The sequence below is a fragment of the Equus asinus genome, chromosome 3, assembly GCF_041296235.1.
Source record: "Equus asinus isolate D_3611 breed Donkey chromosome 3, EquAss-T2T_v2, whole genome shotgun sequence".
Taxonomy (NCBI): domain Eukaryota; kingdom Metazoa; phylum Chordata; class Mammalia; order Perissodactyla; family Equidae; genus Equus; species Equus asinus.
Genome location: NC_091792.1, coordinates 140,042,233 through 140,114,321, shown reverse-complemented (window position 1 = coordinate 140,114,321; position 72,089 = coordinate 140,042,233).

Sequence of the window (72,089 nt, the reverse complement as noted above, 5' to 3'; positions counted from 1 at the left end):
AAATATGAAGAATATATTTACTGTATGTGTACCACTTAAAAATAATGATAAATCATCCAAACCAGCTTAACGAATGGGTGAGTACTGATACCCCTGCAACCATCTCTTCATCCCTTCATTCTACAGACTCCTGAAGAATGCATAATGTACTATTTGAACCCAGATTTTAAGAAAGAAAGACTACCATTCTAGATCAGCTGATTTGTATAGCTTCCACTTAAAAAGAAAAAAAAGAAACAGATATGAGGTTTGTGTAGAAAAGACAAGGCAGCCACACGTTGGGTCAAAGAAGAAATAGGACAAGAGAATATAAAGAAAGGAATGAGAGTAAAGTATCAAAGAGTGAAATAAATAATATTATTATCACATCAGTGTGTGTGTGTGTGTGCGCGTGTATGTGAGATGTGTGTTTGTGCAGGTATGTGTGTTCTTGAATTGCCCCATTTACCTCGCTTCCCTTCTTACGTCCCTGCCTAGGGAAGTTATTTACAGGCAAATCTATAATGAAATAGGTCTTTAGATTCTGCTTTTAAAAGAGGCTGACCCAGAATGTGATCGAGAATAGCTCTGACCCCCTCACTTCCAAAAGATGCTTCATAAAGGTTGGTTTGGAAAATTTTTCTTAGGACAGAAGGTTTAAGAGAGACTTCTTTAAATGTAGAGTGGCTAACTGTGTGGAGCAGACATTCATCCATAGCTTTATTTAATATTCCCTCCCACCTTGTCACTGGCAGAGAAGCTGGTAGATGGAGAATAGGGTTTATTTAGCTTTTTTCTCAAAAGACAAGCTTTGGGTGTACTTAAAATATGAAGATAGGAGGTGAAAGAAAGGAGGAAGAACTGGATTGGTACCTTTGAGGGGCAGAATGAGGCCTGTAACAAAATGCACTTTAGTCATTTACAGGGCCAGTAAAGAAGAGAGTCAATTCTTCCTGCTGAGTAGGGCAGACAGGAAGGGATATAAGTGGAATTGTGTTCACTGCCCTGTAGGGGAAAGTATGAACCATGGAAAGAAGGGGAAAACCATTTCTATGAGAAAGAAAATTCATTAAAAAAAATAAGAGGGTCTAGATAGATAGATGATGATAAAGAGAGAGAAAGATAGACAGATAGACAGAAAGACAGAAAGATAGATTGATAGACGTAGAAAATGGAAAAATGATAATTGGAATCATAGAGCTCAATGATTATATTGATCATACATTGTATTTCTGTGTGTATGTGCATGTGAAGTAGAGAGAGAAAGACAGTAAGAAAAATATTTGAGACATCCTTTTGTTTTAAATGTTAGAAATTTCTCCAAGTTGGTATCACTTTTAATTCTGAACACTGGCTTATTAAGTTTTCTTTCTGTTAAACAGCTGTGCTTTTTTTTACCTTCCAAATGTATGTTAATCAGTGAAAGATGATAGTATTTTACCACAGCGTATTGTTAACTTCCTGTACCATGGCATTATTTGTCGTGTTGTATCACCTTATTTATTCCTTTTATTGCACTAATGTGCTTTGATGATAAAAGCAAAGAAATATGCTCGCAAATAATGAAATTCTGATCAAAGGTGAAAAATGCACATTCTATCCTTCTGCCTACCTGACACAGTGATTGTCAGCATCGCACTAATTGGATGTTATTATAAGATCGGGCTCTATTGTTTACATCAAAACAAGATTATATAAGACATTAAAAAAATTTGGCACAGCTTTGCACTTATTCTGGGCCACAGGACATTTTTACTTTAGAAATCCAGTTCCTCACGCAATCTGCAGGATGAGCAGTTTCCTGATTTCAAGGGAGGCTTCAGGGAATTACTTGTTAACTTAAAACATGACCATTCACTTGGATATTTTCAGACACATTTTCTTTCTATGCCACAGAACTTTTACCTGCCAACATTTTATCAACATGTTGTCAATGGGAAATTTATTTCACCCTTTCTCATAAGAACACCTCAATAACCCACATGTCTCCAATTTGATAGGTCAGAGTGAGCTGCCTGTGTACTGCTATGATAAGGAGAAAATCCCAAAATGCCAGTTTGGACTTTTTCATTCTGGTGGACCAAAGAGAGCATTTTTTCCCCTATCATCATTTACTGGATATTATAGGTTGATTTGTAGAATGAAGTTTAGCACGGGGATATTCACATCAATTAGAGGTCCTCAGAGCTATCCTATCCTTTCCACGGAAGTGTTTAATTAACTAAATAATAAAAATTAACATTATTAAATCCTACAGCAAAAGGCCGTTGGTTTTCAGAAAATATTGAGAGTAAATTAAAATTAATATGGTTCTTTGCTGCTGTGCTAGTGATAAAGAAGCTTGGGCCCTAGTCCAGCGTTCTGTTCCTCACTAGCTGTTTGATCTTCATCAAGTCATGTAACTTCCCTAAGCCTCATCTCCTCCATGCAAAATACTGCCACTAACCACTGTTTTAGGTAACTGTAGACTTGTATGAATCAAAGAGGTGACATTTATTTGAAAATCACATTCACTACATCCAAAGAGCAGATAAATCTTTCAAATAAACCCAGGCTGTAGTTGGTAAATGACAAAATAAGGATTCAAGTTTGATTGCCTATACCATTTCCTTTCTTCTTTTTTAGTTTTTATTTATTTCATTTTTTTATTGAGATAACATTGGTTTATAACATTATATAAACTTCAGGTGTACATCATTATATTTTGATTTCTGTGTAGACTACATCATGTTCACCACCCAAAGACTAATTACCATCCATCATTGTACACATGAGCCCTTTTACTCCTTTCACACTTTCACTATCCCCAGCACCCCACCTCTGGTAACCATCTATCTAGTCTCTATATCTATGTATTTGGTTGTTGTTGTTGTTTTCATCTTCCACTTAGGAGTGAAATCATACTATTTCCTCTCTTCTTCACTTGAGTTAGACTTTAATGCCAATAGCTGAAACAAAGAAAACATGTCTCTAAAATCATCGGGAAGAAGAGAATTCTGGGAAATGTCAGCTAATTCTTTCATTCTCAATTCCGATTCATCAGTCCTTCAGAACCAAAAGGGCTACAGTGACATCTTAACCTATGTATACATCTATATGTGTGGATTTATTAACAAATAAAATCCTTCAATGCAATCCCAACCAGAGTCCCAATAACATTCTTCACAGAAAGAGAGCAAAGAATCTTAAAATTCATGTGGTGCAAGAAAAGACCCCAGATAGCCAAAGCAACCCTGAGAAACAAGAACAAAGCTGGTAGCTTCAGAATCCCTGACTGCAAAATATATTACAAAACTACAGTAATCAAAGCAGCATGGTACTGGTACAAAAACAGGCACACAGATCAATGGAACAGAATTGAAAGCCCAGAAATAAAACCACACATCTACAGACACCTAATCTTCAAGAAAGGATCCAAGAACATACAATGGAGAAAGGAAAGCCTTTTCTGTAAATGGTGCTGGGAAAACTGGACAGCCACATGCAAAAGAATGAAAGTAGACCGTTATATTTCTCCACACAGAAACATAGACACAAAATGGACCAAAGACTTGAAGGTAAGATCTGGAACCATAAAAATTTTGAAAGAAAATATAGGCAGTACACTGTTTGACATCAGACTTAAAAGGATCTTTTCAAATACTATGTCTACTCAGACAAGAGAAACAAAAGAATAAATAAACAAGTGAGACTTCATCAGATGAAATTGCTTCTGGAACACAAAGGAAACCAAGATCAAAATGAGAAAATAATCCACCAAGTGGGAGAAAATATTTGCAAATCATATATCTGATAAAGTGTTAACCTCCATAATATATAAAGAACTCACATAACTGAACTACAAAAAAACAAACAACCCAATCAAAAAATGGGCAGAGGATATGAACAGACATTTTTCCAAAGAAGATATACAGATGGCCAATAGACACATGAAAAGATGCCCAATATCACAAATCGTCAGGGAAATGCAAATCAAAACTACACTTAGATATCATCTTATGCCTGTTATAATGGCTGAAATCACCAAGACAAAAAATAACAAATGTTGGAGAGGTTGTGGAGAAAAGGGAACCCTCATCCACTGCTGGTGGGACTGCAAACTGGTGCAGACACTAGGGAAAACAGTACAGAGAGTTCTCAAAAAATTAACAATAGAAATAGCATATGACCCAGCTATCCTGCTACTAGGTATTTATCCAAAAAACTTGAAATCAATGATACAAAGAAACTTATGCACTCCTATGTTCATTGCAGCACTATTCACAACAGTGAAGACGTGGAAGCAACCCAAGTGCCCATCAGCTGATGATTGGATAAAGAAGATGTGGTATATACATACAATAGAATACTACTCGGCCATAAAAAAAGGCAAAGTCATCCCATTCGAGACCACATGAGTGGACCTTGAAAGCATTATGTTAAGTGAAATAAGCCAGACTGAGAAAGACAAACACTGTATGATTTCAATCATATGTGGAATATAAACAAACTTATGGACAAAGAGAACAATTTAGTGATTACCAGGGGGAAGAGGAGTGGAGGGGTGGGCACAAAGGATCAAGGAGCACATTTATATGGTGTCTGACAAATATTAATATACAACTGAAATTTCGAAAAAAATTATGTAATTTACAATTAAATACAAAAAAGAAACTAAAAGAAAAAAGAAGAAATAGTGCAGTTAAATGAGGCCATACAGGTGGGCCCTAATCCAATATGACTGATCCCCTGATAAGAGGAGGAAATTTCGACGCAAACAGACATAAACAGGGAAGACCACATGAAGACTCAGGGAGAAGTCAGACATCTGATAGCCAAGGAGGGCGTCCTTGGAAGAATCCAACCCTACGCACACTTTGATTTTGGACTTCTAACCTCCAGAAATGTGAGAAAATAAATTTCTGTTGTTTAAGGCAAAATAAATAAATAGGTTAATTAATTTAATTAAATCTAAGAGTTCATATTAATACCTACAATTCCAACCCAACACCTCAGGTTTCTTTCTAGTCTTCTCTCTTTTCATGCTTCTATAATGCTTCCCTAACATTGACACACCTGGCTCACATTATAGTCAATATTTTTACATATTCTTTGATCATTTTATTTATTTGTTCCATGTTACTGATATCCCAACCAGGCCAGCCACCTCTTTCCATGGCTTCTTCACTCATTCTAAGCTGCTCTCTGGGAGATCAAATGCCTCCTTCATGGGAACCTCCCTCTTTACTCACCTACCACTTTCCTCCTTGGCCAATAGTCACACTAGCAAATCCTTATAGCCCACTTCCTATTGTCCCAATTCTTTTCTCCTGGGCACACTGTTGCCCTTCGCCTCCGCCTTCTCTGACTGCCCTGCTTTCTTGGCTACTGGGGACGCTGATGCCTCTAGATGACCTCCTCCATCTCCTGCTTCCTTGCTGCCTGCCATCCTGCTCTCCGGCTGTACCACCCTGCTTCATGGTCTCTGACACACAGACCCCTCTGTGAAAGGGAAGAAAGGAAAGGATGAAGGAAAAGAAGAGAGAAGGGAGGATAGAAGTGAAGGAAAGAAAGAAAAAGGGAGAAGAGGGAAGAATAAAAGGAAAGAGTGAAAAGAGGGAAGGGAAGAAGCATGATAAGAGAAAAGCAGGAAAGAAAGAATTTAAAAAAGGGAAAAACTGTAGGGAAGGGAAGGGAATGGGGAAGAGAAGAGGAAAGAAAGGCAAGAATAGACTCTTAAAAAACAACAGATGAACCAGAAGAGATAACTCAAGATGCAGAACATAAATATTCAAGCAAAGGCCTTGCTGTAAATGTAGAAATAGCTGTTTATTCATGTAAACTTTCCTGTGGCTTCTCATCACACCTAGACTATGAACCAAAGCCCTTATTTGGGCTTATAATAGTCTCCATAGAGTTACTTATCTGCTTAGTGTACTCAGTCTCCCAACGAAGCCAGACAACTGTATGTCACATTTCTGTTTAATATGATGCACTGTAAATTAAGAAAAACGCATGTGTTTGGGGGTCTTTTGTTATTATCATATCAGAGCTCAGCAAATATTTTTAAGTAAACTTTTAGTTGTTACATATTGTATTATTAGAAGAGTAATCCACTGTTTCCTATATTCTTTGTTTTTTAAAGCATAATTTTAATGATTCTGACAAACTAAAGAAATGTACTAACCTAAAAAAATGTTTTCTTCATGTTCATGTAATTGTGTGCAAAACCATCAGTAGACACACACATATACCCACACGCATTGAAACATAAGAAATCTTGGGATTACTTTGTTTTATAAAAGGACAATTCTAATATATAAACAAATGCCATTTCTTTATTTTTACTCAACATTATTTATAGATGTGCTAGATTTCTTTTAAAAAGGGCTGTATCAGTTCACATTTGTAAGACGAATATATGGCAGTACCCTGTGCCTCACATCCACAGGAGAAATAATATGACTCATTTTATTATTTACTAACCTGATGAGCATAAAGTGATAGGTCATTGTTACCTTCATTTGTGTTTCCAAATTGTGAACGGGAGCATTTAAAAAACATTATTGGCCATCTGGAATTGCTCTTCAGTGAATTGTCTATTTGTGTGCTCTGCCCATTGGATAATCAGGTTAATGTCTTTTTGCATAATTTGTTAAGAGCTCTTTATATGTAATAGATAATAATCCTTTTTGTCTTACCTGGATTGCAAATCTATGTTCCAAATCTATTCTATATTATTTGGTTTGGTTTATGTAATAAACCACCATAAAAAAACTATTAATTTTTTATATTTCAAATATATATGTTTTCTTTTTTAGCTTCTGGATTTTCAAGCTTGGTTAAGAAGCTCTCCTTGATCTTAACTTGCATAGTGGTTTTTTGTTTTTAATTTTTTTGGTCAACATTTAAGTCTTGCACACATTTATAATTTATCGGTGTATATGGCGCAAGTTAGTTAATAGTTGAACACTGTTATTTTCTTTCAGATGGATGAACTTTCTTCCAGAATGTTATAAAATAATTCATCTTTCAGTGAATTGAAATATCACCTCATGCTATATTAAATACACTAATATTTTAGCATCATTTTTAAACTGTAGGGGAGGAAGACATTTTCTCTACCCACTGTGGGTTCTTCTGGCCAGAGAATGAATTAAATTCAAATGAGACAGAGTAACAGGAGAAAATTAAACAAAGCTTTATAACATGTATACATGGGAGAGTCCCAGGCAAGCTGAGCAACTCGCCAAAATGGCTGAAGCCCCCACCTTAAATATCATCTTCAGCTAAAGACAAAGGAGGATGTTGGGGGTGGGGGGAGTTGATCATGGGAGATTACCACACAAGTACAGTAAACAAATACAGATTTAAGTCCTTGCCTTTGGCATTGATTAAGAGTTTCTAGAGATAAGGTCATCCCCCCTTCTTCCCGGTACAGAGAGGGAGACACCTTTACAGATGGAGATTTCCTTTACAATGTAAATATCTCTTAACAAAGGGTAAGTAAACTCTGGCTCTCAGAGTTCCTTTCCATCTGCAGTTTATTAAAAGTAACCAGCCCCAAATAATCCTCATGCCAAAGAGACATATCTTGGGGTGGCCAATGCCAGTCCCCCACAAAACCAATACCATATTGATTAGATTAATATAGCTTATAATATATTTGACATATGGTAGGTCAAATTCTTCTTGTTATTTTTCATATATTTTTGAGAAGTTATTTGAGTACTTATAACTGCTTAAAAACTCTAATGTCATTTGATTCAAGTTTTGAAGAAAAGAATACTTTCAGTGATTATACTTGGAATAGTTTTAAATATATATCCCACTTTTTGGAGAATGGGCACTTTTCTAAGTACATAATTTTAAAATAGAGAAAGCTATTGATTTTGAATACTTATAATTCCAGTTGTTTAATAGTTAATTCATTAATTTTAGTAGTAGTATATTAGGACTGTTATCTTTTATCTCATCTAATTATACAAACGTATCTTCATCCAAAGAATTTTTAAAAATTAAAAACAGCATATTTTAAATTGCCTTTGTTTAACTTGTGTTAGTTAAGGATTTGTTGGATTTAGCTAGCCTAAATTTTTATGTAGAATTATACATTAGAAAAAGAAAAGCATAATAAATTCTTTTTATATGGTATAGCATACATTGTAAAGTATAGTGTAGTAGAGAATATTTTTAGTATATGTTAAAATATCTTTTATATACTACCTGAAACTTTTTATTTCAGAAAATTAATTTAGAATCATAAGGCAGATAAAAAAGGCATTAAAAGTTTTTTATGATTATTATGTCATATTGATGCCTAGAAGATTGTATCAGGGACTAAGTTTGGCCTAGAATACAAGTTTTCTGATTTGAATTTCAATTCTTAGTTCACTGTGACAGCTTATTCTAACTTGTGGTGAGATCGCTGTTTGACCATTTGAAAGCCTAAAGTGGAATTTATGGACATTAAATACATTTCTGTATGGAAATATTACCACCAGGGTCACCCTCACCAACACCACTCTGATGCATATGTATAATCATGGGAAGTAAAGTTGAAAAGAATGTAAAACAAGAGACACAGGATGCCTGAGAGTCACCTGAGTGACTGGCTGACTGTAGTGTTTTACAATCTTCAGTCAATCCATGAGTAACCTTGTTATGCCTGATATTTACCCCTTTTGGTGTAGGTGTCAGGAAATAGGATGAATATGACATGGGTCCTCTGGTTAGTATTTCAACACACCTTGAAGACTACCAAAAACAATAAAGAAGCAGTTGGTGTATGACCAGATGCTTGAACTTTGTATCTTAAGTCTTTCCTTTCTGGTTTTGCCTCTGTCTCTTCAGGACAAGTGCTATTGGTAAAATCATCTAAATTCATCAAGTTCCAGTTTTGTCGTCTTCAAAATAAAAACAATAATATTCATACTGAGGACTCACAAGGTATTAATGAGAATAAAGTGAGCAATGTGTGTAGCCCTGAGAAAAAAGTAAGATGATTTTATAAGGTGATTTCAAGTAGTTTTGGGGTTTACATTTTATTTTCAGAGGATAACACCTTAGCTTATGTAAGGCTTTGGATTTTGCAAACAACTTTAGCATGGGTCATCTCATTTAATCTTCTAGAAAAACTTTCTATTAAAATAGGCCTCTTATTTTCTAGAATTCTTGGGTTGGAACATCCAAAGTTTAAATATGTAGTCAGTAAGAGAACTAGGCAAGACTCAGGTTTTCTTACTCCACATCCACTGCTCTCTTATGTGTTTCTATTCAGAGCACCATTGTTTCATAGTATAGCTCTTAATACCACTAGAAATAAAAAGCCACTTAACCTAATGATAGTGGTTTTCACTATTCCTCCAGGGAAAACTGATTACTCTGTAAGTACGCAATTATATAATGTTAATAACCCCAAAGTACTTCTAGCAATTTCCAAAAGAGTTAATTCATTGACATTTTCACAACTCAAATGCAAAATTGAAATAGGTTAATAATTCAGAATGATATGTCTTACACTCTTTTATTTCTAATAACACTCTGAATGTGCTTTCTATTTGTAAATTCATGTTCCATTTCATATCTCTCCAAACTCCCTTCCATAGCTTTGATTTGAATGCTTCTAATATGTTTGATATTATATTGTGTCTGATTCTCTAATGTTCCTTATTGTTCGAAGAGAGGAAACATGTCTTTTTGATTAATGGAGTTGAAAGCGGTGAGGTCTCCCTGATCTATTTTTTGTCAACACTCTTTAAGTTTTGCACTTAGAATAATTTTTGCATGTAATGAAAAACATAGCTACTATCCATTGGACAATTATATATGTGAAGATATATTTCATAAATGAACTCACTTAATCCTTATAACAACCCTATGAGTTGGATACTGTTGTTATCATTCCCAGTGTATAGATAAGGACATTGAGGCTCAGAAAGTTTAAGTAAGTCAAAATGCTCATAAGCTCAAAACAGAATTTTACCCAGGCCATCTGACTCCGAAGTCTTTGCTTTTAGCTGCCATGCTACATTATCTCCTATGATAGGCAATTATTATACATTTATCAGATAGAAAAAATATTGCTTCAAATTGAAAGTGCTAGAACCAAAGCTGTGCCTGGTGGGTTGGTTCACGGATTTGTTTGATCTAAACATTCAATTGATGAAAAAACTAGGAGCTAAAACAAATGGCGGAATTCAGATACTTTGTGTCAAAATCAATAGAGAGTACACACATTGCAGCTTAGGAATTCATAAAACAAATTTCTAAACTAATGTAATAGGAAAAGTGTCTGAATCATAATATCACATTCTGACATCCTCCAGACCTCCATAGACTTTTTTTTTACCTTAAATAAAGAATACAACATCAGCACCCCATATCCACATCTGAAAGGAGATTATCTATCATCATTTGCATGTATTTGTGCTCTGTTGGAAAGGTGCTTACTATCCCTTCTGAGAATCAGATGTGCAAAAGTGATTTTGAGTATCCTTCCTCCAATTATAATACCACTGTTTTCGCCTGAGTTGTCTTTGCCACTGTTCAAAACCTGCCTTGGAAGTAATTTATTTTATTTCTGGCTGCAGGATTCTGACAAAGTGCTAAGGTACACAAATAGAAAGTGACGCCAGACCTGAGAGTTTCAAGGAAAGAAATCAAGGGTTGAAATCTGTCTGTTCCAATGTGCCGTTTCTCACCTTGCTTTTTGAGGGCCTTTTGATTTAGTCTGGGTTGTTCTCGTCTCCCTTTTTCCTTCAGTACAGGTGGAGTTGAAGAATGATTCAGGGTCTTCCTCCTCCTCTGGAGCAGGCATCCTTCACACAGCAATCTTGATGAGTGGGCTGGGCATGAGGGAGAAAAGGAAAGAAGCATTTGACATTATCCCCCTTTGTATAGTTAGAATGACCCATTGTTAGTGCCTAGTTATCTAGCTCTACTTTTCTTCTTTGTCCTTGTGGAGAGGTCAAGATTCAGAACAATGATAGTCCCATCCAGCTCGAGTTCTTGCTATTTAACACCATGGGAACGTTACTTTTAAAAAGGTGTTATGAAACCCACCTTCTTTGAGATTTCTAAAGAAGTCAACTAACTATCTAGTGGGAGTCGTCCATTTTTGACAGCACACAGTTGATCATGATAGCCTATGTTGATACCTTCCAAGTTCGTGATATATGCAATCCTGTTGTTAATTTACTAAAAATAAATTCACCCACCAGTGATTCTACATAGCCAAATCACTCTTTCCATAAGAAAAAATTATATGTATGTATATATTACACATATATAATGTATATTATATATATGTCTTCCATGTGTTATAGTGATAGAGCATGACGAGTACAGATTAAATCTCAACTTTAGCTGTGCCACTTACTGGCTGTGTGGCTCTTAGGCAAATGATACTATCTTGCTGTACCTCTTTTTACACAAATTTAATCACACAATTTTTGAGTTCTCTAGCAGTGATACTGTTCTCTATTTCTAAATCAGGAATTACCCTTTCACATTATAGAAAATGATGCAATCTGTCTCATGCCTGTTATTTATGTCAGTGTTTTTGCATGAAATATCTTTATGCAGTGATTTAACAATCATAATTTAAGTTTAGAGTTTGGTTTTTAATGCTTTCTATTATGGCTTAATACAAAAATTTAACTCTATGTTGTTTATCTTTTTCAATTAATCAGTTCTGCAGTTTGTTCACATGTCGCTCCCTTTGGCAGGATTGTTTCCATTATCAATGAGGCTTTGTGGGTACCCCACAATCATGTGGTTTGGCACAAACTTTTAGGTTAATGAGATAAATATAACTTCCCTCAGTCTTCCCATACCTAAGATGTCTTTTCTGAGAGTCATATTTGTGAAAATAGTTTGGTTCAGAAAATCTGTTTAAAAACATGATGGCAACATGTCCCTTAGGTGAGGATGATCAGGAATATAGGGGATCATGCAATTAAATTTAATTGGATTAAGTTGCGCTGACTGACTTTCATAATTAATTTAGTCTCATGATTGGTCTTTGGGGGGACTATCCAAGATGAAAAAGATGATTGTGGTGAAAGAGCATGAAATACTTCAAGATATAAACCAAACTGCAGATGGTCCAGGTATCAGAAAGAATAAGTGATTATAGCAAGGGCATAGGATATAAGGTCAATATACAAATGTGAATTGCTTTCTTATATACCAGCAATGAACGATTGGAATTTGAAATTTAAAAATCCAGTAGCATTTACATTAGCATTGAATAGTGAAATACTTAGGCATAAATTTAAAAAAAAAATATATATATATATGTGATATATATATATATGTGAAACATTATAAAATTGCTTAAAGAAATCAAAGAATTTAATAAATGAATAGATATGTTGTGTTCATGAGTTGGAAGTCTCAATATTCCTAATGTGTCAATTCTTCCTAAATTGATCTATAGATTCAATGGAATCCCAGAATCAATAAGTGAATGTTGACAAATTGGTTCTAAAGCTTATATGGAGAGGCAAAAAAGACCTAGAATAGCCAACACAGTATTGAAGAAAAAGAACAAAGCTAGAGGACTGACACTATCTCTCTTCAAGACTTAATATAAAGCTATAGTAACCAAGGTAGCATGGAATTGGCAAAAGAATAGACATATAGATCAATAGAACAGAATAGACAGCCCAGAAAGAGATCCACACAAAAGAATAGACATATAGATCAATAGAACAGAATAGACAGCCCGGAAAGAGATCCACACAAACATAAACTGATTTTTGAAAAAGGAGCAAAGGTAATTAAATGGAGAAAGATAGTCTTTTCAACAAATGGTGCTAGGAAAACTGGATACCCCCATGAAAAAAAATGAATCTAGAACAAGATGTTACAATTTTTGCAAAAATTAACTTAAAAAAAAATCATAGACCTAAATGTAAAATGCAACAGCATCAGACTTTTAGAAAACAACATAGCAGAAAATCTAGGTGACTATAAGTTTGTTGATGACTTTTTAGATACAACACCAAAAGCATAATCTGTGAAAGAAAAAAATTAAGTTGGACATAGTTAAAATTAAAATCTTCTGCTTTGCTAAATAGTCTAAGAAAATGAAGCCATAGACTAGAAAAAATATTTGCAAAAAACATATGTGATAAAGGACTTGTATCCAAAATATACCAAGGACTCTTAAAACTAAACAATAAGAGAACAAACAACCCACTTGAAAAATGGGCAAATTTCTGAAGAGACACCTTTCTAAAGAAGATGTACTGATGCCAAGTAAGCATATAAAAGGATGCTCAACACCATTTGTCATTAAGGACTTGTAAATTAAAATAACCATGAGATACCATGACACAAGTATTAAAATGGCAAAAATCTAGAAAACTGACAATACCAAATGCTGGTGAGGATGTGGAGCAACAGGAACTCTCAATTATTGCTAGTGGGAATGAAAAATGGTACAGTCACCTTGGAAAACACTTCGGAAATTTTGTGCAAAGTCAAACATAGTCTTACCATACAATCCTGCAATCATGCTTTAAAGTATTTGGTTAATTGACTTGAAACTTTATGTCCACACAAAAAGTCTATAGCACATCAATGTTTATAGCAGCTTATTAATAATTTCCTCAAATTAGGGAATAAAATGTGACCTAAGTAACTTGGGAAATGAATGAAGTCTGTAAGATAAATGTCAAAAGGGACTGCAAACAACCACTACAGTATAGTTGATAAAATTGTTTCCCAAGGGGGTATGGGTTAATAATTTTGAAACTGCTTTATGTGTATCCTAGAAGTAAACAGTTAAGTAAATGAATGGCAGATAGCAGAAGCCAAGTTTTTCACTTATGTTGTGGGAGGTTACACACCAAGGAGGGGTACTAGAATAATTCATGTGGTAATGGAAGAAAGTTGGACACTACAGTAAGAACTCATGTTTAAGTTATTCTATATACAAGTGCAGTAATGCTTATAGATATGAGTATATGCACAGGTTAGTATACAAACATATATTTCTTTGCTTTGCCATATGAGAGGGCCTAAAATATGACACCCAGTAGCAAAGGGGATGCCTAGCACTCAGATCTTGATTTCTAATACCATTTTCCAGTAAAAGGAACCAGGATTCTTTTGAGAAATGGCTGCTTCTAGAATTGAAGCAGGAAATATACAAGATAAGTCTGGAGCATCTTGTAGTGCCAGAAACAATAGCGACAATGATGGAGGTATGTCAGGGCATATGAGCCAACTGAAAGAGTTCTGTTATGGGTTGAATTATATCTCCCCAAAATTGATATATTTAAGTCCTAAGGCCCAGTACCTTAAAATGTGACCCTATTTAGAAATAGGGTTGTTGCAGATCTAATTAAAATGAGGTCATACTGAAGTAAAGTGGGCCTCTAATCCAATAGGACTTTTGTCCTTATAGAAAGGAGAAATTTGAAGCTACAAGGAGAAAACATGTTATCTTAAAGAGCAGGTAAGTGTGTTGAGTTTTAGTTGGCATAATGGTCAGACCAAAGGACATACATCTCTTTTTTCACTGGTAAAAGAGGATTTGATTTGCTCACAAGGAGTGCTCCTATTGGAAATAATTTTAATAAAACTGAGTCAAAGTGGATGTCTTCCCTTGTATCAAATCCATGCTTATTTGCCTTCATCACTTGCATAGATCCTCCGTTGAAGCAGCTGTGTACAAAAATGCATGTTTTATTCTGGTTAATTAGCAATCTAAAGCCTGGCAATTTTTTTCAGGGAAGAAAACATTTAAGCCACTTTCTCGAGGCTTCTTGAGGATTTAGAGACTCTTCCTGAAGTCCAAGCAGCACCGTTCAAACCAAGGACACACAAATAGTCATTTTCATTCCTACTCAAGACTCTTATGACTAAAAAATATTGTTGCTCAGTTTGATCACTAGTTTTTTCAATTCAACTCAACACGTTCTATGGACCCTTGTATGTTAATCAATGCTCTTGGTCTTGTAGGATGTCAGAATACTGCACAGGAGGTATAAAGTTTATAAAAAATAACTGTTACACAAGGAAGCATATGAAAATTGCCTATGAAGAAGTATAGACTTACTGAAAATAGGATGTAAGCTCTCATGCGGTCATAGAAATATAAAGTCCTTATGTAAATTTCCTGGAATTTCTTAGAGTATGAGTTTCCAATTGAGTATAAAACCTGAACTCATTTTATTGTGACAAGCCTAACAGATGTTAATGTTAAATAATTATCTCTTGAGAATCAGTTTAAGCTTACAAGGGAATCTAGAGCAGCAGTTTTTCTCAGGGAAATGCAAGGATGTCCTCTTTTCCCATTGCTTAGGCAGAAACTCTTTCTAGCAAGTAATGTCCTAGAACACCCACTTATTCCTCATGCTGTCTCCTATTTTTCTATAATTAACCTTACCTTGACTTTCCTTGTGTCTCATAAAATTCTAGTAAAAACATCTCTCTCTTCTTTTTCCTTTTTAATCCTTTTCTAAATGGGTGCACTAAAGAGCTATGGAAATAATGCCAGAAAATTTTCAGAGAATTGAATTCACCTGCTGGTTATTGAGAGACTGTGAATATCATAAAGTGAAATCCAATATCATATGGCAGTCTAGCTATAAGTAGGTACACTTCACATATAATTGAGAGAGACTACAGGTGTACAAAGAAAGAGTATAGATATGCATAGTGATACGAAATATGCTAGTTTACTCATTCATTCATCTGCTTATTCATTCTCCAAAACTTTACTAAGTCACTTAGAATGTGTAAGTATCAAGCCTACCAAAGATCAACATGAAGATATTCTTCTTATGCTCAGGGTATTCAGTCTAGTTAGAAAAACAGAAAGTATCAACTAGTGATTACAGTAAAGTATGACAAATGTTTGAGAGAACTTTGTACACAGGTAGTGCTATAGACTGAATGTTTTTGTCCCCCTCAAATTCATGTTAAAGTCTAACAGCAATGTGATGGTGTTTGGAGGTAGGGCCTTTGGGAAGTGATTGGGCCATGAGGTTGAGCCCTCATGAGTGGGATCAGTGACCTTATAAAAGAAACCCAGAAGAGTCTTTGCCCATTTCACCATATGAGGACACAGTGAGAAGACGGCCATCTGCAAACTAGCAAGCCAGTAAGCCAGCCCTCACCAGACACCGAATCTGTTGGTGCCTTGATCTTGAACTTCCAGCCTCTAGAACTAAATGAAAAATAAATGTTTGTGGTTTATAAGCCACTCAGTATATGATATTTTTGTTATAGCAACCCGAGTGGACTAAGAGAGGTGCCTTTAGCAGACAAAGAAGGAGGCTGAGAACGAGGTTAGAGAGATTCTCAGAAACGAACAATACTTTAGACTGAGTCCTGAAAGAAAATCATGAAATGTCCAGGCTGGAGGTGAGGTGTGGGTGGTTAGGCTTTTGTGGGGCAAAGACTCAGTGGTACAAAACAGCCTGAGGGAGAAAATTTGCAAGCACTATGGACTGGTATTCTGTCAGAGCACTTTTCACAATAAAATGATTTACATCACCATCCTACGTGAAGCCTGTTTCACCTGACTGGTACTGATTCTAAAGGTAGTATAGTAAACGCTATTGGGGGTGCCTCATTCTCTTCCCTGAGACCCTCCTACCAGTGGGAAGGCGAAGGGAGTTCGTCAAGGGCTTATGCCTGAAGCCTTCTTCATACAATCTGTCCTCAGCGATTGAAGGTACTAACAACCTCCTAGGGTAAGGTACAAAGTCCCAGCACTTTTACCTCCAGGTAGGACCAACTGTGTTGAAATTCATACCACAGAGAGCCCCTAGGGGTCAGCCTAAATCTAGGCTTTCTCTTAACAGTTCTTTTTACATAGCTTCTTCCCGTCCCCAGCTTATGCCCCTTACACCCATAAGACTTTTTCCTAAAAGCATTCTTTAATAAATCACTTTCATAAATCCACAACTCTGGCTCTGCTTCCATGGAACACAGCCAAGGCGAGTGGGGTCTGTGTTTCATCCATCTTTATGTCAAAGTACCAAAAAGTGGAGACATGTTGTAAGCACTGAAAAATGAATTGTTAGAAGAATGGGTCTGAAAATTACATTTGGTAGGATGCAAGCATCCATGATAATTTGAAATCAGATAGTAGTTAACATTTATTGACTTACTACTCGCTCTAGGCATCTTGTTAAACTTGTTACATGTATAATCTCATTTAAGCCTCTAAAGACCCCATGAGGCAGATTGAATATTATCTACATTTTACTGATGAAGAAACCAGGGCTTAGAGAATTTGATTCTTTTGCCTAAGACCACCCATCAAGAACGACCTATACAATTCCATTTAAGATTTTTGGTTTTCGTGCTGGTGGAAATCTGATCATCAAAACTTCATTAATTAAAATTTAATTGATTTTAGAAAAAAGTTAAAAACCCTGAATGTCAAATATATAATGTATTTTTGAAGGCAGTAACAGAGGAGCTGGATGCACTGAGTTATTAAAAAGACAGTTTATTAAGTTCATTTACATAGAAATATTTAATTTCTACTCTAAGATTCAGACTAAAAAAATTTTCCCTCTCCACCTCCTCTCCCAAATATGAAGTACCGCCACATTGTTGCTAGGCAGTCCTCCGAGCGTCCGTTTGCATCTGGATTATGTAAAGCGTAACTGGATTTACTCTATGCAATTAGAATTGGGATTTTTTGCTGCCAAAGCACTACGTTGCAGTTTTTGCTGGGAAACGAGTGTTAAGTGTTTTGTTTGGAACTTGGAAAACCTGCCCTGACAGTGCTTCATAATAGAACCAATTATCAGGTGCACTGTTACACACAGCCTTCCAGACCCCAATTTAAATAGAAAATAGTGACAATTTCTTTTGTAAAATTGTCTCCGTTAACACTTAAAATCAACCATAATGTGAAGACCTACATACTTATCAAGGTGACAGCAAGGGACTGAGAATACTTATTACATAAACATGTACTTTAACGGTCCAATGATTGATTTGCCAATTAAGAGAATGACAGATATTAACACTCTCTTCCAAAGCCAATTTTTGCCGAATTTCTTTAATAGTTATTAGCACAGTTAAGCCTATACCTATTTGTATTATAATAATCTGAATTACTGAAGGCCAGTATACTTTGACACACTCTGAAACGAAATACATTTTGATTTTCTTTTGTACATTGACTTATGTGGGCATTTGAAAAATTTGTCCATTCATAGAGGAGCAAGTAGAGATGGGTATGCAACCTTTAAGCTCAATAATGATAGGTACTACTGTTTATCTGTATCATGTGCAAGCACTTTCTCGTGAAAATTACTGGACAATTTTGTGTGTGATTACTTACATATCACAAGGAAATATAGTATTGAGGAATAATTCTCAAATGCATATAAGCAAACTAGTGCTTAAGAATTATCCGGCTTCATTCCCTGAGATTTTGATTCAGTGAATTTGAAGTGAGAGCCAGAAATCTGTATTTTTCTTTTTCTTTTTTTAACTTTCTAGGTGATTCACATGCGTAGCTATATTTAGAAAACCAACAGTTTAGTACTTAACATGTAAATTTATAAATGTTCTCAGATGCATTTATAATTATATATTACGTATTCTGACTACTGACATACACACTTATCAACATATCTTAAAGTAATTATGAATACAGATATAGAACATATTCTTCAACTTTGAACTCTAGGAAAGCCTTTCCTGTTTTATTTATATATAAGCAGATTTTGATTATTGATCTTTAGGACCTTTTTAATAGTATTTTATGGCTGAAAACGATTCCAAAGTCTCAGTGTGTCTATTCTGTCCCCTCAAGACAAAACTATGCTCAGGTTTCAGGTGAATTTAGTATTGGTGGGAGGAAATCCCATGTGTACTATAAGATCCTGATTATTTTAGTGAGCTGAAGTAAGGTGGCTAAGCAAAGCAGGAGAAAATGCAGTTTATCTTAGTACAGTGGGCATAAAACTGGCATATGTTTACATCTGGGAGTACATAAAAACATTCCCAGAGTTTCAGGAATACAAATAGTAGTGAGGGATTCAGTACCCAAATTTTCATTTTTCATATATACTTTTGCCTACATCTTATCTGCCTGTGAGTGTCTACATCAATATGCAGATTTGCATTTTCCATCTCCCCTTTAAAAATCATCCTTCTGCCACTTCACAAAACAAAGGAAAACCTCTCATCTACTTCTAATTTATTACAGTAGATTGTGTTGGGATGTAAAAATCCCAGAGGCACCAGAGGAACAATTCACAATATTCATGTAAGTGTTGAGGAAATGAATGGTTCAGATGACTGCAACAAATCCTTTTGCAAATCAGTTGTTTTTCCATTTTTGATTTGAACAATATTGATGTAAAAACAAATTGATTTGTCAGTGGAGAGTTCATTAATAATAATATTTGATGATACATCATCATGTTATTTTGGGATGTATAACAGAGATCCAAACAAGTGAATGACAAAATTTTTCTTATCCATCTATTTATTAATGTGAACAAGGTATATCATCATTTACATCTATAAGAAAACACTGCATGGATCTAGGTATAAGTAATATTTCCTTACATACTTCAAAACAAAAAGAGTCCATCTATTTGAATTCCAATTCTACACTACTTTCATGGTCTGTGACCATACTGACATATAAGATCAAATAAGTTAGATCTCAAAATATCCACTTACAAATATTCAGTTGGGAATATTGATATCTTTACAATAGTTAGTTTTCCAATCCATTATACTGTTGTATCCCTTGATTTATTTAGGGCTAATTTGATTCCTCTCAATGATGTGTTCTAGTCTTCAGATTTATTTCTAATTATTTAATAAGTTTAGGTGCTATTATAAGAATTATCCTTTTTTTAATTAAGACAAATTTTTTAGAGCAGTTTAAGGTTCACAGTAAAATTGAACAGAAGGTATAGAGATTTTCCATATAATCCCTTTCCCCATACATGCACAGCCTCCCAAATATCAACATCCTCCACTAGAGTGGCTCATTTGTTACATTTGATGAACCTACATTGACACATCATAATTACCTCAAGTCCAGAGTTTACATAATGGTTCACTCTTAGTGTTGTGCAGTCTACGAGTTTGGGCAAATGTAGGATAGCATGTATACATCATTATGGTATCATCCAGAGTATTTTTACTGCCGTAAAAATCCTCTGTGCTCTATGCATCCTTCCCTCCTCCCAACCCCCTGGCAACGACTGATCTTTTCACTGTCTTCATAGTTTTATCTTTTCCAGAATGTCATATAGTTGGAATTATACAATAAGTAGCCTTTTCATATTGGCTTCTTTCACTTAGTGATATGCATTTAAGGTCCCTCCATGTCTTTGCGTGGCTTTATAGCTCATTTCTTTTTAGTGCTGAATAATATTCCATTGTCTGGAGGTAGCACAGTTTGTTCACATTTTGAAGGCTATCTTGGTTGCTTCCAAGTTTTGGTAAATATGAATAAAGCTGCTGTAAACATCTGTGTGCAGATTTCTGTGTGGATATGTTTCCTACTCCTTTGGGTAAATATCAAAGACTGTTATTGTTGTCATATGGTAAGATTGTGTTTAGTTTTGTAAGAACCCAGCAAACTGTCTTCCCACAGTTTGATGGGAAGTTTCCTGTAGCATTTTGCCTTCTCATCGGCAATGAATTCCCATTGCTCCACATCCTCGCCTTGTTGCTATTGTCAGTGTTCTGGATTTTGACCATTCTAGTAGGTGTGTAGTGATATCTCATTGTTTTAATTTCCATTTCCCTGATGACGTGTGACGTGGAGAATTTTTTCATATGCTTATTTGCCATCTGAATATCATTTTTGGTGCAAGGTCTCTTAACTTCTTTGGTCTATTTTTTTTTATACAGTTGCTGATTTTCTTATTGTTGATTTTTAAAGAGTTCTTTGTATATTTTAGATAACAGTCGTTTATCAGATGTGACTTTTTCAAATATTTTCCCCTAGTGTATAGCTTTCCCCCAGACTTCTCATTCTCTTGACATTGTCATTTGCAGTGCTAAAGTTTTAAATTTTAGTGAAATCTGCTTATAAATCCTTCCTTTCATGGATTGTGCCTTTGGTATTATATCTAAAAAGGCATCACCATACTGAAGATTATCTAGATTTTCTCCTATGTTATCTACGGGGACTTTTATAGGTTTGCATTTTACATTTATGTCTGGATCCATTTTGAGTTAATTTTTGTGAAGGGTGTAATTTCTGTGTCTAGATTCCTGTTTTTTTCCTTGTGGATGTCCAGTTGTTCCAGCACCATTTGTTGAAAAGATATCTTGTATACATTGTATTTCTTTTGCTGCTTTGTCAAAGATCAGTGGACTAGATTTATGTGGATCTAACATTAATTGGCTCTATTCTATTCTGTTGATATATTTGCCTATTCTTTCACCAATTTCACACTTTTTTCATTACTCTAGCTTCATAGTAAGTCTTGCAGTCAGAAGTGTCAATCCTCCACCTTTGCTCTTTTCCTTCAATATTGTGTTAGCTATTCTAGGTCTTTTGATTTTCCATATAAAGTTTAGAATCAGTTTGTTGATATCCATAAAATGACTTGCTGGGATTCTGATTGGGATTGCATTGAATTTATAGACCAGTTTGGGAAGAATTGACATCTTGACGCTATTCTGTCTTCCTATCCATAAACATGAAATATCTTCCCATTTATTTAGTTCTTCCTTGATTTCAGTCCAGAGTTTTGTCATTTCCCTCATATAGATTTTGTACATATTTTATTAGATTTATACTTTAGTATCTCATTTTTTTTAGTGAAAATGCAAATGTATTGTATTTTTAATTTCAAATTCCATTTGTGCTTTTCTGGAATATGGGAAAGTGATTGACTTTTGTGTATTAGCCTTGTATCCTGCAACCTTATTATAATTGCTTATTAGTTCCTGGAGTTTTTTTGTCGATTCTTTCAGAACTTTTACATAGACAATCAAGTCATTCATAAACAAAGACAGTTTTATTTCTTGTCTTTCAAACTGTATACCTTTTATTTTCCTTTCTTGTCTTACTACAACAACTAAAACTTCCAGTACAGTTTTGACAAGAAGTGATGAGAAGGGCCATTCTTGTCTTGTGCTTGATCTTAGTGGGAAAGCTTCAAGTTTCTTACCATTACGTATAATGTCAGTTGTAGGCTTTTTGTAGCTGTTTTTTACCAAGTTGAGGAAGTTCCCCTCTATTCCTAGTCTGCTAAGAGTTTTTATCATGAATGAGTTTTGGATGTTTTCAAATGCTTTTTCTTCTTCTATAGATATGATCATGTGATATTTCTTTTGTAGCCTATTGGTGTGATGGATCATCTTAATTGATTTTTGAATGCTGAAACAATTTTTTATACCTGTGATAAATTCCTTTTGGTCATGGTTCATAATCCTTTTTATACATTGCTAGATTCAATTTGCTAATATTTTGTTGAGAATTTTTACATCAATGTTTGTGAGAGATATTGTTCAGTAGTTTTCTTTTCTTTTAATGTTTTTGGTTTTGGAATTAGGGTTGTGCTGGCTTCAAAGAATGAATTAAGAATTATCCCCTCTGGTTCTATCCTCTGAAAGAGATTGTAAAGATTTGGTTGAATTTCTTCCTTAAATGTTTGGTAGAATTCACCAGTGAACCCATCTGGACATGGGACTTTCTGTTTGGGAAGGTTATTAATTTTTTATTCAATTTCTTTAATAGAAATAGGCCTTTTCAGATTTCTTCCTGTGTGAATTCAGGCAGATTAGGTTTTTTAGGAAATTGACCCATTTTGTTTAGGTTATCAAATTTGTGGGCATAGAGTTATTCATAGTCTTTCTTTATTGTTCTTTAATGTTCATAGAATCTGTAGTGATGTCACCTCTTTTATTTCTGATATTGGTGGTCTATGTCCTCTTTCTTTTTTCCTTAGCCTGGCTAGAGGCTTATCAATTTTGCTGATATTTAAAAAAAAAAAACAGCTTTGGGTTTCATTGATTTATTCTATTCATTTCTTGCTTTTCATTTCATTGATTTCTGCTCTAATTCTTATTAGTTCTTTTCTTCTGCTTACTTTGGATTTAATTTTCTCTTCTTTTTCTAGTTTCCTAAGGTGAAAACAGATTATCGATTTTAGGTCTTTCTTCTTTTCTAATATATGCATTCAATGCTATAGTTTTCTCTCTAAGCACTGCTTTTGCTACATCCCACAAATTTTGATAAGATATGTTTTCACTTTAATTTTGTTCAAATCTTTTTTGATATCTCTTGAGATTTCTTCTTTGACCAATGTGTTAGTTAGAAGTGCATTGTTTAATCTTCACGTATTTGGAAATTTTTCAGTTATTTTTCTTTTATTGATTTCTAGTTTCATTTCATTGTGGTTTGAGAGCAGACATGGTATGATTTCTGTTTTTAAAATTTGTTCAAATGTGTTTTATGGCCCAGAATGTATTCTATCTTGGTGAATGTTCCATGTAATCTTTATACAGATGTGTATTTTGCTGTTGTTGGATGAACTAGTCTTTAGAAAAAATGCCATTTAAAAAAATTCAATTATTAGTTGTTGCTGGTATGTAGACATAAGTTTTCTAGGTTGCTCTTATAACAGTAACACTTTGAAATTGATTGATTAATACTAATATAGTCATGTACCTCATAAGAACATTTCAGTCAACAATGGACTGCATATATGATGGTGGTCCCATAAGATTAGTATCATATAGCCTAGATGTGTGATAGGCTATACTATCTAGGTTTATGTAAATACACTCTATGATGTTCACACAACAATGAAATCATCTAATGATGTATTTCTCAGAATGTATCCCTGTCATCAAGTGATGCATGAACTGTAGTTTTTTAAATGTTTATGGAATCTAAAAATAATGAGTTTTATTTCACTTTTCAAAACTTTATAAATTTATTTTCTTTGCTACCTTATTGCGTTTCTCAGATCTTCCAGTAAAATGTAGAATGTAATGCTTCTAGTAAATGCTCAGGGAAAAGGCTTGGAATATTTTACCACATCAGGGATTTATTTTTGCTTTGGGTTTTCGTAGATACTCTAATTCAGATTAAAGATTTTATTCTATCTTATTCCTGATTTTCTAATAGTTGTTTCAATAGTTCCTATAGTTGTTGTTTGTGTTAGTATTTTTGAGCATGTATGGGTTCTGCATATTGTCTAATTTTTTCCTGAATTTATCAAAATGATCACATGATAATATTTTTATTTTAATGTGGTTATGAACATACTTAGTCATGATGCACCATTCTCTTTCAATGTATTATTTTGTAATATATTTCAGTATATTTTCATGTAATTTTTTGGGTAATGTTGGTATTCTTTCTTTTTTAATAGGTTGGAAGAATTCATTTTTGAAGCCATGTGGGTTTGAATGTCTGGTTCTATTTATATGAAATTCTGGAAAAGGCAAAAAAACAAAACTATAAGGAAATAAATTATATCATTGGTTGCCAAGGACCAGGGAGTGGGGAATGGGATTGATTATTAGGAGATAAGAAAAATCTTGCTTAAGTGATGGAAATGTTCTATATCTTGATTAACATGGTGATTACATGGCTGTATAGATTTAGTCAGAACTGTACAATCTACACTTTATACTTGAAAACAATGAATTTCACTCTGTAAATTATTCATCCCTACATGTGATTTACAAAATATGTACTGTGCAATTATGCCTCAAGATTATACTTCAATTAATTTTAATTTAAAGCATATTCAACCTGAAGAGAAGTCATGTAGAAAGAAGTGCTTTGGAAATGCTGGCTTTGAAGTAAAAAATGAGCTTTAATTTCATCTTTGTTTATCAACTATGTGATCTTAGATGAGTCAGTTAACCTCCCACAGCAATCTCATTTCTTAAGGGACATTTATATCTTCTATTTCTCTTAAGAACACTTTTAAAGATTATTTTAAACTATCAAAGACAAAGTAGCACTGCAACAAATGTCCATCAGACTTCAATATGGGATGTTGCTAAGTATCTTCATCATCTTCCTGTCTTATCTTAAATAAGGAGGTGAAAAACTCTTCGCTGAGATAACCTTTTCAATTTGTAATGAGCTCACATATAAAAGAAGCAATTCTCTTTTTTTGTTTGTTTCAATTAGTTGGATTGAAGTTATAATTGGAATATGACTACTTAATTTAAGAAGAATTTCTGAAGAGTAATGAAATAGGGACTTATATTCTTTCATTATTTTTTAATTTAGTATGCATAAACTGTCTGCCCAGGACCCAGCTTAATTCTATTATATAAGTAACCTGATGTATGTAAAGTTTGAGTAGGAAGACATTCTTGGCACCTTCCTGCCACTGAATGTTCCCACTTTAGAAACCAGTCTAGCCAGATCCTTGCTCTTCTGGCCCTCCTACAACCACAGTGATGTCATGTAGACCAATCTTCGATCTAGACCTGCAACCAAGCCTTCAGAGTTCCCTTATTTCTGATAATTATCCAATCCTTTTGTTGAGTCCAGGTGCCACAAATATTCTTCCACCAAATTTTCTCTTTACTTTATAGTGGCAAGTGTTAAACATAAACTAACCAATAATAACCTTAAAATACACTACAATGAACAAGAAATGTCATTGCTCTCAAGGAAATTACTGTTTGGATTGATTGGAAAATTAGACAACCTGCTTCACAAGAGATAATCGATGATGACCTGTCAAGTAAGTGAATCTATTGAAAGAAAAATGAAAAAAAGGGACTTCCACTTGATCATGATGATGTTTCAAAAACCAGATTTGACCTCATGCCTTAAAAATAAAACAAAACAAAATGACAAAACATGTGAAATAATAGTTTTCAGATATTGGACAACAGGCAGTGGAAGACAGTGATCCCTGCGAAGATGGAGAAAATGAGGTGGGCTCTACATGTCCCCAATGCTGAAGTGCAGAAAGGGCACCCCAAAGACAGCCAGCAGTCTCCTTGCGTGAGGGTGAGAAAGTCAGAATTTGTGGAAGTCAAGTTGTCTAGAATTAATGGAGCAGAGGGCCAGAAAGAGCTGCACACAGACAGAGCACCATATAACCAAAGAGGATTCCCCTCAAGTCTTCGTCTGAGGACTGCTGAGTGCGCAGATGTGAGGAAACTACCTGAACCAGGGAAGGACTCAGAGGAAGTATGAAGCAGAAAAATCATACAGAGCCAGGAATAATTTGTGTTCCAGACAGAACGGAATGACCTCCTGAAACAAGGGGCATTGGTAGAGTTCTCAGGAAGGAATTGCCTCCGTAGTGGGGCATAATTCACCCTTCAATAAGTGCTGTTTTGGAACTCCTTAAGAAAACTTAAAAGAAGCCTGGAAATAATAAGTCAAGTTGCTCGCAAGTAGCCTAATTGCACCAAGAAATGAAGCCTCAAAATATTTAAAGGATTACACACACACACAGGACTTCCAAAACACAGAACACCAAAGACACAAAATTCTCAATTGCATTAAAAAAATTTAACAAGCGTGAAAAATAAGAAAATTTGACTCATTGTGAGAAGAAAATCAGTCAATAGAAGTAGGATTAGATTTGACACAGATAATAGAATTAGCAAATAGGAATGATAAAAAAGCTGTTATAAATGTATTCCATATGCTCAGATAAATAGAGGAAAGCTTGGGCATGCTAATAGGAGAAATGAAAGATATAAAAAGTTCCAGTTCAAACTACTAAAGATGACAAATAAAATGTCTGAGATGAAAAATATATAGGATCAAGACAAGACTTGACACTGCACAACATTAGTGAATTTAAAGACATAGAATATAACCAAAATGAAAATTAGAAAAGAAGATTGAAAAATTAAATAAACAGAATCAGTGAGCAGTGACAAAATATTAAACAACCTGATGTACATGTACTTAGAGCCTCACATAATAGTGCAAGTCTCCCGGTTGGTAAGCTGAGGGTTGGCTGGCTTAGAATTACTTCAGTTGAGGTGACCCATCTCTGGTTTATGTGGTTTCTCATTCTCCAGCAGGATAGCCTAGGCCTGCCCAAATGATGGTGTCATAGATCTGAGAAAGTGAACACACTGTGCAGTACCTCCTAATGCCAACATTTGGACCAAGGTCACTGTCATCTCAGCATCATCATTTTTGACAAAGCAAGTTCTAGGTTCAGCCCAGATTCAATGAGGTGGGGAAATGGACGCCAACTTTTGATGGCATCACATTGCAGGAGTTTTTGGTACAACAAGGGAAAATTAGGGACGATTTTTAAATAATCTAGCTATCATACATGTTTTAGTAATCATCATCAAACCCATGTTATGTTGAGTGACACTCAGTAATACTTTGATTTCCTGAGAGTTTATCCTGTGAATACATTTCCACTTTGAGCCATCATTCTTCATTCCACATTTTTCCTAATATTTCACATCCCTATCTACTTGGAGTGTAGTTGGATCCTGAGATACTCTCTAATTTTCATAACATCTAGCTATGTTTTAAACCAAAATTGTGTATCTCTCAAACAATCATGCAGCCAATATTTGATCTGGGAATAATTAGAAGGCATTTTACTTTCCTTTCCTAAGCAAAAGCACTTTGAGTATAAGATGCTATAGAAATGAACTGTCTGAACAATATATAATTTCCCAATGTAATGCTGCAGTGAGCTGATAGCTCCTGACTTAGATCTCTGAATACCGAAACCCTCTAGGCTGGCTTTGAAAAGCTGCATATGAACTCTCTCTCATGCACTATAGCAAAATAAAATAGAAGAGCCCGCGAATTTCCTATAATTATATAATTTATTCTCTTTATCTAAAAATAAAGCCAGTTAGCAAACGAGTTTGAACATTTGGAAGAAAATAACACATTTAAAGACTTAATTGGTTCTTTATTAGAAAATTATTTTTGGTGAGTTGGTATAATGTTTCTTCATTGAATAATCTAAAATGGAGAAAACTGACAATCCACAAATGCTGAATAATTTGCCAATGTGAGAGAATTAGCAAAGAGATATTTTAATTATTATTTGAACATAAATTACTTATTGTTTAACTTTAAAATATTTGTGTTATAAATGTTTCCCTCTAATTGAATCTAATGGACTAATGGATCCAGACTTACGTTTTCAGCTCTCAGGCAGAGTGTAGTGGACGTCCATTTGGTTAGCTACCCATTACCTTTGAATACCCTCTATTTTTGTTAATTGCCCAGTTTGTGAATCTTGTCATCTAAAAGCAGAAAACAGAAAGCTTGCATTGCCAGGCCCCCATAAAACTGGATTAACACATACGACTTAGGTTTTACATCAGATGAACTAACGAAACAGATTCAACAGTGAGCAATATAAGAGAATAAATCTTCTAAAAGATGTGTTGTAAAATCCACCTGAATTTTTAAGGACCATAGAAGTAGAAGTTTTGGCTTCCAATTGTGGTCATTACAGGTGTCTACAAGCAGTGATGTGTTGTCATTAGCAAACCTCCCTTGTACTTGGTTGGGCTGCCGTATAAAATACAGGATGTCCAGTTAAATTTGAATTTCAGATAAATTATAATTTCTTACTATAAGTTTGCCCCAAATATTGTTACGTTTAGTTAAAAAATAAAAGTATCTGCTGTTTATCTGTGATTCAGTTTTAGTTGATGCCCTGTATTTTTATTAGGTCAATTTGGCACCCCTATTTGCTTGAACACTTCTGACTACTTAGCCTCAGAGTGGGTTTTTACCCCTTCTTGAGACTTTGTGAGCTATCCCAAATAATTTTACAAAATTGCTTTTGGTTTAAATTAGCTAGAGTTAATTTTGTTACTCACTAAATAAAGTTGTAATGACAAAGACTTTTTGATATAGTCTAGAAGGAACTTAAAGAGTTATAGAAATAGAAATATTTGAATAAACTTTGCATGTGCAATCCACTTGTCCTTTCCCAGAGGGCGAAGAAAATGCTCTCTTCATCAAGGCAACGGGCATCATATTTTCAGTGAGGGCTAGCATCATTGAAAAAAGCTGTGGTTGCTCTCCTTCCTCAGCCAAAGATACAGTCAGCAGGTGGTGCCTTGAAATTGACTTTATTATTTTAATGGAGATGATAGACTTTGAGGTGGCAGAGGCCTCTGTCACTGTGGCTCTGAAATCTACTTGAGTAATTACACCCACTTGGCCACTGGTGTTAATTGCTACAAAGTGGGTGTAGTTATGCAAATAAGTTTCAGAGCCGGGATACCCACCAGAATGACCCAGTCCACAGTGTTCTTTGGTTGTGGCTAATTTATCATTCGTACCTAGCACCAAGGAAATGTGACATAAAAAACAATAAATCTCTAAGAATTTTTTTTGTGCAAAAAGATCTAACTAGACATTATCAAAGAGTCAGCTTCTTGAGAATTTCTAAGAGAGAGTTTGGAAAAGGGAGGCTTGAATATAACCTTGAGGCGGGAGTCTGGAATAACATTGCACGAACATTATATAAACCTTCCAGCTAGCTTTCTCCAAAGAGACCTGTAACTAGGAAAATTGTGCCCAGAGACGAGCCACGTGGACAGAATGTTCAGGGATTGACACTGATTCCGAAGTAACACTGATTCCCAGTTTAACCGTGTAAAACTCTGGTTTCCAGGTTTCTGGGGTAAGTGGTGAATTGAGTTTGGCCCAAGTCTCCCTCAAAGTGGCCAAATTGGTCTATAAATATATTCTGTGGTTATATCTCAATTTCTAGTATATGGTTAGAAGAAATATAATCAGCAACTAACAGTATCTACGTTGGCTTTTTGACTTATGGCATGGTATAAACAACCCAAGGGGAAACTTCTGGAGTGTCTCTTTTCACATCAAAGTAGTAAACCACAATCAAGATTGCACCCCTGATAAAGTGTAAAGATTGGTACCAACATTAAAACTTAAAAGGTGCAGGTTTTGTGATTCTGTTCATATTCAAATCTTCATAACTTTGAGGTCTGCTAGTTTGTACTACGCAAGGACACAACAGTTCCATTTAATTGGCAGATAAAACTTCTGCCTGGTTATTTCAGACTCTCTGGCACTAAAATTGATTGTTGAGAGGATATAGGCTTTTTGCTCACCCAATCTGGGAAGAAAGACTACACATAAGCCCAAAGGATCCTTTGAGGTATCTTCTAGTACTTCCATGTCTTTTGAAGAAGTTAATAGATAATAAAAGCATCACAATAAATGTAAAATAACCAAGGACTTCCTTAGGAAATTCTGTTTTGAGTCACCCTTCCAGGTAAATAACATTGACCAACTAAGCCACGAGCTAGGAGTAAAGTGAACATGAAATACATATTGGAAAATGTAGTCTCAATATCAACTATGGTCTTTTAATCAGTTGCAGAAATAAGGAACATGGTACCTATATTGTTATCTATCTGTTTCTATCTATCTATCTATCTCATTCCTCCATCCCTCCATCTGTCTGTCTATCTAAATATTTCATTTTCCCCCTTTTCTTCCCCTTCTATTTTCTATAGTACCTATTGGGCAGAGGTTAACTGTATTCCATATATAATGTAAAAAATATTGAGACTGAATTATGACTGGTCTATGGGAGGAATGGATATTACTCAGAAATCTTGGACTTGTAGATTCAGTAATTAAAATTGATTATTTTTATAGGAAAGGGTGATCTCTTTTTATTTGCATAAAGAACCATTGTGTTGTTTGTTTGGGTGCATGCTATTGTTTGGAAGTTTAAATAGCGAAGAAGTGTGCACATTGTGCCTACTAATAATACATGGCCAATATTAAGACCTGGGCTCTAATGGATATTCATCATTTTCAGTTGTCTAACATCTTTAAATCCCCTGTCTGTATTTGAAACAATCCTCATTTGAACCTTGCCTTCCTAGGTTACAAGTCAGGAAATTTTTTTCCCAGGAATCCCTTGCACCTCAGATGCAGGGTGATGATGCACGTTCTGCTAGTGAAATGTACTTCAGTTTTGGAGGCGAGTAAATGAAGTGGTGGTCACATGAGAGATACTAGTTGATCTTTGAAAAATGTGCTGATGGACGTACCTGATTCTTTGTGAAAAGCATTCTACAGTACTTCTGTGTTCATTCTTAAGTATTATGGTTACCAAATGAGAGTGGCTAAGGGGTGTCTTTAGAGAAACCCAATAATGACATTGGCTATAGATCCTGCCTCTGTAGGTCTTTAGAATCAGGACTTTCCATTAATGTAAGTTCTATGAGCAAGTTAGTATCTTCCAATAAATTTCTTTTATACTATTGTGAATTCTGTTATTTTATATTAGGCCAATGGTAGAATAGATATCATCTGTCAGCACTCAAATTCAGTTTACCCAACGATGATTGTACTATATTCTCTTTGAAACTAACTCATCCTCACGGATTTACCAGATCTATTAATGCCACCCAAAGTTTAGAGAAATAGGGTTTTAATTTTCAAATTCAATATCAAATTCATCTTCTTTTCTATCCCTCCATACCAATTGACACAACTTGAAGTTTCCACGTTTTCCCCTAAAAATGAAAGAACCATGTCAGAACCACCTAGGAAAGTGTTTCAAGTTACACATACACAACGATATTTAAAAATTCTGCTCATAATTGTAAATTAGTACTGGAGTGGGTGGATATAAGAGTAACATATGACATAGCTTAAAAAAAATCTCAGGTTAAATAATATAATGGTTATAAGCTTTGGATTCTAATTCTAGAATTTGTTTCCAATACCAATTCTGTCACTTATGTGTATGCTTGGACAAATTCCTTAAAATCTTTGTCAATAGCCTCATCTGTTCAGTGATAGTAATAATATCTATGTCATATGGTTGTCATAAGCACAATAAAATTTATAGTTATACTAGCTCATCTAATGCCTGGAACCTGGAAGGAATTGGATAGAGAACTGTCCCTTCCTCTCCCTTCGCTCCTCCTCTCCTATTACCAACATCCTTCTTCAAAAGCTCATTAGTTCTTTCCTAGACTACTGTAACAGGCTCTTGAGTTTTTTTTCTCTTTTGGTTTCTCTTCATTATTCAAACTAGCATGTCTAGTATTGAAAAAATAATCAGTTCAAAGTGCAGTTGTAATCATATTTCTCTAATTCAGTGTTTCCCTATTATCTCATAAATAATAGTCAAACTTTTCTCTTTACAAATTAGTGATCTCCAAAATACGGTCTCATTTCAAATTTCTGGATATTTCTCTCACTATTTCCTTATACATGCCTTAAACTTAAATTTATCTCTTCCCCCTGTGATTTGTCAAACGAGCCACCAATTTCTCAGTTGTGTGTCCTTCTTTACCTTCCACCTTTCCAGGTGCTCTTCAGCTGTGTCTGTCACAGATCCCACCCATTGCCAAAGGCAGACCTTCAGGAAGGCTTTCTTAAGTTCCAAACCCAATGACTTCTTATTCTGCCTCGGTCTTGTATTATGGATGTCTCTGATTTTGATTGTCGTATCCATTATTTTGCTCTTCTACCATTGCTTTTCATACTCATTTTGATGTTAAATTCCTAAAAATTTTAGACTTTCAGAATTGGAAAAGTTTTTAAAATCATCCAATTCTATTCAAAAGTAAACAGTCCTTTCAAATTTTGCATCTAGACCTGAGTGCAGAGCTACTGTGTAGTCTGAATATGAAGCCAACATTTGCAATTTGCATTCTGAAAAGTATACCTTTATAAATTCAACTGAAAATCAACACTCCCTTTAAGATATGTGACATTAATATCACACTTAGGGCCTATACTAATTGTATGGTCAATTAAAACTAACACTTTAAAAAAATCTGTAAGATCCATCACTTTACTGGGTACTCAGGCAGTTGGTTTGTTGGCCCCGGGCGGAGAAATCCAAATACACGTTCTCTTGATAAAGGCATAGAAGGTCCTTAAAACTAGACAACATTTTACAAATCATTTAGAAGATAATAAATAAAATTTTTACATACACAGATTAAAACCAAAATAAATAATTTTTAGATTAAAGGTTCAATTAATTATATATTTTAAGAAAATTCACTAAACTGTGCTTTGATTAAAGATTAAATTAAATAAGTAAAACCAAATAAATATGGTTTTTTAAAGGTATTTGGCTTACTTCTCTTGAAAGGTTAGCTGTGAAATGTTCTACTACCAAATCAACATATTGACCAGTACAGTGTAAATAGATTTTGGGTATTTACAAAGGTGATTGTAAATTGTTGCCGTTGGTGTCACAGTGAATCTTCAGTGTACTGTAGTTGCTTAACTATATGAAGGGTTGAGGAGGAATATAATAGTGTGTTGGCCAGTAAGTATTTTAAGTTTAACTTTTAATTTAAGGTTATGGCTACCTGAAGTGCTTTGGTTTCAAAAGTTTACTGCATTTATGATCCCCAAGCATCCTCTCTTTGCAAGATTTCCTTACTCTGCCTGGCCAAAAACAATGAACCCCAGAACATGCTATTATTTTTGAAGAGGACAGTAATACAAATGCTTTCATTTGAGTTAGTGTCATTTCTGTCCCTGATAAATTCCGAAGGCTCCTCCTAGTTAGTAGACTCCTTAGAACTTCCCAGGATCCCATTTGCCAGCCCAATTGCAAAGAAAAGTCATAAAAATGGAAATTCATAAAAGAAACAACATTGCGTTGCCAGTGTTCAATGGGAAAGAATTGCTTGGCCAGCAGTCCAAACACAGGAGTGAGCATTTTACAATATTGTATGTATACTGTCCTCATCAATTTATATTGAGGACAGCTGGAGGAAAATAAAAAACAAAAAACCCAGCCACTACAGCAGAGATGCAGGAATCTAAACGTTAACAACATGTTTAAAGGGTTGAACTGACTTTAAAAGTGAATTTGAAGGACTTTAAACAGGGGCTTATTTAGCTAATATTTTAGAATACTTTAATTAAATCAATGTGGCTCAGGGTTGAAATCTTCCCTAAGGATCCAAATTGGACACAGATAGCTCATCAAATTGACACTCTTTGATTCGTTTTCATTAATGAAAGACTGAATATATGCTTTAACTGTCATCTGGTATTCCTTCTGGAAAAGTGCAATTAGGAGGGCAAAGTAGCATATTTAGTGCTTAAAAGTCTGACATGTAAAAGAGTGTCTTAGTATTTCCTGCATACTCTAGAGAACAGATCTAGGACCAATGAATTGCACTGAGAGGGCCATGATATTTGGCTTAATATAGAAGATATACCCTTGAAATTGCTTGTTAGCTAGAATAATATGCCTTTCAAAGAGATGCTTAATATGCGCAAAATTTTTATATTTTTGAATTCTGGGAGGGGCACTGTAAAATTGTTTTAAGTCAAAATTTCAAAGATCTAGTTTATTTTTGGCAGGATTAAGCTAAATAAGTGCAATTTAAATGGATGCCACTAAACAACTGATTTCATAAGCATCCAAATATTCTTACTTATAATATTAAGCAGATTAGTTTTAATGGAACGTCCTTGAATTTATATCCAACAGAAGATAAAAATGTGAATAACATTAAGTTATTTTCATGTATTAACCCAATTTATAATTAGGACAAGATGGAAACCAATATGTTACAGAGAATGTTTTTATGTGCTTAATTAGTTGTGGTATTACATGTATTCCCAATTTTCTTGTGATGCACTCACACTTATACACTTACAGAGGTTCTACCTTAGTAAAAGCAATTTGTCATGGAGACCTTTAAGAAGAGAGGCTGGAGTAAGCTAAAAAGAATAAATTGAATGATGGCAAGGCAATTATTAAAGTGTTTTTTTTCCCTTGGACTTCAGGATTTTGTGTTTTTTTCGATAAGAAGTTATTCCCTTAGAGATCAATTTCTCCTTTAACTTGATGATTCTTTGATATTCCAGAACTGGATTCCATTTTTATGTGACTCTTCATAGAGTTGCATAAGATGAGAACAGGATACATTTGATTTGTCTGTGAACTGGTTTTCATCAAAGGAGAATGACCGATGCATTTACTCAAAAAGCCAGAACAAACTTTGATCAGAAGACCAAAGAAATAGCAAAGATTAAGTGTAGCTGGACTTGCCTCTGGGAGGCAAAATTTTGACAGAAACAGCAGAATTCTCACACTGTTGTGGGTGCTTCACCCTGATCAAGTTATTCAGTTTTGTGTGTTAAAATCAGTAAAGGTAGAAAAAATGAAATACTTGAGATGGTTAGATGTCTTTTTGGTGAATCTAAGTGAAATCAAAGGGAGTGATACTGGCCTATTCAACAGGGAATACAATTTAAGAACTGGGGAAATTAAGTCTCTCTGTGACTTCTCCTTATTTCCATCATTTGCAATCATTTCTAACTTTAAAACAAATTATCAGTGATTTTAAAAATTGTAAAATTTGACTTTGTAGTTTCATAGTCACACATTTCACATTAACAAATGTGACACTGAATTATTTGTGCAGGACAAAACCTAACGAAAGAAGGAAAGAATACCTTTTTTGTGTTAGAATTTTTGCAGATAATACAGTATTTACGTGTTTACATATTTAACAAACACTTCTATGGAATATACTCTGTGCCACACATTTTTCAGCAAGCCTTTATGAAGATAGTGCATCTGATACTCCTAACATCCCTATGAGGTAGGTACTATTTTTAGCCCCATTTTACAATTGAGAAAACAAAGGCACAAGATAGTTAAATAACTTGCTGAAATTCACAGGTGAAATTGGGGTTCAGGTGCAAGCAACCCGATTCTAGAGTTTCACTTCTTAACCACTACACTAGGTTCTTTTTTGATATTTAAGAATACATTGAATTTTATTGAAGCACATTAAAAATCCAAAATAATGTTTATTCATCACCATTAGTTACAGAAATTTCAGACTAATTTACAATTTGAATTTACCTCCTCTCCATGACCAAATGTGTTGCATTGAAGAGATCAAAATCCATCATTCTCTCAAAGATTATTGGAAAAACCATCAAATACACTGGGACAATATGCCAAACTGTGAGGTGGAAACAGATCAGAATTTGATTAAAAAAATAATATTCCTTAGAGACTCATTGCCATGAGCTGTTAGGATTATTAGTCATTCTTTCCACAGAGACTATGGAGTACTTATGGTACATATGTTTCTGATGTGGCAGTGAATGATACAAGAAGTAATTCTTTAAAAATTTACAGGCTGGTTCAGGAGACAGAATTTAAATGTTTGAGCAGTTAAATAATAATGCAAGCAATGTAAAAGTACAGAATGATTTACAAAACTTATGCCTGATTTGAATTTTTATGAATTTCTTACTGATCTATAGAAATAACACCTTATATGCTATATCCTGTGATGTGATGTTGAAATGTATTTATGGCATGCCTTATGTTTGTATTAAATTCATCATGTATATAATGAAGAAAGTCAAATCAGAATCCCTTGTCATGGAAAACTCATTAATTTTGGAATGTCACTGGGAAATGTCACTGCAGTACACAGATGCTGAAGATATAACTTTAAAAGTAAATTAGCAATATAGATAACCACTTTCAGTTACCAAATTCAGTTTGAGACTGTTTATAATGTACTCATTTTATGAACTTGCAGTAAATTAAAGAGGAAGTATAAAAATTCAGGGAAGTTAAGAGTATATTTAATGTATATAGAGAAGCTGTAGATGAATATTTTACGTTTTATCTTAATTTATATATTAAGTTTCCCATTAGATTTTTATCAAATAATATACATTAGTTACTGTATTTTTTGCATATTTTGTTAGTTTACTAGGGCTGCAATAATGAAATCCTACGGACGGGATGGCTTACACAACAGAATTTATGTTCTCATAGTTCTGGAGGCTGGAAGTCCAAGGTCAAAGTGTTTGCAGGTCTGGTTTCTTTTGAGGCCTCCCTCCTTGGCTGTCCTCAGATGGGGTCTTTGCTCTGTGCTTGCACATCCCTGGTATCTCTTCGTGTATCCAAATTTCCTCTTGTTATTGGGACACCAGTGAGATTTGATTAGAAACCCTCCCCCTGCCCCCCAGCCAATGGCCTCATTTTAACTTAATCACATCATTAAAGGCTTTATCTCCAAATACGGTCACATTCTGAGATTTTGGGGGTTAGGGCTTCAATATACGAATTTCGAAGAGGACACAATTCAGCCCCTAACACAGCTTATTTATGACCAAGTCTATATTAGACTCTGCTTGCTGATAATGCAAATGAGAAAGAAGACATGAAGCAGGGTTTTCAAAATGCTTACAACATAAGATAAACACATATTAAGCGTGAAGCACTTATCAGTAATGACTGAAAGGATTTGTAAGATGTTAGTACATTGTGGATTTGGGCCATCCGTGCAGCTATGGAATATAATTGCATATGGGTTTACGGGAAGTTATTTGTCATTTTGACACATGGCCACAGAAACCGAAAGAAAAGAAAGGAATTCAAATTAAAATGAAGGGGATTTTAGCTATGTATAAGGAAGAATTACTTAGGTGATAAAATACTGGGAGAATTGCTAGAGAAGTGGAATTTTCATCTTAGTTTTTCAAGATCACAGCAAACATCTACCCAGGAGGCTTTATATGTTTATGAAGTCTACAGATTATCTCTACTGCACACTCTCTTAGATACTCTCAACATGTGATTATATGAATGTTAACGTCCACTGGCAGCGCTCTAGATTTGGGCGTTATCAAGTCAATGTTTGATTGATGCAAGAATATACCAACTAACATACTATTCAAATTTCTTCTGATCCATTCTGTCCTCCATCTTGTCACTAAAATAAATGTTCACTAATCTGCTTGGAAAACTCCAAAAACTCTCACATTTTCCATGCCTGGGGCTAAAACTTACCCGGCACTTAGTTGTCTCTGTAACATGTTTCTACTTTATCTCCCATTGATTTAATAATCTAATGCCAGCTTCCATCAAACCAGCAACTTCACTGTTCCTGAAACAAATCACATTTAGTTTGCCTTTTGTGTTTCTTTCCTGGCCCCTCCTACACATTTTAAGTGTTCCTTATTGCCTACATGGATTTTACCTACATTTTATGATTCAGCTCAAACAATATCTCTTTTAAGACATCTTCCCGGCTTCATTGATGTATGGGCATATCTTCTGTATAGATCTCATTTTACAATATTTTATTTTGCTGCATGAATTAACATTTATTTTTTAGTATTTTATATTACTTAGTTCATCTTGGATCACATTTGTATTATTAAAAGAGTTTGAAAGCTTAAAAAATATATTTTAAAGTCACACAGACATAAATTTTAACACTATCCCTGTCAATGATGAATAATTTGGGGGTATTCACTTAATATTTCTGAAGCTAAGAGTTCTCCTAGTTACAGTTTAGAGAGTGATGTGTTTCATATGGTTGATTGAGTACACAACGCCTGACATGCAGTAGTGTTTGTCCCTGTTCTATTTCTCCATCTCTGTGAATTCCTTCTCATTCCCCAAGATTTAGTTTCTTTTAGAGTGTTTTTGTTTGTTTCTTTTAACTAACATGCAGTAGACACTCTAAACTTCTTTGATATCCTGTTTATATCAGTCAGATGTAGTCTGGAAAATAGTCTAAGTATTTCAATCAGAAAGGGATTTAATATAGGAAATTTGTTACAGAAGTGTTAGAAATTAGAAGGACTAGAAAAACAAAAATAAATAAGAAGAACGGTGATGTTACCCAGAGTATACTAAGAGCAAGAAAGTCTTACTATTCCCTAGGCATGCAAGAGAAAATGAGAAAAAGACAATGCCATCTGACTATAGGAACCAGGGGCTGAGGGTATAGAGGAGAGAAAGTAGTGTTCCTGGGAAACTAAGACCCACATTTCTTATGATGATGAAGGAAACTAGGAGCCACAACTGCTGGAGCTGTTGCTGGAAGTAGAAAACTGTATTCTATCATCCTTCTATTTTCTAATTTCATGAAAGTAACCCCAATTGGCAGTAATTAATCAGAACCCAGCTGGAAAGGTAATGTGTGAAACGTAATTTTCAGGATTTCAGTCTTGCAGGATGCAGTCGGGAAAATAGAGCTACGTCAGTTTTTTAAGGTTAAACTATAGTAACAAACAGCCCCAGGACTCAGTGTTTTACCACAATTATAGTATATTTGTTTCTCTGTTGCGTGTTGGCAGCTTTGGGGTGGTTGAAGCTCTACTCCACATGTTTTCTTTTTAAGTCTGCAGGAGTAATACGCACATATTTATGTTATCCCAATCTCAGGGACGGGGTGAAAGAGCAAGATTTTGGGTGGGAACATATAATGGCTTTTAAAATTTCTGCTTTGAACTGACCTGTCATTTAAACTCACATTTCCCTGGCCAACCATATCATATGGCCAAGCCTCACAATGTGGCTGGTGAATTTCCTCCTCCCCAATGGAAGACACTGAGATTTACATGATAGAGGAAAGGATGTGAGCTCCTCTCGTGGGTAAATGGAGGGGAGCATATTTGGAAATGATAGCTCCATATACTAGCCATATGTTAACTAGCCAACTCCGTATACTAGCCAAATGATAACTCCATACACTAGCCACTAATACACCATTCTCAACATTTTTGGTCACAAATATTCACTTGTATCCTTTCTCCCTTCTCATGCAAAGTGCATGCAGAACTTTTCCACAGGAAAGTCAGTCTAAGAGGCCTATTCAATCTCAGCGATGGTCTAAAGACCCAAGGTCTTACAATAGTCTCTACATCAGCTAAATCTTGATTAAGAAACCTAAAATTTTAAAAGAAAAAAACATAGGTTCTGCCCCCCAAACACCCAAGAGACACTGATAAAATAGAGATAAAATGGCAGTAATGATTACTTCCATTCAGAAACCAGAAGAACTAGAGGCACATAGCAATTATTTGCCTATAGAATTTATAAAATCTTGCTCTTGTAACAGCCCATAACGTTGGGAGTGGGGAGTATTTCTTGATTAGGCCTTAAGTCTAGTTCTTGAGAATAACCTCCCCCTTGGTTCCTGGCTCTTGACTCCACTCTTTGAGAAGTGCTTTCTTTAAGACTAAAGGCTGTTTTGGCCTAAACTATGGGTTATTATTTAGGACCTGAGAGATTTTCTTCAGCTTTCTTTCTGTCACTGAAACTTGGCAGTCAAAAGGTTATTTTACATCTTGAACAGTCACAATATCTTTTAATTCAGGCTAGTAGCTGTTTTTGGAAGTACAGCTCACTTAAAAACTTTGCCAGCTTCATATTTGTTTGATTCCAGGCTAATTGTCCTAATAGCTTGGCCTACAATCTTTTTGAGGCTGGCTTCTCTCTCTAAATTAAGATACAGGTCCTTTGAGCTCCACATCCTCAGTCTCTTTTCCCTGAGACATTTTACCATCTAAAAGAATGTTAAGGGTGCCACTTTTCTTTTCTTTCTTTTTTCTTTCCTTTTTTAAACAAAGTCACTGACAACCACACCCTGGATTTGGTCTTTGCCCTGTGACTGGAACTTACTTTATCTTTTGTCTATTTCATCTCCTATTTTGCAAGCCCTGAAATTTCCGGATCCCTCACTTTTCCTTTCCTAATAAACCAGTCAACTCTCTTCTAAGCCAATCTAAGTTCTCATAGTAGCTTGTCAAATGTAGCTAATAACAACTAAGTCTCATCCATAACATTACTTATTCCAACCTCTTTAACAAAAATTCATTCAACACATTATCTGCCTTCATCATCACAAGTGAGGTTTTCACAAACTATTTTACATCTGTATAGCATGGTGAGACTGTTTTTCAACATTCAATAATAATTTTGGCCTTCTCTTTCCCCTGACCACACAAGCCAGGGCCTTGTAGCTTAGGCTCATCATATGAAAGCATCCCATTTCCAGTACTAACTTTATCAGGTTATGCTTCATTTACAAATCTCCATGGGTTATAAGCCTGGTGTATTTCTTATTCATATTGCATATTATTAGGTATGAGTTTCATATGTGTTGGTTTCATATATCTCCTCATTCTGGAGCTTGATACAAAAAAAAACAGGCTCTATTTGAGCCATGTTATTCTCATGGCAAAGGGAAAGAGCAAGAGAGTTAGCAGAAATGTAAAATGACTAGTTAAACTTCTGCCTGGAATGGACTTGTATCACTTCTGCCCACATTTTATTGACCAAAGAAAGCCAAATGGTGATACCTGACAATGGAATCATTAATTACACTCTTCCCACAGGAAGACCATGTAAGTTGCATGGCCAAGAGAAGGATGTATATTTTTCTTACAAAGAAGGAAATACAAAATTTTCAGAGCAAAAATTCAAGTTTTTATAAGAGTGCACTGTAGGAAGGCGCTTGAGGGCCTGAGAACCAACAGACATTTTATTTTATTTTAAAAATTTTGTACAAAAATTGTCTTACCAATACTGATTGCTTTTGCAGAATGCTTTGGTGAAACTCCATGTGATTTTTGTAATTGGAAAACATTTGGGAAATCAATTTTTCAGTGAGTAGTTTAATGTGTAAGTTCATTTGAGTGAGGTCTTGGTCAAGTGGCAGTCAGTTGAATGAACTGGAAAAGATCGCAGAAAAGTGTTTGGCTCAAGCCAATTTATTTTATTTTACTGCTTCCATCCCTGGGTTCATAAATAGTCACGATATTTGAACATGGAAGGGAAATAGGTTCTGCAGAGCTAGTGTTATAAAGTAAGTACTTCCTGCCATATTTATTCAAATAAAAACAGACAAAAGATGTAATTGTGTTTAGATTCATGCCAGTTATTTCAACAGAAAAAAATAAGCAAAATGTAGGATTACATTACAGTTAAGGTTAAAAAATAAGGGAAAAATTACTTCTCTATGGTGCCAATTCCAAGTTACTCTCACCAAAATTTCAATATCAAAATTGGATTAAGCTTCTTCATTGGGTTCGTGGACCTGTAGCAGATTCTATTTGATAATGAGGTGCTCTTTAAGGGCCAAGAATAAGGAGCTCACTCTTCTTCATTCTGTAGCTAGAGCTGTCTGAATTAAGGAAATGGTTAGAGTCATCACCTTGGGGTGTTATACCATAATTAGTGAGAAAGATAAGCAGGGCAAAATAGATCACCAAAGAAGGTGGACACAGAAAGCAGGAGATCTAATAAGAATTCAATATTTGAAGATGCTAAATGATGGAATTTGGAAGCAGCAGGTTGAGATAGTAACATATCAATTTTACAGAGTTGACATGGATTCAATGAAATGGTTATGTAATTCGCCTGATTGCAAATCACATATTGAGGTGCTCAATAAACCTAACCTCTCTCTGCTTCATATAACATATACAACTGCTAAAATGTTATTCATACTTTGGGGTCCATCTTAGCATAGCAGGGCATACATTTGGCTTATTTCCATCCATATGGGCTGCAGATGGTTTTCAAAGTATCAAAATGTTTTTAAAGTATCAAATTAGTTTTATACTAGTTGGTAGTCATCATCTCTAGCTCGTTGAGTATACCTCAAGGACTGAATATATCCTTGAGTATACCTCAATGGACTGAATGTTTGTGTCCCCCTAAAACTCCTATGTTCAATCCTTAACCTGTAATGTGGTAGTATTTGGAAGTGGTGCCGGTGATCGGTAAATAGGTTTAGATGAGTTCATGAGGGTGGGGTCTTCGTGATGGGATCAGTGTCTTTATAAGAAGAGACCAGAGAGTTTGCAATCACTTTCTTTCCACCATGTGACGATACATTGAGAAGGCGGCCATCTGCAAATCAAGAAGAGAGCCCTCATCAAGAACCAAATCTGCCAGCACCTTTGTCTTGGACTTATTAGCGTCCAGACCTGTGAGAATAAACGTTTGTTGTTTAAGCTACCCAGTCTGTGGTATTTTGTTATAGCAGCCCAAGCTGACAAAAACTCTGTCTTACTTCTGTCTGGACTTCTGAACCCCTTTCCTTAGGTTTCCTAGTCATCAGTATGATAAAGTAAAGAATGAATGCTTGTTCTAGGGCAGGAGGTGGGGATATCTAAGCCTCAGCTACAGAGCTATCACTGATTGCTATTATTATATTATCAATCTCTTCCATTGATGTCTGCAATATACTATGTGTTAGATAGTAAGTGGAGTCTTTTCAAATCTTGGTGCAGAATTATTCATTCTGTCTGTTATACCCACCAATCACATTACTAAAAACTTATTTAAAGCCTATGAGAGTCTCCCTCGTATTTATGTACATTTTATAAATGTCTGACCCCTCAAAGATTGTCAGTCTTTGGAGGTCAGGGTCCATGATTTACTTGTCTTTTAGTTCTCCCATGGTTAATACAGTACTTATCACTTACATGCTTACTAAATCTTTTCTGACTGAATGGAAATCCCAAGTGTTGATAATTGATGACATTGTTGCTTTGGCTGCTAAGTCAAAAGGTTGCTCGCAATGTAGTGAATGTAAATGGAGTGATGCAAATCATTCAAAAACAAACTAAAAATTAAAAAAGGAGAGAATCATCACAAATGGGAAAACTAACAAAAATCATTGCTTTTCCTTGCATGTTTCTCCAAATAGATGAAGAAGATCTGTGATAAGTTGGTCATTGTCCCTTGGAGAAGTCAAACGGTAGTGACTTGGGTAAAAAAGGAAATCTGTGTATATGGAGAACCCCTGAATCAAATATTCTATTATTTGAAAAATATACAGGTCTTTACTTCTTATTGAGAGAGTTTTTATTTTATTTTTTTAGAGGAAAAGAAAAATCCTTGTATTATTTCACAAGGTATATTTATCATTCTGTATAAGCTTTAAAATTATAACCAAATATTATTATTATATGATCATTAGTCTTCATTATAATGATAATTGGACTATTTCTGTTTTGTATATAGCTGTGGATATATAAATTCTGGAGGTGGCAAAAGTAAGCATATCAATGTAAAAATTATATTTTGCTTCTTGTCAATAAGTCCTATCAAGTGATATTCACTTTTGTTAATGCTAGAATTGCAAAATCAGAAATCTCTTCTGTGAAGAACTATCCTGGAAGGAATTGTCAGGCATTTACATTCTGCATTTGTTAGTTAGAAATGGTTAGGAAATCATTCTTCTTAGGAAGTACAGGAACATTATGTTTAACTGTCTTAATATGCCCCAAACCTCTGTTCTCTCTCTCTCTCTCTTTCTCTCTTCTCCCCACTCTATCTCTTACTCTCACCCTTTCTCTCTAATAGAGGAAACAAAGTGAGAGAAAGAATATATCATGCATGCATTACACATTAATAATCACCACACAAGTGATCCCTCCACAGACAAGTAAAAGATTAATTAAAAGCAGAACAAAAAAATAAGCCTTGTTTGCACCTACCTAAGAATAAGAAAGTCATAGATATGAGAGGAGTTAGCTTCACAATGATTTTTGTTTTTGTGCTGGCCAATGATTTCATCTGATTTTTTTTTCCTTCCAAATATTTGAGATTTAAGCCATTTGCTCATTTTATATCAGAGGCGGTTGAAAAAACAATAGAGCTATTGTTTTCTTACATATTTTTCATAGCTTAATTTCATTAGTCTTACTTCCCTTAGCCTTCAGACACAAAGGGAAATTAGTGTGTTTCCTGGGCCCGTACAAATGTACGTCAGCTTAAAGCAGATTAGTATCCTTATAGTTTAATAGCAATAATAATGCAGTAATAATAGTAGGAAACATTTATTTAGAGCTTACTAAGCATCCAGCACAGTTCTGAGGGTTTATAAATATCTATATGTTTTATCCGTACTATAATCCTATCACACAGTGAGTTATAATCATTCTCATTTTACAAATGAGAATGCTAAAAGAGAAACAATTTGAGTAATTTGCCCAAGGTCACACAGCAGATAAGTGATAAAGCTGTAGTTTGAACCCAGGCATTTTTTGCTCCAGAGTCCATGTTCTTAATAGCTATAATATACTGCTTTTTCCATGGATGTGCTGTTTATTCTGGGCTCACATTGTCCTGCTTGCCTAGAGAGCTCTCTTTGCATTGCCTCGGTATCTGAGCAGCAGCCGGAATTGAGTTCCAGGTCTCTCTGGCTTCTTCAGTCTGATTTGCTCTGCCTCCCTTTCCACCCAGCTGAGACTAAACTCTGTACGATCAGAGGCTGCACTTAACAGAATTTCTCAAGCCATATTATAATCCGACTGTCAGTTGGTGAGAATCCGCCTTTCTTCCTTCTACTTAATTGCAAACTCTCTGAAGAAAAAAAAAACATTATACTTTTTACTCACCATGGCTTCTACTAAAGTGCTAATAGCAAGTTTTAATGCCCAATATATATTTATTTACTATATAATTGAGGAAGAAGGACTCGTAGACATAATTATAAAATCCAGGCCTGCAAAGGCTAAAATATTTACCATCTTGTCCTTTACAGAAAAAGTTTGCTGACCCTGACATGGAAGTGTAGGCAGAATCCTGCATTAGCTGAATTTTCTCAAATTATCACCTAACACATGTTCTCCCTCTTTTTGTTCCAGACTAAATCTAGATTTCTGCCTTTCTACTTACTGCCTTCTCTCCCATCATCCACGTGTATGTTTTGTCCTGAGGTACCATTACCTCAAAAAATAGGCCTATGGGTTAAAATTCAACCTTACTTTTGCGCAAGGGGAAGAGGCACAGCTCCCTGCGTTACTGGGACAGAACATGGAGGAAATGCAAAGTGGAAGATTCTAGGCTGAGTTTTCTGGGAAAAAGAGTTTCAGGTTCTAGCCTTGTCTTTTAAAGAGAGAAGTAGACATATTATAAAATGTATAAAACTAAAATACATGTTTCTATTGTCTGGCAGTGAATCTAGAATGTATGAAGAGAGGAGGAATGTCTGTTTTCCTATTAAATTTCAATGCACCCTACTGAAAAGCAAATAGGCTATCAAATGGTTATTTCAACTATTTCAATAGTGCCGAATAAACTTTTATTAACTGAATATCAAACGAACTTTGAGCCTTGACATATATCTAACTAATACTCTAGATAGAGCTTAAGACTGATCTTAAATTAAACATTTTCCCTAAACATAACTATAGATGATAAAATTAGGTAACCGAGGTTTAGAGGCAATTATTACTATAAAAATACATTGTCAGGGGCTGGCCCCGTGGCACAGAGGTTAAGTTTGCATGTTCTGCTTCGACGGCCCGGAGTTTGCCGGTTCGAATCCCGGTGTAGACATGGCACTGCTTGGCAAGCCATGCTGTGGTAGGCGTCCCACATATAAAGTAGAGGAAGATTGGCACAGATGTTAGCTCAGGGTGAGTCTTCCTCAGCAAAAAGAGGAGGATTGGCAGTAGATGTTGGCTCAGGGCTAATCTTCCTCAAAAGGAAAAAAATACATTGTCAGCTAAAAAAGAAACACTAGACAAAGGAAATAATCTCATTTTTAATGAGCTTGCATCCAAACCTTCACAATATATATTGGGGACAGTTTAATATCAAAATTATACCTTTATTTATATCAGTGTGAATTGTTCTTATATGAATTATAAGTAAAATAGGTAGATAACACTAGAAATATCCAAAATCTGAATTTTCCATAGATATATACAGAGTTGAAAATCTACTTTTTACCCATGTAAAATGTTTACAGATTTAAAATATTTTAATCAGAGAGCTATGGCCTTCTTTTTGTTTTGATATTTTTTCTTTCAATGAATTATCACACTATATAAAAATATATATTTTATATATTTTTCAAACTTCTTTAACATGTGTCATTATTATGCTTTACATTTTACTGTTGTGTTTTTTCATTGGTAGGATGGCCAATTCTCCTATTTTCCTGGGATGAGGTTTCTTTTTCAAATTAATAGTTCATGATTCCTTTTTCGTAATACTTGGCTCACTTGTTTTTGTCCTTCCATTTATGTGGCTACATATGAGATAACTCAGGAAAGATGAAAAAGAATAATAAATCTCTGAGAGGCACACTTGACCCAAATGTTAATGCCCAGATGTTAAAGACAGTATCAAAAAATGTGTATACTCAGTCTTCCACCAGTGGTATGCAGAACTTTATATCAAGTATTTTATAAACTATTTGCTATAAACTAAATTTACATGGATATATTATTTCATACTCCCATCCCCATAAAGTGAATTTGCATATAATTCTTATTCATTAGAATGCAAGATATGTTACACTTATTCAAGGGCATTACATTTTTATCTTTGAAACTGATGACAATTTGAGTAGTTTATCTGTTATGGATCAAGTTGTCAATTATTATGCTACACCTATAGAAATATATTTCACTCATATATTTTATAACATTTGACCAGGAGAAAAAAAACAAAGAAACAGTTTATAATTCTGAAATGTGATCAAATAATAAAAGGATTCATATAATACTGTTTTATGAATATTTTTATTAAATCACAGAAATTGCAGGAGCATTGTCTGCTCTAAGTCCTCCTTGAGTCCTACATAAGAAATCCTACATTCACTATTTTGATTATTGTATAGAACAAACTGGGGAAATGAAGCCTGTTAAAAGGTTGTCTAACTTTACTTTGTTGCCAGGATATTCCATGAGCCACAGATTCATTAGTGATATGTCCTTATCCTCAGGGATGGTTTGCAATGGCCTATATGAATTTCATTTGCTGATTAAAACAAAACAAAAGTTATCACTATTTTTAAAAAGCATGGGATATTCCTGAAAATATAAAAAGAGTTATTTAACTTCATGTCTCTAATCTGAAACTTCGTTTTGACAGGTTGCCACTAGATTTTCAATTGAAATTTATTTTTTTTCCATTTTTAAATCAGCTTTATTTAGAAAGAATTTACATACAACAATGTGCACTCATTTAATGGTATGCTATGAGTTCTGACAAATGTATAAACCTCTATAATCACTATCACATCAACATATAGACTATTCAATGTTCTTTTTTAATTCACAGAAAAAAAGAAGGGAATCTCTCTTTGATCTCGCTAAATGCCAACTTCTACAGTGATTGTGAAATAATTCAACTTTAATCCTAAAGTATTTGATTGCCCTTATATAACTGACCTCTTCACTTATGAATCAGATATAACTACCCCTCCTCTAATTCTAATTGTCATTTCATTTGAGAACTTAAAACAAACCCAAACAACACAACTAATTTTTTCCTCACAGTTGCTTCCTATCAGCATCGTTGACATTCCTTCTCTTCTTATACACCGAGTATGTACCTTTTAATGTCAGAACTTTGTTGGTATCTCTTCATTCCTACATTCTTCAGAACTATCTTGATATCCCTAACACAGTCCCCTACAAAAAGTCCTTTATCAGTTTTCCTTCTCATATCTCTGTCAGAGATAAATCCAACAGTGGTTCTCACACTTGAGTGTGTACCAGAATCACCTGGAGGGATCAACCAGAATTTATATAAATAAATGTGTATAAATGAAAAATTTTATTAAACAGCTAAATATTGGCCAGGAAACTGATTATGTAAATACAACTTGAACCACGTGGGCCCCAAGCTTTGGGTTCTTCATTATCTGGTCTCTACCTGTATGGCATCCTCATTGCCTGATGCCCTTTCTACTGACTATACATTAGCAATACTACAAACTCCATGAGTTTCCTGAAATCACAAGCCTTTACATGATTCTATCCATGCACGATTTGGTGTATTTTATTATTCCTCCTTTGGTGCACCTGTTTGCGTGTACAGCCACCATGGGCTTTCATGTTCTGTCTTAAATGTCAACACTTTCACAGACTTTCAGGATTTGCTCCATCCCTCTTCTGGAAAGTCATCGCTGGATGTCATCACTCCCTCTCCTGAGCCACGCTGTGCACTGTACCTGATTCTACCTTCTCACTGATTATATGCATAGTAATCTGTTTAAATATGTTTACACTATTAGATTTTGGGCTCCTTAGGGCATTATCAGGTCACATTCTTCCAGCCAACTAGACCACACAAAGTGTGGGATAATTTATTTTAATTTAATGTCATAAACAGGAGAGATAAAAGTGATTAAGAAAAGCAGTAATGAATGAGAAAAAATAAGTGAAAGCAATGAGTTGATATTGATATGAAATTTCATCCTAAGGAACAGAAAATAAAAGTTTCTAAAGCGACGTCTAAGTCACTGTTGCAACAACATTGCAAAGTAAATTCTGTCTCATATACTTTCTCTTCTAACACATAATAATTGATACTAGGAAACATATAGTCAAACATTAAGTCAATCCTCCAATTATATTTGAGCCCTTACAATGTTGAAAATCCCATTATAACATGTGCAGTGGCAGTGAAATATTTAAATCCTGAAAAAGCTTAACATATAGTGGGAAGAGATTAAAGTGTAGCAGAAGTGTAATGAGAGAAATATGGAAACAGCCATTAGTTAGCAGTAATAGGTTCCTTAGGTGAGGCACAGAGAAAGCTTCGAGAATATTTAAAGGAGGAATGACTTGTCTCCCACTGAGAGAACCCAGCTGGGCTTTGTAATGGGGTAGTTAATATTAAACCTCTCTGTGCCTCAGTTCCTCATCTGTAGAAAGAACAATAAAGGTACCTTCCTCAAGTGTTGTGAGTGTTAAATGAACTGATCAATGTAGAGCTTTAGAAGAGTGCTTGGCACCCAGTATCTGCTCAACCAAAGTTAACTGGCCTCATTATTACTACTACAATAGTATTATTCAAGAGGGATCTGGATAGATAATAGTCTAGATTTAAAGAGGAACATGGAAAAATAAATAATGCAAAAAATAAAAGATGCAGAAAACCAAGAATATTTCAAGAAACAGTGAATAGTATAGTTGATAGAAATGTAAACTGAGGAAATGGAAGAAAAGGTCTGAATTGACAAATCTGATTTGATGAGGATGCAGATATAGATAAATCTATTTATTTTAGATAGCAGAGCCCCGTGAATGTTTATAAACATTGACTGAGGCCCTTACCTGCCTGTCCAGCACCTCTCAAGCTTATACATGTACACACGTAACCAGGGTATCTGATCAGATTCTGACTCAGGAAATCTATAGTAGGGCCAGAGATTCTGCATTTCCAGCATCCTCCCAGATGATGCCAATGTTACCCTTTCAAACACTACACTTTGGACTTACCTATTTACTTGTCCTTGGTGCCCCCACCTCCCCTGCCCCCGACGAGAATGTAAAATTGGTGCAAGCAGGGGCTGCATCCATCCTCTTCATCGCAGCAGTATATCTGGTGCCTGACTGTGCTCGGCACATAATGAGTGCTCAAAAATATTCAATAAATGAATGGGAAAGTGAATATAAAAACATGAAGACGTGGAAATGTTAGATATGAGTAAGAGAGGGATTAATTAATGGGAATATCTTTCCAGGTGATGAGGAAATCATGCAGGATCAAGAATACAGATGGTATAAGTTAGTTTTGTCCAGGAAAAGAAAAAGATCTAAATTATTTTGTAGAAAAAAAATAGAAGAGAATCCTTTTGAAGTAGAAAGCACAAAAGAGAATAGAAGTCCCATTGAATGTCCTGGATCAGCATAGAAAGAAGATTCAAGATTCCCACCACCTAAGCCCATCCACAAGGCAAAAAAGCCAAAATCACCTTGAGTTTTGTGATGTGACTCCAGGAAGCTAATCTCAGCCTAGTCAATAACTAGTGTTCAGAGTTTTTTTTTTAAATATATATTCTCAAGCCCACTCCAAATTTATGGAGTCAACTGACAGCTTTAGATGGAAGCCCCTGAAATATCTACTTAAATAACTTTACAGCAATCATATTAGCTAGTCTTTAGCAGAGCAGAACCTCAAAGCTATTATAAATGAATCTTTCAATTATTTTACATTTTGTCTCATTACCTTAGGAAGTGTTTAGAATTTAACTAGTACTATTGTAATACACTATTGATACAGTTCCAAAAATTGAATGTTCAAACCTATTGTTAATCCAGGAAGAAAATAAGAATAAATTAGGGAGAAAAATTGAAACTACAAACACATTTTACAAACTTTATTCTAAAACAGATGCTTTCTGTTTGTGTTGTCTTAATATGTGAATGCTAGCATTTATTGATTGCTCACAGAAAATACCATTCATGAATGTTGTAAGGCATTATGAACACTGAAAGCCGTCTGGGAGGGGAAAGGATGCCGTATTGAAACACATAATTTGTCTTGTTAGAACATTATCTCTATTGTATGAAACTAGCCCAATATTTGAGCTTAAATTCTTCTAAATTTAGAGAAGATAACCTAATCAATGGTAGTTTAGATATCGGAGAATGACTGTGATACTGAGTGCCAGATTGACACATTCCTATTTCTCGAAATATTTTATGGTATTATCTAGTACTGCTTAAACTGAACTTGAGGAAAGTAAGGAAGTTGTAAAATTGGTATATTTCTTGTTGGTTTAGATGAATTAAAATTCCTACTCTTACGAAAATGCCAGGATAGTATTTAGATATTGCCTCAATTAAAATGCCTTAAAGAAGAAGAATTGAGGAATTGCGGCGTAGGCAGTGAAATGAAAAGTTGTGATGTTTGAACTAATTGATTTAATGTTTTATCTTTGTAGCTCTGTCCTAAAAAGGAAGAGTCATTTCTTAAAACACAGGTGCTATATTAGATTACATGTGTTTTTCTTTCTGACTTTGCTGAGAGAATTAAATTCATACTAAAATTTAGAATTCTTGCTCCATTTGCAACTTCAGGACATTAAATTAAGAAAATCCAATTAATGAAAACATTAGCCTTGCCTATGGAATCATCAGTGTAGACAAATTTCTCTTCCTTTGTTTCTATCCTTTTTTTCTTCATATCCAAAATGTACCAGTTTTTCACTACTTATTACTCAGTGAGAAAGTTCTGAACCGTGAATAATGCCATTTCTGATATTTCATTGATTAAGTTCTCACATATTGCATCAGTGAAAATATAATTTTGTTTTAGAACCTGTTTCCAAAATGTCATTTATTCAGAGAGATCACTTTGTCAAATTTAACTCCAGAGAGATAAATTCAGAAAACACATTTTAAAAAACCCTCAATCACTGCAAGTATGAAGAATAAAATTTTTTAAAAAATCAGTAGATTAAGTTGATAATGGATCATTTTAATGCATCCAACAAATTATTCAATTTTAGCGATGCCAGTTATCATTGAATATTTTATAAAACCACGTGATTTCAGTAGTTTACACTGTTGATTTTATTCAGGCGAATTTTTCCTTCCTAAAATTCCTTTTCACATTATTTACATATTTTGCTTGAATTTCTTCAGTGTTATTCTGGACTCAAGGTTTTCCCAATGAGAACTGCTTGAATCATTAGCGAAGTGATTCACGTTGACAATGCACCAATGTTGAATGTTTTAAGGAATAATTAGCATTTAATTACTATAGAGAATCTGCTTCTCATTATTTCCTCTTTGTATTTAGTGGCTTGGATTGATGATGTCCAAGATCAAGTTTCAAGCCATTGTCAATGTTTTCCTAATATAAAGGGACTGATAACTTGAGTGATATTTTTGGTAATGTTTGCTGAAAATTTTAAATCATTGTATTAGTTTGCTAGGGCTGCCCTAACAAAATGCCACAGAATGGGTGGCTTAAACAACAGAAATTTATTTTCTCACAGTTCTGGAGGTTACAAGTCCAAGATTGTGGTATTGGAAAGTTTGGTTTCTCCTGAAGCCTCGCTCCTTGGCTTGCAGATGGTCAGCTTCTCGCTGTGTCCTCACATGTCTTTCCTCTGTGTACATGCATGTCTGTGTCTTAATCTCTTCTTATAAGAACACCAGTTATATTGCATCAGGGCCCACCCTAATGACCCCATTTTACCTTAGTTACCTCTTTAAATGCCCTGTCTTTAAACATGGTCACATCTGAGGTGTGGAGGTTAGGACTTTATCATATGAATTTAGGGGGACACAACTCAGTCCATAATGATCATCCATCAGAGAGTCTAGCCTTCTATCTTTTAAAATATTCAAAAAATCAAATTATCCTCATATGCCCAAGTAATATTGATTTAATGATTTTGACAGTGCCAGCACATGATTCTGAAGTGGCTTTGTCAATGCTACAGGAACAATCTGAACGTCGTATGAAGCTTCTCGTTGAATCTTATCTGCTATTAATGGCTATGATCCTTTCATGACAGTAAAATTAACGGGTTCATAGTGAATCTCTAAGAGAAAGGAATATTGAGACTATAGCTAAATGAGATTTAATGTTGTTAAGTAGAATGACATGTAAAGCAGAGCGTCTGCAATGTAATTAAAAATCAACGTTGCTTTCTGGGTTATAGGTAGTTGTTTCTCCTTTGGAAGAATTGTTCAGAGTGCTCTTTCATTTTTAAAGCAAATTATGTTTCACAAATCTCCTTTTTCTCTCTTTTAACATTTTGTACTTCCAGAAAAAGAGCCATCTTTTTGAAAATTGTAAATTTTAGATCTTACAGGAATGTCTCATATTGATATACATACAAATCTTTTCTCCTGTTGTTTTCTTAGAGAAAACTAATTTTTTCAGTGAATTGAAGACTACTGCTTGAAATTGAAGACTACTGCTTGAAACTAAAGCTGAAAGTTCACTAATTAAAACTGTAATTGATTTAATACTCTTTAAAATTTGTTCTTAATCAAAGAAGTAATTTCCATTATCCTTTTTTGCAATGCTACTCAAGTTGTGGTCTGAAGCTTGTCCTGCTTCTGAAATTTGCACTGGTCAGCAATAAGAGAAGTACAGAAATTGAGAGTAAAGAGTAAACATCAAGAAACCTTTATAACCCTTGAACAGGTTAATTTTGTCTGTTGTTTCTACTAGTAAAAATGGAGGAGGGTGCATTTTGAATTCTATTTTGATTTTATTTTACAGGGATTATTTTAATTTTTATTTTAGATTTCACAAACGTACACGTTTGTGGAGAACTGAAAATTACAAACAAAGCACAAGAAAAGTAACCTTTAACAGAGAGTAAGAGCAGCGCTGCTCTGTGGAGTAGGGGTAAGAGCTCTAGATATGATTCAGGCAGACCTGAACTTGACCCTGCCTCTGCTATTTAAAAGCTATTGGGACTTGGGGCAAATTACTTACAATCCCTGAGCTTGTGTTCTCACCTTTCAAGTGACAATCATAACAAAATATTGTAATTTTGTGTTACATAGTACATAGGGTTTAAACCGAAGTATTTCAACCTCAGCACTACTGACATTTTGGGCCAGGTAATTATTTGTTTTTAACATCCTCTGATAACAGGGCCCAGTCCAGGGCATTATAGGATATCTAACAGTGTCCTTTGCCTCAACCCACTAGATGCTAGTAAGCACCCCTCTAATCTTGGCAATTGAAGATGTCTCCAGACATTGTCAAATGTCCTTTGTGTGGGGAGAGGTGAATTGCCCCTGTTTGAACCACTGGTCTAATCTCATCACATAAAGAGAAATTCACCTATGGTTAACCTAATTCTTGTAAATATCTGAAGAAACATTGATATTGTGATGAAGAGCAATACACTGTATCTTAATAACTGCAACACAGCCATCTTTTTCTTTCGGCATTAATTAGATTCCATGTTTTCTTTTTAAAAAGGAAAGCTTTAACTGCTTTCACTGCTGCATTTTTTTGGATTGAGTAGTAGATGAAAGTTGATTTGCATTTATAACTATGTTGTGTACATACGTTGCGTATACACACATGTATATACACATATATGTGTACACATGCACCTAAAAACCCCCCCGTATATACTACCATATAATATGCGTTATAGTATAACCACATACAAACCACATATGTTATGATGTTATATATATGATTTGCTGAGGGAACGACAAATTCACTGTTCTAATCACTTCTCACTGCAGGATTGTGGTGTCCAATACAGTAGCCAACAGCCACATGTGGACTACTGGAAATGTGTTAAGTTTGAATTAAGATGTGTTGTTTACATAAAATAAGCACTAGATTTTGAAGCAGAGTATGGAGAAAAGAATGTAAATTACTCAGTTATTTTTGTATCAACTACATATTGAAACAATAGTATCTTGGTTATCTGTAGTAAATAAGATGTATAATTGATTTGAGCTCTTTTACTCTGGTTAATGTGACTATTTTAAAATTTAAAGTTACATATGCATCTTGCATTGGTGTCATGTTATTTCTGTTGGACACAACCGCTGTACAACATATACTCTTTGATTGCATTGTTGAACTTAATCATCTGTTGCACTTATATTAATGTTTTTCTTGCTTTCTTTTTTCTTTTTAATTCTTTACAATAGTGTGTAATGACTTAAAGTGAGTTAAAGGCCTATATAACAAGACTTTCTCTCACGGTGAGATTTACTTAAACCAAGGTGTGCATGATACATAGAAAACAAGATCAGTGAATACTGATGGCTATTATTACTATTGTAACTATTATATAGTAAGGATTATCGTTCTTCAATACTTGAAACAATGAAAAGGAAGAGCCAGAAAACTTTTCAGGGTTCAAAGTCTTCTTATAATACATGTTGATAATACACAGCTGTGTGTATTTTTCATTTCTAAATGAGATGAGAATTGGAAGCCTGAATATAGGATCTTTGAGTATACATCAATGTCTATTCATTGTTATGCCACTTACCCTTGTCTGCCTAGCACAGAACGCATATGGAGTTTCTAAGTATATTTCTATTGCCTTACTAAAAAAGAAATATAAAATTAGAAAATTGACCTCTTCTGAGTTTTTTGATAAATTTATTCAAGCAATTTGTATTAATGGTTATAATTTTTGTAAAAAAAATCAGTATAAAGACTTTTTCAAGCCGATTGTATGTATAAACACACAATCTTCAAAAAAAATAGACGAAGACATTCTTTGGTGTATTGAGCACATTGACTGAAATGATTACAAAGGATACATGCAGACAGAGAGATGAGTGGTTTTATTGCTTTTCTCAATTTCCTTTTAACTCTATGATTGAAAATATGTCCTAATAAAAACAAAGAAACAAATGTAATCTTTTTCAACCAGATTCTCTGTGAAAGAATTAAGTGGATCCTAATGCCCTAAGCACTTTAGGGAATGGAAAAAATGGTAACTCCATCATTTTCTGTGTTACCATTCATTGTTCAGATAAGGAACTTTGGATAAATTTCTATAGGAATTCTCTGTATGTCTGTATTTGAATATTTATCTTTCTTTATGTAACCAAGCTTGAAGAGAGAAGCCTCTTAAAATAACCAAGAACCAAAGACAATGTGATTGATTGGTTTATTAATCAGAAGAAATGAACACAGCATTTTGCCCATAATTACTATAAAATCAATCCTCAAGGACAAAAACAGAAGCTAAGCATTCGAGGAAGAGGTCAAACAGTGTATATGCTGAGAAGATGAAAGACAAGGCAGTAGACATCAGAAGTATTCAGGAGCGTCAAACTGAGGTTGTAAGGAAGAAATAGAATTGGAGAGAACAAGGCAAAATTGCCACAATACAGTAACAGTAGAAAGCAGAGATAGCCTCTGGAGGAAATTTAAAATTTCACATTAACATCAAGGTAACTTAATGTATGAATAAAAGTGCTATAGCATTTGGGGACAATAAGTGTAAGGGCAAGCTGAGTTCCACTCTTCTCCGCTCTCTAAAGGTAATATTTTGCTATCAGTAGTGTCACATTAAAAGGAATACCAAACAATAGCTTGTATCCACTTGAGGAAAGTTGTATCGTAATTTTCGTACATGGCAAGTTAGGCTAAGATACTGTGAATTCCTATAATGCAAACATCGACCCATATAGAAATAGACCCAAAAACCAGCAGCAGCGGAAAGCATATATTTAAGTATGAATCCTAAGAAGAACATAAGCAAGATAAGAAAATTAAAGGAAGATGTAGAGACTTATAGAGAATTTAAAAAATAAATTCCAGGACAATAAGGCTTAGAAAAAACAGCTAATCACATTTTTCAATAAATGTAGAATTACTTAATTCTATGTAATGTGAATATATATGGCTAAGTCATAGCATACTGTATTTGTTTATACTAATGGGAAAGATAAGAAGATATCCATAATTCATTAGTTTATGCACTCATTAAAAATACTTATTGAGTTCCTACTATTTTCTAGGCACCTGAGTAGGCATTTGAATTGCAGTCAAGATAGAAAAGGTCCTGGCCTTCATGAAACTTATAATCAAGTGTGTTTCAGATAATAAAACAAATAAAACAATAAGCATTTACTATCATTTAAGTAGTTACAAATACTAAAAAGAATAAGGACACTGTATGAAGGGGTAGAAAATAATGCAGGCATGTTTAGATTTTTTGATTAAGGAGAACTTCAAGGAGGTAATGATTGAACAGGGACCTGAATGAAATGTCTCAGAGGATATCTGAGACATATTTAAGAAATATATAAAGCATAAGAAAGCTTGGGGTAAGATTGTTTTAGGAAGAGGAAACTATAGATGCAAAGCCTTTGAGGAGGAAATAAAGTTTTGGCATTTGGTGAGTGGCAAAAAGGCTGGAGTGGCTGGCTGGGCTGAGCGAGGGATACCAGGTAGGAGATTATTTAAAATATGTAGGCAACCAAAGCATGATCCAGGAAGAAAATAATTGCAAACCTGGACTCCATTAAAATTCAAAGTTTTTACTGTATGGAAAACACCATCAAGGAAGGAAAAGACAAGCCACACACTGGGAGAAAATAATTGCTAAAGATATATCTGATAGAGGACTATCACCCAAGACATACAAAGGACTCTTAAAAATCAACAATAAGCAAGCAAACAACCTGATTAAAAAATGGGCCAAAGACCTTCACAGACACCTCACCAAAGAAGGCATATGGATGGCAAATAAGCATGTGGAAAGATGTTCCATATCGTATGTCATTAGGCAAATGCAAACTAAAACAGCAATGAGATATCACTATATACCTATTAGAATGGTCAAAATTCAGAACACTGACAATGCCAAATGCTGGTGAGGATGAGGAGCAACAGGAACTCTCATTTATTGCTGATGAGAATGCAAAATGATACAGCCACTTTAGAAGATAGTTTGGCGACTTCTTACATAATTAAACACACTTTTGCCATACAATCCAGCAATCGAACTCCTCAGTATTTACCTAAAGCAGTTGAAAACTTATGCCCACATGAAAATCTGCACATAGGTGTTTATAGCAGATTTATTCATAATTTCCAAAACTTGGAAGCAACCAAGATGCCTTTCAATAAATGAATGGATAATCAGACAATGAAATCTTATTAAGTACTAAAAAAAAAGGAGCTATTAAGCCATGGAAAGACATAGAGAAACCTTATATGCATATTACTAAGTAAAAGAAGCCAATCTGAAAAGGCTACATTCTCTAAGATTCACAGCATGTGACATTCTGGAAAAGACAGAACTATGGAGATAGTAAAAAAGATCAGTGGTGCCAAGGGTTAGGAGTGCAGAGGGATGAATAGGTGAAGTACAGAGGATTTTTAGGGCAATGAAACTATTCTGTATGATAACATAATGATGGATACATGTCATTATACATTTGTGCAAATCCAGGGGATGTACAATACCAAGAGTGAACCCTAATGTAATCTATGGACTTTTTCATCAATTGTAACAAATGTACCACTCTGATGGATGATGTTGATAACGGAGGAGGCTGTGTGTATGTGGAGCTAGGGGGCATGTGGGAAATCTCTGTACCTTCCTCTCCATTTTGCTGTGAACCTAAAACTGCTCAAAAAATAAAATCTATTAAAAAAATATGTATGCAGAATCCAGATCTAGTAGGATCTCGTAAACCATGACAAAGATCTTCATTATTGTTTTAAATATGAAAGAAAATCTCTGGAGAACTAGGAACAAAAATGTGGCATAATCAATATTAAGGATAGAAAGAAAGGGAAAAGATAGCAGGGAGAGAAACTAATTAAAAAGTTGTGGCATCTACCCCACTAATTGATTATGGTCATTTGGTTAAGGCTGATTTTGGTGGGTGGAGGTAGTAAGAAATGATTGGAGGTGACATGATTTACTCATGGGCTGGATAAAGGGATAAAGAAAGAAATCAAGAATGCCTTATAAGTTCTTGGTTTGCAACAACTATGTGAATGTCATTTGCATTATTGAGATGAAGGATATTTTGGAAGAGTCAGCGAATCAATGGGTGGTTTTGCACTAATTAAGTTAGACATGCCTAATGGAATTGTCAAAGAGAGTTGTATCCATCAATCTCAGGATAAAAGTCTGGTTTTGAGATAAAAATTGGAAATTGTCAATATAGAGATGTATTTAACACCATTGGACTGAACCAGATCATCTAGAGATAGAATGTAGCTAGGGAAGAGAAGAAGGGCAAAGTTAGACTCCAGGACACTCCCATTTTCAAAGTTCAGGGAAGGAGGGCAAAGTCAGTAAAGATGACTTCACTGCACTAACATAGAGAGGAAATTAGAAAAATGTGGCATCCTCAAAACCTAGTAAATTTAGTGATCCAAAAAGGAGGAATCAACTGTGTCAGATCCTACTGAAGAAGTTTGAGGCCTGATAATTGATCACTGAATTTGTGAAGTTAGAAGGTGATTTACCTCTTGACAAGGACATTTTCATGGGTTTGAAGAGAATAAAAGCCTAAATAAAAAGAGTTGAAGACAGAATGCAAGGAAGGAAGTAGAGAATGCAATAGCCAATAACTTTGGGTCAGTGACTAGAAGAAATAGGAGGGATCAAGGAAATTTTCTTTTATAACAAAAGAATGGAGCATGCCTGCATTCTGACAGGAGGGGAAATTGATAATACAGGAGAGGGAGCATATGACTACAGGAGAAAATGTTCATAAGTATTGAGCCCCACTGGTGGGTGTGACCTTAGATAATAAGAGGGATAATTCATCAATTCAAAAGTCAGAGGCCAGAGTATTTAAGAACAGTTGGAAACAGCCTCGTGTTTTCTCAATGAAGAGTCAGGGACGGAGGGCAATGTTGATATAGTTTGAGAAAAGAGCAGAAAATATGAATTTTTCCTTTCTGAGAATGACAGCAAACTATTTAGGGAACAGTATATGAATGCTAAGGGATTCTGAGGGCTCAACTGATATTTGGACTTATAAACATGGGTTAAGTGTTATTAGAAAAGGTAACTTTTTTCATTGGTCTGCACAGTTGAACTAAATGGTTGTACTTTCAGATGCATGACTTTGGCTTTGCTTCAATCTTAGATAAAATATTCATCATTCATTTTAAAGAATGGTTTGATTTGGGGAAAAATACTTATCCTCTCCGTATCTCATCTGTATATTGGGGATAACGTTATCTGTCTTACAGGGTAATTGTGAGAACTAAATGACGTAAAACATTTAGCACAGTACCTGGCAACAGTAAGCATATATAATAGTAAGCATATAATTATAAGTTATCATTACTGGTATTGTTTCTGTTACAGAAGCGTCAATAACCAGATACCTTCTGTGGACCAGGCACTTGGGATTCAATGAAGGCATAGCTGTTACTGATGCAACTGGTATTAATAAGCAGAAAACTTGCTTATGATGTTTCAACCAGATTGGGGTTTATTTTTCTAAGCAACATGATGACAAGCAAAGGCTGGATCAATTGCTCAAAGATGCAGTCAGAAACCAATGTTCCTTCTATCTTTTCTACCGCCATATAGCATACAGCTTTTGTCCTCAAAATGGCAAGGTGTCTACTATATAAATAAGCTTTATGTCAGAGTTGCAAGTAAGAAGATGAGGAAAACACAAAGTATGAGTGGCTAATGTGTGAGCCAGTTGAGACATTTTGTGCATGTGTGTGAACTAACCTGTTGACTTTTTCTTCCTTCTCATTGACTTGAACTTCACAAAACACAAGGTAGACTACAGAGGTGTTTTGTCAGGATAGATCACAGCCTAAATAAAATGGGAGTTCTCTTTTTGATGAAGCATAGAATGCATATTTGTCAGGCAGCTAACTATGTCTACCACAGAGGGTCAAGACCAGGTTTTTTTCCCTGGAGAAGCTCCTTATACAAACCTATAATCCTGCAATCGCAAATAGAAATGTATACAAGGACAGGAAGAGAACAAAGGTTAGTGCAGTGGATTGGATGGCAAATCATAGAACGTGTGTCACAACTAAAGATGGCAAGAATTACCCGGCTCTAATAGATTGATGCCATGACATCTACGGATTCAACATACTTAGCTCTTTCAATAGAAGCCAAAATCTGGATTTTATATTAATGTTTCCTTTTTTTGGAATTGTAAACCAGATTATTATTTTTTAATGTGCAGACAAACAAAAGATGTCTATGGGTTAGATTCAATACAATTTACCTCTAACTTGTGCAATTTGATATCTTAAATTATGATAAAGGCTTCAACAGGGATACTTGCAAAGTGCTGTGGAAGCCTCATGGACAGAGGCATGCATGGTGAAGGACTTTGTTTTCCTTTCACATTACATAAAATGTGGTGTACCCTAGAATCATAATCTGTACAATGGAAGGGACCTACATGATTATCTAATTCAACCCCCTTATTTCGTACAGGAAGAAATGGGACTCAGAGAAATAAAGGTATTTTCAAAGCTACACAACAAAGCTTTAGAATCCAGGTCTCCTGTTTCCTAGACCAGAGGTCTTTCTACCTCAACATGCATCTTCATACAAATCAGACAGAGAAGGGAGTTGAAACCGACAGGGCGATGGACCTAGTCCACCAGGCTTGTGATGCAGAAATAATAGATAATGTTTTAAACACTCCTGTCAATTCACCATGGTGATAATGCCAGGGAAGAAGAGTTTCTAGAGATCGTGAAAATAACTTAGTTGAAGGCAATTTCACAGCCTTTGAATCAATAATTAATTCTGCCAACAGGTAGTCGTGTTATCCTTCTCTGAAGGTCATGCGTTGCTCATCTTTTATTAAGATTTTATGAGAAAGAAACAAATGACCCTAAAGAAGCTCACATCAAGGACTTTCTTAATAGCTGAGCATTTGCACTGGGTTCTTTCCAAACAATTCTCCTTCTGGGTGAATCTATATCTGAATCTGTAGAAAAATAGAATATTGGAGGACTTCTGAATCATTGAAAATTATTTTAAAAATCTCAATTTTCTGAGAATCTACTATTAGCATAGAATAAATTATATTTATTTTCTGGGTTTTGCTGAAGCAGGGACGGCTGCTGTAGGTTTTAGAATATTTTCATCAGAATGTCTTAAATTTAAAAAATAATTGATTAACTCCTTGCAGGAATTGATTATTTAAAAAATGTCTGTTCAGAATACCTCATTTTTAGAATATTCCAGGTTACTGTTATTTGTTAACTTCATCTGATTATCCAATCAATTAGGCGTCAGTGATGAGAAATTTAGCTCCAGGTCTTTTTTTGACACGGCAAATTTTGTCCTTAAACATATCCAGGGTGTTTTCAGAAACAAGAAGGGTGGAGGATAACTGGCAATTAGTTCAGTAGATACTCACCTCCTTAAGCGGAGTGGTTCTTCATCCGCTAATTCCCAGCTCAGTTGGAGCCTATCCTCTTTCTGTTTTTCAACTTAATTGTTTATTTAGTTCATCTCTTTTCAACCTTGTTCTTTACATGATACTAATGCTGGTATAATTTGAGAGTTCATTTGGTTTTTCCATCCATAACTCTCCCAATCTGTGCCAGGCACAGAACCACCTAAACCATCCTAGGCCAATGTATATTTAGCTGCTGGCTTTCTGTTTTTTTAAACTCTCCAGGGAAGAAGACTCCATAAACTTCCTCGGTAACCAATTCTAGTGTTTAATGGAACATGTCCATTCATCTATGATAATATTTGTAATTATACAGCACATTTCTTCTGAGTAGCTCTTGGCACTTTAAAACAGTATTTCAATCCCCAAGACATTCCTAGAAGTAGGTGGTAAGCTTCATTACGCTCCTAGAGGGCACAAACAGTGTCTTTCTACATGTTATATTCAGTGCTCAGGACATTGTGAAGAGTTTAGAAATGTTTAATAATCAGAACAGTAATTTTACAGATGGATAAATTGAGAGACAGTGAATTTAACTCCTCTCCCAGTGCCCACAATAGGGAAAAAATGGAAAATTTCTGACTTATACACACTGAGGACTGCAATATTCTTCCATAAGCTCTTGCTACTGTTTTTGATGCTTTGATCAGAAATCAGATACTTTTATGGATCTTAAAAAAGCAAATGCTCCTATCCAGGCAACTTCTACACAAGTCTGATATTCTTCGCTGAGTTATTATGAGTTTAAACATGCTGGAGACCAAGTAACTGTGAATAAGATAAACTTCATCATTAGAACTTATCATTTTGGTGTCCCTTTTTCCAAAAGATCTACTGGCTGAATCTGGTTCCCCATTATATATTCCATAGGATATATTGGGAAACTCCTCTCTAAATAGAATTCTGAAACTTCCAAACTTTTGACAATTAAAATATTCCTGAGTTGTGTCTCATGTCATTCGGGTCCTAGAAGGTCTCCATAATGCTGTTAAATAAATGCGTTAGAAATTCCCAATATGTCCTGGATCACGAAATACATTTGTATCTCAGCAGGAACCTTTTGAGGGCATAGTGGTTTAGCCCGAGGAGTGAAAAGAAAAATTTCAGGAAAAATGTCGTAGGTCAGTGGGAAGAAATATTTTTGGGCAGCTAATTTCTTAGGGCCACTTCAATTATAATGTGTAAATGACTACTCAGCCTTTAAGTAGGAACACTCATGGGCAGCTGCATTCATTAATTTGGAAGACTTTTTTTTTCATTAGAAATTAAATTTTCGGCATTACCAAGATCAGTAGTCTGGAAGCTTCGTCGTGCTCAAAAGAATCAGTTGGGTCTAAAACAGATATTTTGTGGAACTTGGATGATTCAAATCATGTGACTCGCAAGTCAGCTTATTGGCTAATTTTCTTACACTTGGATATCGTGTTTTCAAAAGCAAATGATCTCAGCCGATTCTGAAAATAAGCCTGAATCTGAGATGTTCATGTTTAGCCTGATTTACCTCTGCTGTTTGAAAATTTAAGATTAAATCTGACTTGCTGTGGGTAAGCAAATGAATTTAGATGTAATAAAAATAGAGGGAGGAGAAAGAGAGAGAGAGAATGTTTGTGTGTTTGTGTGTGTGTGTGAGGAAGAGAGAAAAAGCCACAGAGAGACACAGTCAGAGAGACAGGGAAACGGGGAGAGACAGAGAGAGCATGTTTGAATGCTCATTCCAACAGGCTGAGGTTTTAGATCCTCATTGACAGGGATGTAAATGGAATTATTTTTACCACCTCTCTGGCAAGCATGTGTTATGAAACTCTTAAGTACCCTTTTGAAGGAGAGTCTTTACTGAAGGGAAAACACAATTTCACTCAGACCTGTACTCCCATACATACTATGAAGTGTCAGAGATTCTTATAGAGAAACAGGGAAAAGAAGAGTTTCATGGAAATATTGTTGAGAGAAAACATTCATGATCTTCATGCATCTGGCAGCCATGTGAAGGACTGTCCTTGAGAGAGTTTGTTTTAGTGCCTGATGCATTGGGAGTCTGCTGGTGGTGAAAACACGGAAACAAGTCAGGAATCACGATGAAGAAAGATGGGAGAAAATAACAGTGCAATGAATTATTTTTTAAAAAAACAGAATTAATTACTTTTAAAATACAAAATTGTAATCGTAAGCATGTCCCACATTTAAGGTCAATGTTAGCAGGAATATATTAGTGAAATACTAGTATAAGTGAAAAGACAAAGAAGCCTTTATTATCATGTTATTGAGCAACGGGAATAAGCCTGACATATTAGCAAAGCATGCCATCCAAACTTCTCATACGTAATCACCAGATTCCAGGGGGAAATAGAACATATTGTGTGACATATCGGAATTCATGTTCTAGCAAATTTTCATTTTTTTCAATCTATTCCTGGATGGGTTACTGAATATTCATTCAACATAAAACATTGTATATATTAGCAAAATATAATTTAACATGTAAGATAGAGAACCTATAGGCTTCAGAAATCAAATATATTCTATTTTCCTAATTATATTTCTGCCTTGATATATCTGAACCACCTACACACGTCAGTGACATGGTAGTAGCTCCTATAAACTGAAATGATAGGAGTTGAACTTGCGTGGCTATTATCCGAATAATGGGATGCTGGTGTAAATAGAAGCATTCCATCAGACTGACAATCTTGGCACCGTGAGCAGAAAGGTGAGTTGTAAGCTATGACACTAATGAACTATTTGGCTGGGTAAATAGATTCTCTATGTGCTATGTAAAGCATGTGGTTTTTAAGATTGTATTCATAATTAGATGCTGCTAATAATATGGGGCAATTTTATATACATTGCCTAAGACACATCAAATAAATCACGAGCTCAGAGAAATATATTTCAAATATCAGACAAGGACTTTCATAACAAATCTCAGTTCTATTACTTTCAATCTTATGACCTTGGCTAGATAATTTAGCCCAATTAAACTTCAGTTTATTATTCAAAAAATGTGAATAAAAATTGTTACCTTATAGGATTGTTGTAAAGATGATTCAGATAGTCTTAAGAGAGTGTATAGCCTGTGTCTGTAGCACAGTAAGCATTCTATAATTAGTAGTTATTTATTAATAAAACTCTTGGAGAGTTTATTTAAAATACAGTGCTGCAAAATTATTTCCTGTGCTGTAAACACTGTCCACTAATAGGAGGTTTTGTAAGATGAAACTTCTGTAGTGACAAGTTGGAGTCGTATATTTGATTTGTGTAATTGACTTTACACAATATTATATATAATAGTAATAGAAGGTACTGCAGATGAAAATCCCATGGCTTCAAAATTCCCATTAAAAATCCCACAAAAGCTAACATCTGGAGAATTTTGGACAGGTCTAAAGAATGTCCTATTAAATGATGATGATGATAGAATAAATTATGTCTCTCATATGAATATTATTTTATATTTTCAAAGGTGTTTTAAGTATTTTAGTTTTATCTTTCTTTATTGTATGAGGATTAGAATTCTTTAAAACCAAGATTTTAAAGAAGGTGGTTAATGTAACAAAGGGGCCAAATATAGCAGCAATGACTAGAGGCCTAGTGTCATGTATTTTGTTTATAGTGAACTTAGTGGAATTATAAAATTTATTCATATACTAATTTCTAAATTTTTTTAGTTGTGTTATTAAGTAATTCAGCTATTCAACACACGTACATTGGGCAACTTCTTTGTTCAAGGTATTATGATCCAGGTAAATGAGGAAAGTGATGGGGTAGCTGTGAAACTGCAGGGAATTGCACTGTCACTGTGGGATCACAGTAGAAGCACATATAGAAGAGACATTCTCTTCTCTTGTGGAAAGTGCTCTTCAGTACAATGTGACTGTTAAAATTTGGAGCCACTGTATCATGTTACTAAGGTCTGGCTTTATTCCACAGTCTTTTCATTCTGCCTCAAGAGGCTGAAAGTGTTTTCTTTAGGTTTATGTTTTATGTTTAAAATTTCAGGCTTTATCCTAGTCGCTCCACGGAGGAGCTCTGGAATTCTTGGTTTCTTAATCATTCTATTCCCTGAGTCTTGTGTGGTTCAGGACTCCGTCTCAGCAGTCACTATAGCACATGGAACGCCCCTACTGCAGCACTTCTGGGTTTGGCGCCTCCCCCAGATAGTAAACTTCCTAAAAGTCAAGGCCATGTCTTATTCATCGCTGCATTCACAGTCTGTGACAGTGGGAAATAACTCACATTCAGCAGCAACAGGAGATGTCAAAGTCATTATTAGCAAATACAACTCTTCACATTTCTATAGGTACTTCTGATCTTTATTTCCTTGGATAAATTAAACTATCTTCAGTAAATGTGCATTTTATATTTATGTTTCCACATGCTTTTCTAATATCTTATTATGTTTGTTGGATGGACAAATGGTTGGCTGAAGGAACTGGTGAATAAATTTTGCATCTTCATAAATAGAATGTAATTTGTTAGAAGTCACTTCAAAAATCAAAACCAAAAACCCAATAACAAACAAACAAACAAACAGAAAAGCCTAAACATGAAAAGCTTTAAAGGTGTGGAAGTGGAAGAAGTGGTCAACAGGCTTTTAGGAGAGTTGGGAGCTGGTCATTAGACTGTTCTTTTGTGCCAACACCCATTGACCCATTGACTTTTCCGGTGCTGTTCTCCCTGGTTTCTTTGCCTAACTGTCTGATAGTAATTGTTGTTTTTGTTGTGTGTGTGTATGTGTCCTGGGTGCCTGGCTCTTGGGTTTCTCTGCATATGAAGATTGGGCTGGGAAGTTATACTTTTATCTATAGTCTTTCAATTAACTCCAATGTTTCTGGGTCCCCGTCTTATTGTCGGTTTGTATCACACATGGTATTTCAGAGGATCACCTCTCCCTGGGGTTCTACAGAGCTTACCAGCTTCCTTGTTTGCATTAGGTGTCTCTGATCTTCAACTTGTGTTTACCGGCTGCAGCAGTCATCAGTATTCTAACCTCTCTGTCATGAATAAATTTCAATTTCTTAAAATCTCCTTGACATGGATCCTCCTACACTTTTAGTTCCCTCTGCTCTGATAGTTTCATATATTTTATTATTATTGGTATTAGTTTATTTTCATTTTAATGGGTCTTGGGAGAGAGACAAGTCGAACCTCTATTTTGCTCAATCTTATGCATTATGCTAGAATCCCAACTCCTTCTCAATACTGTTTAAATGTTTGTTCAACATTTGGAAAGTGTGGGGGGATTATGATGAAAATTACAAATATTAGCTTGAACATAAAACAAGGAATTTATCAATACTCTGATCATAAATGAGATTCTTAGCTTATTTAGAACTTTTCTCAAAGCTCTGCTGCTGATACCTAGATGTCAATGGTCATTAGCCACAGCAGAGATGGAGGTAATTTGCATGGATAGAGTACAAGTGGAATTACTTTTGAATTACTTTTTCTATCTTCCATATTGACTAAATTGTTCCCAAATCTCTGTGTTCTTTCTTCAGTTTTCTTTTATAATTTTCCTAACCACACAAATTCTTGGACAGCATATCAAAAGGCATGAAATACAGATAATGAAGTAACTCCTATGGTTCTGGAATCAACACTATGCCGTATATTATTTTTTACAGAATTTCGACTGGCTTGGACTATTTTCAGGAGACCCAAATAGCTGATCTCAAGATTGGAGATCAACCCTGCGGTTTCAGAGTAAAATTTTCCCTTTTACCACATAGAGATCGGTTGTGGCTAATGAATTGTTTGTTTGTGTGTTTGTTTTTAATTTACCACCAAAGGCGCAATCTACTTCACTGGGAAGGAAACCTATTTGCATTGCATGTAGCTATAAATTATATTCTGTGTGAATTAGATGTAGCAATCTCAGCTACCTACGCTTTAGTTCAAATTTATTCCAGTGAGGTTTGTGTGCAACTTTCATATGATGGCCCAGGAGGCTGATGGCTAGTTATCTTTTTAACCAGGCTAAGGGTACAACGAAAAGATATTTTGCTCTGGCCCTTGGGTTTATTTCTGATGCTCCAATTCTGATGGAAGTGACAAAATACTCATTTCTACTGTTTGTCAGTTTGTTTTATCTCCTTCAGAAACTCCCTTACCTCTTGGAACTACAGCTTTCAAAAGAACTTTCATGTCTCTGCACAATTGTAAAACAAGTTTAATTGCAGGGCCGTTGTGCATTTACTCATACTGCCCTATCCAACAGGACACCTGTTCCTTCTGGCTCTCATTTCTGCCTACGAGGAGCTTTCTTATCATTGAATATCCAGTTAAAATGATATCCCTTCATACAACATCTTCTAGTATTCCTAGCCAGAAATAACTACTTGTGGACAAGTGTCATGGGAATTTTTGGTAGAATTTATAATTTTGTTTTATAACCAGTTGGGAAGGTATCTGATCTCCTCTCCCAGATGCTAAGTCCCTTGAATATCAAGACCTGTCTCATTATTTTTTACACTGTGTATACATTGTGTGTATATTACACAATAATATCTATATCTATATCTATCTATCTATCTATATTTTTTTAAGATTGGCACCTGAGCTAACAACTATTGCCGATCTTTTTTTTTCTGTCTGTTTTTCTCCTCAGATCTCCCCAGTACACAGTTGTGTATCTTTTAGTTGTGGGTCCCTCCAGTTTTTGCACGTGGGACACCACCTCAGCATGCCCTGATGAGTGGCGCCATGTCTGCGCCCAGGGTCTGAACTGGCAAAACCCTGGGCCCCCGATGCAGGACATGTGAACTTAACCACTAGGCCACAGGACCAGCCCCCAATATTATTTTCAATAATAATAATAGCAATAGCATCAGCAATTACAGTAGCAAATGTGATGAATGATTTCTCTATGTGGACATTTTCTAAAGGCTCTATACACCTTATCTTATTCAATCCTCATAACCCTATGAGTTAGGAATCAACATTATCCTCTTTTACATATGAGAAAACTGGAGCCTAGAGATGTTGCAATAGTTGTCAGGAGTTTTACAGATCTACATTAATTCAACTGGGCATTTGTCCCTCCTCAAATATATAGACAAAGGTAAGACTTGCACATTGTAGATGATTAATAAAAACCTTTGTGTGAAACCATGAGTGAGTTAATGGCTCTTTTGTGAGCAATTTAAATCAACGTTTATTTTTTCCAGAAAAAAAGAAGAAAGTGGATTTTACCCAGTCTCTGTAATACTTCGTCTTTGCAGTGTGTGACTCAGGGTACACATTAGCATTACAAAAAGAGTCATCATATCACACTCTAGAATAGCCTTTCTGTCTTTCATTTTATTGAAGGATATTCAAGTGTTAAGACTTACCTTTTATACTTTAAAAGGTAAACCCCTTTTGCCTGCAGAAATAGATATCGTATTCTTAGGATATAGAATTGCCATCTGAAGCAGATACAAAATAAAATTGACTTAAACTAGGCAGAAGGTCATTTTGCACTCACATAAAAGTTGTGCTGGTGCGATGGCTCTGCTTTATGGAGTCTTCAGAGACCTGGCATGCTTGTATCATTTTGCTCTGTCATTTCTAAGTGGTTGCACTTATCTGCAAAGCTCAAGATGGTCATTTATTCACAGCAGCTAGTAATGGGATGTAAGGGCAGGGCCACACACTTTCCCTTTAAGGACACAATCTGGAATGTTCACTTGCCACTTCGCTTATACTCCATTGCCCAGAACTTAGCCATATGGCCATACCTTCCTACAACATATGCCAGGAAATGTAGTCTTTATTCTAGATGACCATATGCTGAGCTAAACCTTCTACTATGATGAAAAGATGGGCTATGTATTGAAGGGGACATTTATTGAAGGATAAATAGCAATATCTCCCACAGACTTCATTGTATTATACTTGCTTTCATATGCTGAAGAAACTTGCTGGAATCTCTATCACTTATTTTTCATTTGATATATACAGTGGCAAACCTTAAATGCAACATAGAACATAAAATAAATGGAAAAATGCATATTATTCATTCCTAAAGAAATAGGCATTTGTAAGTTAGATTTGTAATTGGTATATGATGATGGATCAAAAAAAAGGTGATGGCATGTTACCTAAGAAATGTTTCTGTGCCCGAGAGTCCTACCTCCAACTCCTCCTTCTTTGAGTGGTCATTTCAGTGCATATGCATAAAACTGAACCGTATTAATGGAGACTAAAAATGCCAAAAACCATGGAGAATGGCATGGAGTATTTTGTGCATAGAATGAAATTTTGTGAGCACTGTAAAATGCACTGTATGAATAGAGTAACTTTGACACATAAAATAAAAGATTTTGTTAAAGCTATTAAACTCTCTTTTCTCTATTTCAATAAGAAGGATCAAATGAGCAGCCTCCTTTTGTCTAGGAGAAAAGAAGGAAAAAAAGTGAAATTTGCGCTATGATCTGTGGAATCAAGGATTGATGAACAGGTAGAAGAGAGTTTAGAAACCAGAAGGAAAGGTGGATGTATTAAGTATCTAGGGATGGTAGAAAAGATTATGAAGGACAAAGCGAAATTTCTAGGACTGTATGTGACTTTAGCAAAAGTAAATGGATAATATGATGAAATTAGAATGTTTTCTATTTGTAATGAATTGCCTCTTAGATCTATTTGTTATGGAAGTTTATTTCTGCTCACGCTAACTTTCCTATTTCTAAATGATTTTATTCAATCAGTCCACATCACTGTGCCTCTTGCAATTCATTTCTTCTATTTATAGTTGGTAAATGAACCAATGAAAAGTTTGCATTAGGCTTTTTCAATACATTGCTGTGGAAATATTCAGGTAATACGTGAGATGACATTACTTATCCACTCCCCTCTTTTATTTAAATCTCAACATTTGATTTGAAAATTCACATATGGATATATCTTACCAAGGAGATTCAAACTTGGACACATAAACCATATTCTTAATGGTGATTTTGAAGAATTTCTTTTGGAATTTTTATTTTCACTTTTGGCTAAGCACTTCCCTAATTCATTTCTTTCTACGAGTCTGGTTACTGGGCAACAACATTCTTTCTTCCTAAATCTTAGCAAATACTTTTAAAGACGACTAGATTGTGAAAATAGTAATCTGGAAAATAAAAGGACTAAGTCTTAATAGGGTGGCCTAGTTACAAAGAAATGTATGGTCTGTTTTAGCTAAGCAGCATCACAGAATCAGAAGGTTAGAGCAGGGGACCTTAGAGATTTGGGGTCAAGTTCCCACGTTGCACAGATGAGGAGAGAAACAATTGTGTTAGTTTTCACTTTCATTTCAATTTTTCATGTCAGAATCAGAGCATGCAAAGCACAAGAAAGAATCCAGAGAAGGCAGAGGACTTTTTTCTAAGATCGTTGCTGTAAGATGAAGTCTAGCACCGAGTGAAGAGTTTGCCGATTTTCAGAACTTTTCCAAAAAGGAATTGATGGTTTCACTTTTTTGGCAGTTTTGTTTATTTGCTTCAGACGTAGCACATTTGTCTACAACTCTACTCCTATAAACAGTAAAGACAGAATACTTTAATTCATAGTCCTCCCTGGACTGACATTACAGGGAAGACTAATTCCCCAAAAGGAAATCAGCATGCCACAATCAGCAGACCGCTCTATCTGAATGTCGAATAGGACTCTCAAATTCAAAATGTCTCAAACACAGCTCCTGATTTCCTCTCCACATCAGTTGTTTCAGGACAAAAATCAAGATGTTGTCTTGGAGTCTTCTCTTTCTCTCTTACTTCACATCCAATTTAATAACACTGCTTATTAA